Source organism: Tachyglossus aculeatus, chromosome 12 (assembly GCF_015852505.1).
Source record: "Tachyglossus aculeatus isolate mTacAcu1 chromosome 12, mTacAcu1.pri, whole genome shotgun sequence".
NCBI lineage: Eukaryota > Metazoa > Chordata > Mammalia > Monotremata > Tachyglossidae > Tachyglossus > Tachyglossus aculeatus.
In genome coordinates, this window is record NC_052077.1 from 3,905,212 (window position 1) to 3,977,300 (window position 72,089).

A 72,089-nucleotide genomic window follows, 5' to 3' on the forward strand; every position below is an offset into this window, starting at 1 on the left:
CCAATAATAATAATAATAATGGCATTTATTAAGCACTTACTATGTGTAAAGCACTGTTCTAAGTGCTGGGGGATACAAGGTGATCAGGTTGTCCCACGTGGGGCTCACAGTCTTAATCCCGTTTTACAGATAAGGTAACTGAGGCACAGAGAAGTTAAGTGGCTTGCCCAAGGCCCCACAGCTGACAAGTGGCGGAGCGGGATTCGAACCCATGACCTCTGACTCCAAAGCCCGTGCTCTTTCCATTGAGCCATGCTGCTTCTCAATAGCGTCACACCTCTTCCCTATCAAAGCCAAATAGAAGGTGGAGCCTTTTTCTGTTGAATTCTGGTTGGAAGGCTAGCCAATCTGGACCAGCCAAGCCAAGACTGTATTCTGAGGATGGGATGATCTAAACTGCCTCCTGTAATCTCCCAAATTCCCAGAAAATTCCTAAACCTCCTGCTTTCTTTTGAATATGTACACCTGACTTCAAGAGTCTAGTGGCTCAGCTTAAAACTGAGAAACTTTTGAAAACATTTCTAAGAGGCTTCTGATTACCGTGGCAACCCAGCAATGAACCCTGAGCTGATAAACCAGATTCTTCCATAAAATTACCACTGGGGATCATTTAAGTACTTTAGGAAGCTATATGGATTAATGTGACTTTAAAGAATCTCACACTGGGAGGCACAGCTTTGATATGTGAGGTGACTGAGAGGAGGTGATTGGTAGAAACTCCCCAAATCCCACTTTTATCCCTGGAAGTTCTGGTCGTAGTCATAGTGGCAGTGTAGGGAGTGGAAGGAAGGGTGGTAACTTGGTATCAAACTGCAACAAGACAAGAGAGAAAATGCAGTCACTTTCAACTTGGACAGAGCTGGGCAATTATTGGTTTCCTTCACCAGTCAAAACTTGAAGTAAACATTCCAATAGCTGAAGTTGGATGTTCTCCCCCTCTGCCTGAATATGGCTGATTTATTCATTTGTTTGGTGTGTTTGATGTCTTTCCTCAACACCTCTCTGCTTCCCTCTGCTGTGTTTGCTAATTACAGGCACTCTATGGGCTCGTCCAACCTGAGAGCCCCACACGTGATCTCAAATGTGATCCCATGGTCTACTGGAGCAGTTCCTGCTCTACTTCACTATAAGTGGTGTCTGGTGGTTTGAGAGAGTCACCCAGATTCCCAAGTTGCGTGGTGGGAGGTAGGTGAGTCACTAAAGTCATCTTGGTTTTCCCCTCTAAGGACTACTTCAAACCACAGCAATGTGACTGATCTCTGACATGGTGGCAATAGTAGTGGCATTTATTGAGAGCCTACTGGATGTAATGCACTGTACCAAGTGCATTGAAGCAAGAAATAAGAGATGTGTTTCTTGCCCACAAGGAGCTTATACTCTGACAAGGGTGACAGGCATAAAAATATTTACAGTGAATTGGTAAGAATGTGAAATTGATCACATTCGTGACAAGTAGAGTGACCTAGTTGTCAGAGCATAGGGTTGGGAGACAGGAGATTTGGTTTTTAATTCCCACTCCACCACTGGCCTGTCGTGTGACTTTAGATAAGTCACCTAACTTCTCTGTACCTCAGTTTCCTCACCTGTAAAATGAGAATAAAATAGCCCATGAGCCCCAACCTGGGACAGGGACTGTGTCTGATCAGTCAATCAATGGTATTCATTGAGTGCTTTCTATATGCAGAACACTGTATTTAAAGTTTGGGGGAGTACAATACTACAGAACTAGCAGACATGTTCCCTGCCCATAATGAGCTGACACTCTAGAGGGATCAGACATTATTGTATCTACCCTAGTGCTTGGTGCATAATAAGTGCTTAACAAATGTCTCATATTACTACCACTTCAGAGGTGGTTCTGAGAGTTTCTTGGGGTCCTCAGTCAGGGTAGAAAAGGAGCAGAATTAGAGCCTCAGCTCTCCTCAGTCAAGGGAAGTCTAAAGGTAACTTTAGTGCAAGGAGAGAAGACCTGATTCTCCATGCCCTCCCCACCCAACCCAGCTGGCCCTAAACCTCTCTTCAGCCCTTTCTCTTGCTGTGCCACATAAATCAGTGTCTTATTCAATGCATTCTGGGACACAAATTCCCTGGCAACCCCACATGGGTGGAATCAATGACTAAAGCTCCGCATGCAAGTCACAGACAGAAGAAAATTAGCCATCTGCAACTTGGCTACCCAGTTTGCAGCTGACCCTAGTTCAGTGGAGCAAAGACTCACAAACACGGTGGCCACTCCCTCTTGTAACAATCCCATACCAACCATCCAGTTGGATGCATTTTTGAAACAGGGTCACGGCTCGCCGACTTCTGCTTACACCGCCTTCCAATAAAGGGGCACAGATGAATCCCAAAGTCTACCTTTAGTGCGAGGAAAATCTGTTTCAATATGACAAAAAACATGAGCTAAATCCACAGAAATAACAGCTATTTATCTCTAAAGTCTTGGCAAAAGGAGACACTGAAAACGTTCCCCAAAACTGGGGGAGTAACATAGTGGCTCCTTGCAAGTGAAAACAATAGAACTTTGATGAAAGTAGAAGTGTGTCTCAGTCAAAGCATCAGGGAAGAGGAAATTGATTCTGAGGTAATAATGACCAAATGCCTCTACTTTACGGCAAACTGAAAACCAAGACATAAAGCAATTGTTCAGAAACCTCATTTCCTTCAGCATGAGCATAAGAATAAGTGATTACTTACAGAAAGATTGGATATTGCCTTTAAACTTCTCATAATATCTGGACTGCTTGTTTTGGCACTTGATAGGGAGGATAGGATCAACATGCTATCTATTTTGTTTTGAGAGCTTTCAGAAATGCTCACCGAAAACCGTCTGTTTGGGCAGGACCCAGGCAGTAATCCTCATAATATAATACAGATTTTTCATCTTGAATGACCTAGTGTGTCTGTGGACACAGTCTGATTCACCAGCTAATGGTTAGCTCTCCAATTCACTTCGTGCAGTGTGGACTTGGCCAAAGTGTCAAATGCACAGAATACCTTTAAAGGAAGAGTTTTTTTGATGGCATTTATTAAGCGCTTACTACGTGCCAAGCACTGTTCTAAGTGCTGAGCACTGTTTTAAGAGTTCCAACCTGTCTTCAATAATTTGGATTAAAAACCTAAATGGATAAATATGGTTTTATTTATCCTCTTCACATCCTACAGTGGAGATAATTCTGTGGTTCTTATGGCAAATCTTTGACTTTGACGGATCACAGCTCATCTTATAATCAAAATCCTCCCAAAATCCCATTTCCTTCAACCAGAGAACCCAAATTTTTAAAGTTATATTTGTTAAGTGCTTACTCTGCATCAGGTAGTGTTCTAAGCATTGGGGTAGATACAAGATAATCAGCTAAGACACAGTCATTGTCCAGCATGGGGCTCCCAGTCTAAGTATTGAATCCCCATTTTACAGTTGGGGAACTGAAACATAGAGAAGTTAAGTGATTTGCCCAAGGTCACACAGCAGGCAAGGGGAAGAAGTGGGATTAGAACGCAGATCCTCTGACTCCTAGCCCTTTGCTTTTTCCAGTAGTCCACATTGCTTCCCTGTTTCTCTTCCCTTCCAAGGACCTCAAGTTGTATCACCCAGGAAACTATGGCACTTATGTAATTATTCAAATGCATCCCCAGCATGTACATACAAGTTTATTCAAATGAATATCCACTAATTCATTCTGATTACCCTATTTGTACATTTTTTGTTCATCTCTCCTGTGAGAGCGTAAGCTCTTTGTGGGCCTAGAACTCATACCTTCTTTTGGTGTACTTAATACAGTATTTGATACAGTTTAATATATGCAGAGGGCATGCAATAAATACCACTACTGCTACATAACACATCCATCCCTCTTATGGTAAGTCTTTACCAAACCAAGCATCAGCCAGTCCATAACAATAAAGAAAACAGCCAGAACCCATTCAAAAATTAGACCTACCTCCTGTTCCAAAATCGATGAGATTCAGTCACCCTATTTATTAAGCACTTACTGTGTGCAGAGCACTGTACTAAGCACGTGAGAGAGCATGATGTAACATAGTTGGTAGGAATGTTCCCTACCCCAAATGATCTTACAGTCTAGACGGGGAGACAGACATTAAAATAAATTGTGGATATGAACATAAGTGCTATGGTGCTGAGGAAGGGGTGAATCCAAGTGCAAGAGTGACACAGAAGGGAGTTGGGGAAGAGGAAATGAGGTCTTAGGTGGGGAAGGCCTATTGGAGGAGATGGGCTTTTAATAAGGCTTTGAAAGTGGGAAGAGTGATTCTGTCAGGTATGAAGAGAGAGGGCGTTTCAGGCCAGAGGTGGGAAATGATTAAGGGGTCAGCAGTGAGATTAATGAGATTGAGATACAGTGAGTAGGCTGGTGTTTCAGGAGCCAAGTAGGTAGTACTGGAAATCAGGAAGATAAGATAGGAGGGGGCAAGGAGATTGAGGGCTTCAAAGGTAATGGCATGGAGTTTCTATTTGATGCAGAGATGGATGGACAACCAATGGAGGTTCTTGATGCAAGAGTGAGTGAAAGAGTTTGTTTAACTGGGTTTCATCTCTGTCTCTGTGAAGCAGGAGATAGAGAGAAAAGGAAAGTGGGCCGGCCCTATTATTTGTCCTCCTGAGTTTGACAAGTCGACGGTTTGTCAAGATTGAATCTAATTCCAGATTGACTTCACATCTTTGACTTTGTTAGGGCTACATATTTGTTTGCACTTGATGTTTTAAAGACTTTTTCTTGGTGGTTTGTTTTTAGTAGCTGGTGGGAGGAGAGTCGGTAGAGAAATGCACCGCCATCATCATCTCTGAAACGACAGTACACATAAACACATGCACACACGCACATAAACACATGCACATGCATAAGTTTATTGCAGCTGGTAAGAGCTTTAGGGGCTTGACATTGTTTGGTATGGGCCATGTGTGCATTGCTCCTGATGAACCGCTTTTGATGGCTTTGTGAATTCCAACAACAAGGTTGGAACATAGGACTGTCCACCCAGAAGCAGAAACAGGCAAACAGTAGCACTGGACAGAGAGACATTCTGGAGAGGTCCATTGGAATCTGGATGAAATATTGTCTGGAGCAATTCATGAAGGAACAAATTCACATATGGAACACATCAAATTTCTCTCTTTCTTGTTTTTCTTGCCATGTGTAAATATATACATATATGTGCATTATAAATATTTGTATTTGAGCAGGAGTGGGCAATTATTTTTAATGGCATTTGTTAATCAATCAATCAATGATATAGATTGAATGTTTACTGTGTGCAGAACACTGTTCTAAGCCCTCGTGAGAGTACAACACAATGTAACGGACGCATTCCTTGCCAGTTAAGTGCTTACTCTGTGCCAGGCACAGTTCGAAGCTGTGGGGTAGATACAAGATAATCAGGTTGAAAGCAGTCCTGTTCCACCTAGGGCTTCAGTCTTTATCCCCATTTTACAGATGAAGCAACTGAGGCACAGAGGAGCTATTTGATTTGCCCAAACAATAGCACAGCAGGCAAGTGGCAGGTCCTCAGACTCCCATGGGCTCTTTCCACTAAGCCATGCTGCTTCTCTATTTTGACTGGAGAGAACTCACTAAATTCTGGGGTTCATGCAAGGAATACATATTAGATGCCTCCTGGCATCCAGGATAGTGGAGAAGAGGGGGGATGGGGTTGCAACCTGGATAATAATAATAATGATGATGGCATTTGTTAAGCGCTTACCATGTGCAAAGCACTGTTCTAAGCACTGGGGGGGGATACAAGGTGATCAGGTTGTTCCCTGGCACTAATGCAATTCTGAAGACTAAAATGTTCCTGGGCTCAGAGCCTGCTCAGTACAGTGTTCTGCACACAGTAAATGCTCAATAAACACCATTGATTGATAAATACCATTGACTGAGCTATGAAGGCACTGGAGAAGCTCTGCTCTTTTGCAAATTGAGGCTTCACTGGGGAGCTGATGCAATCTAGGGGCCAGATTCTGCTCACCTTCTTTCAGAGACTCCCTATCGATCAGTGGTACTTATTGAGTGCTCACTGTGCACAGAGCACTGCACTAAACACTTGGGAGAGTACAATACAGCAGAATTAGCAGGTACATCCCCTGCCCATAAGAAGCTTACAGTCTAGAGGGGGGAGATGGACATTAATACGAATGAATAAGTAATCTATAATTTCAAGTTATGTGCATGTGTCTAAAATTATATCTGTAATCTTATTTATTATATCTGAAATGTTATTTATTTATAATGATATCTGCCTTTATTGATGTCTGTCTCCCCCCCTAGACTGTGAGCTCATAGTAGGCAGTGATTGTCACTCTTTATTGCTGCTTGCACTTTCCTAAGCGCTTAGTACAGTGCTCTGCACACAGAAAGCACTTAATAACTGTGATTGAATGAGTGAATGAATTCAAGTGTCTGGTGCGAAGCTTGCTTTCTGGTCATCGGCCTTTCTTTGAGTATTTTGCATCCCTTCAGAATGGATACTCTATTTTACTTGTACATATTTACTATTCTATTTATTTTGTTAATGATGTGCATTTAACTTTAATTCTATTTGTTCTGACGACTTGACACCTGTCCACATGTTTTGTTTTGTTGTCTGTCTCCCCCTTCTAGACTGTGAGCCCATTGTTGGGTAGGAGCCGTCTCTATATGTTGCCGACTTGTACTTCCCAAGCGCTTAGTACAGTGCTCTGCACACAGTAAGCACTCAATAAATACGATTGAATGAATGAATGAATGAATGATTAATTCGGTGCTGACGTTTACCTGGGTTCTCCGGGGAGTTGACCTATACACAAAAAGGGATTGATGAATGTTACCACAGCCAGTCTTATCAAATAAATCCTTCCCTTAGAAAAGGATAGGCGGGAAGAGAAAAGCTTGAAAGAGCTGTCCTGTTTCTTTCATCCTAACTGCTTTTTGGGCTTTAGTCACCAGCTTTTCCAAGGAAGCCTCATGACTAGCTCCGATCTGGAAGCCCACACCTTGGGGAATTTATTTTAGAGAAAAAAGAGTATTTATTTAGTATAACACACAGTCACCCACACACAGACAGAACTGCATAAATTCACACTTAATCTGCTTGCAGGCTGGCTCCTCTGTGGTTTGAACTGGCTAGGTAGCAGTGGATTAGCAGTGGAGGAGCAGCATGGCCTGCTATGGGTTCTAACCCCTGCTCTGCCTCATGTCTGCTGCATAATCTTGGGCAAATCACTTTACTTCTCTGTGCCTCATTTACCTCATCTATAGAATGGGGATTAAGACTGTGAGCCCCATGTGGGACAGAAACTGGGTCTAACCTAATTACCCTGTACCTACCCCAGCGTTTGGCATATAGTAAGGCTTAACAAATACCATTATTATTATTATTATATTTATGGCTTCTGTGTAACGAAATTCAGATAAATATTTTGGCTGCATTCCATTTACTGGAATAGCTCTCGCTTGACTTGTCCAAATGTCTATTTGACATTCATATATCTATTCTATTTATTTTATTTTGTTAATATGTTTGGTTTTGTTCTCTGTCTACCCCTTCTATACTGTGAGCCCACTGTTGGGTAGGGACTGTCTCTATATGTTGCCAACTTGTACTTCCCAAGCACTTAGTACAGTGCTCTGCACACAGTAAGCGCTCAATAAATATGATTGATTGTTTGATAGATACACATGTGAAACAGGAAAATGAATATGTAACACTTGATGCAGTCAACGTAGCCTAAAGAAGACTACCCTAAGGGAACCTAGCCAGCTAATAATGTTCATTGGGAATACGACAAAAAATGCTTCCAAGTTAGGTGAAGAAGAAGAAAATAGAATCAAGAATTCAGTTCTTCAGAAGGCTATGTGGCACTATTGTGGTTACAGGTCGAGTTCAAACTGAAAGTCTTCAGACACATCCACAGCCTCTTTCAGACAACAATCCTCCCACTATATTCTACGCCCACATAAAAGGACTCTTGGCTGGACTTCCAGGTCAGAATCCCATCTTCTGGTATGGGGATGACATTCTGATAGCAACAAAAATGTGAGAGGATCACTTGCAGGAGAAAGCCTGCTTTAGACCACTGGGAAAGGGGGAACTCAAGCAGAATTCCAACAAAGCACAATTGGAATATTTATTCCCGCGTCTGGTTTCTAGATCTCTGCTTCAGATCTGGAAGGCTCTCTCTTTCTATCTCTCTTCTCCCTTTTTTTTTCCTCTCTCTCCTCTTTCTCTCTCCTAATCAGCAAAATCTGGCAAGTATTTGAAAGCAGTATGGCCTAGTGGAAAGAGTGTGGGCCTGGAAGTTGGAGGACTTGGGTTCTAATTCCAGTTCCAACACTTGTCTGCTTGGTGACCTCCTTCGTAACAGAAACAGAAACTTTCTTTAAAGCACTCAATCACCTTGCCCTCCCCTACTCCAAGCCAACCAGCACACTTTACTCTTCCAATGCCAACCTACTCTTTGTACCTTGATCTCTCCTATCTTACCACTCACCTCTTGCCCACATCCTGCCTCTAGCCTGGAATGCCCTCCCTCTTCCTATCTGACACAGTGTCACTCTCCCCATCTTCAAAGCCTAATTGAGAGCTTACTGTGTGCAGAGCACTGTACTAAGAGCTTGGGACAGTCCAATATGAAAAAGTTGGTAGACGCATTCCCAGACCACAGTGAGCTTGAGTTTATTATATAGTCTATTGTACTAAGCATTTGAGAAAGTACAGTACAATAGAGTTGGTAGACACAATCTCTGCCCCAGTGAGTTTACGCTTTACATGAGCAGCAGCAAGCCACATCCACAAGATGGAGTGCACTGGGAAGGCCACAGCTGAGGCAGAGCTTTTATTTTATTTGTACTTATTCCTGCCCCTAGGTCTTTTGTTGATTTTCTGTTTTTACTGCTTTAGTTTCTCCTCATGTGGCTGTCATCAGTCCCCTTCACACTCCACACTTAGATTTGGAAGCCCTTGAGTGTCAGGGGTCTTGTCTTAATCTCACTTGTGAATTCTCTTCTAGCTGTTAGTATAGTGTTTTCTACAAAGCAGGCGCTTAATAAATACTATTACTACTACTACTAATGTTACTACCACCACTTTTATGAAATGAGTGTCCTCTGTCTCACCTTTCTTTTCCCCATGTTGTTTGGTTTTTCACCAGATTCTATTTCTGGTGAAGCTCTCAAAGAGACATTGGGTCTAACCTGTTGTTTCAGAGTATAAGAAAGAAAGTAGGGAGGGATGAAAGCAAGTCCAAGGCTAAAATAAAATTTTGTGGGGCCTTGATTTTTGAAATTTCCAAGGCTGGGCTGGTGATCTTCTAGGTATCTTGTTTGAGATTGTAAACTCCTTGAGGGTAAGGAGAGTCCAGGCCTAGGAGTCAGAGAACCTGGGTTCTAACCCCAGGCTCCACTACTTACCTGCTGTGGGATGGCCTTGGACAAGTCATTTACCTTCACCGTGCTTTAGTTCTCTCATCTGCAAGATGGGGATTCAATACCTGTACTCCATCCTACTTAGATGGTGAGCCCCACATGGGGCTAGATTATCCTGTATCTACACAAGTGCTCTGCTCAGTGTTTAACAAATTCCAGAGCTATCATTATTTACTTGTGTCCTCTTAATAATAATAATAATGGCATTTCTTAAGCGCTTACTATGTGCAAAGCACTGTTCTAAGTGCTGGGGAGGATACAAGGTGATCAGGTTGTCCCGCATGGGGCTCAAAGTCTTAATCCCCATTATCCAGATGAGGTAACTGAGGCCCAGAGAAGTTAAGTGACTTGCCCAGTCACACAGATGACAAGTGGCGGATCCAGGATTTGAACCCATGACCTCTGACTCCAAAGCCTGTGCTCTTTCCACTGAGCCACACTGCTTTCTCCATCCTCTGCTCACAATAGGCACTGAAAAAAAAACCTGAACAGTGACTTTGATGATGACGATGATGTATTGAAGTTTATATTGATGACGATGATGATAGATACTATCACATTAAAATAATAAGAGTAATGAATTATGGTATTTATTAAGTGCTTACTATGTGCTAGGCACTGTACTAAGCACTGGGGTAGATACAAGCAAATCGGTCTGGACACAGTCCCTGCCCCATGTGGGGCTCACAGTTTCAATCCCCATTTTACAGATGAGGTAACTGAGGCACGGAGAAGTGAAGTGACTTGCCCAAGGTCACACCACAGACAAGTGACAGAGTCGGAATTAGAACCCATGACCTTCTGACTCCCAAGCCCATGCTGTATCTACTACACCATGCTGCTTCCCGGGTAGAAATCCAAGGGAACATGGTCTAATGGAGAAATCACTAGCTGTAGAATCAGAAGAGCGCTTATTCCATTCCTGTTCCTATCCTTGTGACCCCTCGAGAGACAGTGAGGAGGTTTTTTCTTTGCTTCACTTCCTTCGGCTTTAAAGAGGAGCTCAGAACACCTACCCCACCCAGATGCTGGGAGATTTAATTAAGACGAAAAGTATGCTAGGCTCTTGAACTCTTTGGCAAGGGAAGGGAGTTAAGTTTGAATCAAAACAGAAGGTATTATTATTGGAGGAAAAACAGCCCTCTTATCCTAGGGGCTCACATAAAATTAGACAAAGAATTGAAACTTATTCACACAGAGAAGATGGTTAAATAGTCCTTGAACAAAAAAATTCACATTTATACCCACAGGGATTAAGGCACAACTTCAATCATATGGAAAAAAAAAATCACAAGCAAGAATACCCAACTATTCTCCAAAGGTTACAACCAATGCCTTCTGATACAAAAAAGCTCTTTTAATCATTGCATCCAGGTTCATTTCTGGTTGTGCATTGTGAAATTTATTTAATAGAAATGATTAAGTGCTTACTTTGTGCTGAACACTGTCCTTAATAAGGCCCGGGAAAAGGATAATAAGAGTAAGAGACGAAACACTGACCTCAAGAAGCTTACAATCTAAATGTCGGCTCCAAAGCAAGAGCATTTTGAACAGAGAGGCAGCATTGCCTAGTGGATAGAGCATGGGTCTGGGCATCAGAAGTACCCCGGGTTATAATCCCAGCTTCGCCACTTGTCTGCTGTGTGACCTTGGGCAAGACGCTTCACTTCTCTGTGCCTCAGTTACCTCATCTATAAAATATGGTTTAAAACTGTGAGCCCCATGTGGGACATAGACTGTGTCCAAATTGATTAGCTTGTATCTATCCCAACACTTAGTGCAGTGCCTGGCACATAGTAACCACTTAAATACCACGAAAAACAAAAACAAACAAAAAAAACTTAACAGCTGTTGCAAGACTGCCTGGGCCTGGGAGATTCATTAATAGCCTCCTCCCTCCACTGATCTTGTGTCTGTTCTGGTCTCCTCCCTTGGTTACTGATTATTTATTGAGAATCTCCTCCGTTGTCAGATACAAAAATTAGTTCTGAGACCCTCCCCAAAGCAACCCCGTTGGTAGCTAATCCACAGCTGAACAAGTATCCAAAACTGAGTTGTCATGTTTTTTGGCCATGTATTCATTCAGATTAAATGTTTCACTAGATTTTTTTTAAGCCATTTTCAAAAGTTCACCCTTCCTTGGTGCCGCTTGCCCAGTTTGGGAAAAAAATAAGTATCTTTCCTCTCAGATTAGACTGGGGTCCCTAAGGGAATAGAATCATTGTCTCTGCATTGCAGTGTCTCTGCAAAATATAACCCTCCACTTGAAGAACTGACTATTCAAGGCTAAGTCAATGCAATGGTGAATTCTTGCATTACATAGCGTGTTCTCTGCTATGTAAAGCATGTTCTTCTTCAAAGCCTCATTGAAGGCACATCTCCTCCAAGAGGCCTTCCCTGACTAAGCCCTCCTTTCCTCTTCTCCCACTTCCTTCTGCATCACACTGACTTGCTCCCTTTATTCATCCCCTTTATTCATTCACTCCCTTGGTGACCACATTCGCTCCCACGGTTTCAACTATCATCTCTATGCTGATGACACCCAGATCTACATCTCTGCCCCTGCCCTCTCCCCCTCTCTCCAGGCTCGCATCTCCTCCTGCCTTCAGGACATCTCCATCTGGATGTCTGCCCGCCACCCAAAGCTCAACATGTCGAAGACTGAACTCCTTGTCTTCCCTCCCAAACCTTGCCCTCTCCCTGACTTTCCCATCTCTGTTGATGGCACTACCATCCTTCCCGTCTCACAAGCCCGCAAACTTGGTGTCATCCTTGACTCTGCTCTCACATTCACACCTCACATCCAAGTCGTCACCAAAACCTGCCGGTCTCAACTCTGCAACATTGCCAAGATCTGCCCTTTCCTCTCCATCCATACCGCTGCCCTGCTTGTTCAAGCTCTCATCCTATCCCGTCTGGACTACTGTATCAGCCTTCTCTCTGATCTCCCATCCTCGTGTCTCTCTCCACTTCAATCCATACTTCATGCTGCTGCCCGGATTATCTTTGTCCAGAAACGCTCTGGGCATATTACTCCCCTCCTCAAAAATCTCCAGTGGCTACCAATCAATCTGCACATCAGGCAGAAACTCTTCACCCTGGGCTTCAAGGCTGTCCATCACCTCGCCCCCTCCTACCTCACCTCCCTTCTCTCCTTCTACAGCCCAGCCCGCACCCTCCGCTCCTCCGCCGCCAATCTCCTCACTGTACCTCGTTCTCGCCTGTCCCGTCGTCGACCCCCGGCCAACGTCATCCCCCGGGCCTGGAATGCCCTTCCTCTGCCCATCCACCAAGCTAGCTCTCTTCCTCCCTTCAAGGCCCTACTGAGAGCTCACCTCCTCCAGGAGGCCTTCCCAGACTGAGCCCCTTCCTTCCTCTCCCCTTCGTCCCCCCTCCATCCCCAATCCTATCTCCTTCCCTTCCCCACAGCAGCTGTATATATGTATATATTTTTGTACATATTTATTACTCTATTTATTTATTTATTTATTTTGCTTGTACATATCTATTCTATTTATTTTATTTTGTTAGTATGTTTGGTTTTGTTCTCGGTCTTCCCCTTTTAGACTGTGAGCCCACTGTTGGGTAGGGACTGTCTCTATATGTTGCCAATTTGTACTTCCCAAGTGCTTAGTACAGTGCTCTGCACATAGTAAGCGCTCAATAAATATGATTGATGATGATGATGATCCCCCCTTCCAGCCCCACAGCACTTATGTACATATCTCTAATTTTATTTATTTATACTAATGTCTATCTCCCCCTCTAGACTGTAAGCTCATTGTGGGCAGGGAATGTGTCTGTTATATTGTTGTGTTGAATTCTCCCAAGTGCTTCGTACAGTGCTCTGCACACAATAAGCGCTCAACCAATACAATTGACTGACTCACTGATTGACTGCTATACAGGAGAATATTAAAGTGAATCTCTGGAATTGGAAAATGTGTGGTTAATGGGATGGAGTCTGTGGGTTAGTCCATGAGGGGATAGAACTGCACCCCCAGTCCCAGGGCTCAATAGTGTGTCTTCACTGTTGTCTCTACATAGCCCTTCCTGGAGCAGGTGTGCACAGCTGTTTGTGACAACATTTCTGGCTCAGTAAGGGTGCAGCTGGACTGTTGAGCACTGAGGGAACTTCTGATGTCCAAATCTGTCCGCATGGTAACTTTAGTTCAGCAGGTGATCCTAGGAAGAACCCGTGATTTGATGATGGGAGATGTAGCCACCAGTCATGGAGGGAGAGAGGAGATATGTTTTTCATCAATGATTCACCTGTTCTATGCTGCACCTTTGAGGTAATAATAATAATAATAATAACTAGTATTTCTTAAGAGTTTACTAGATGCTAAGCACTGGACTAAGCGAAGAGAAGCAGTGTGGCTCAGTGGAAACAGCCCGGGCTTGGGAGTCAGAGGTTGTGGGTTCTAATCCTAACCCTGCCACTTGTTTGTCAGCTGTGTGACTTTGGGCAAATCACTTAACTTCACTGAGCCTCAGTTCCCTCATCTGTAAAATGGAGATTAAGGCTGGGAGCCCCACGTGGGACAACCTGATCACCTTGTATCCCCCAGCACTTAGAACAGTGCTTTGCACATATTAAGCATTTAACAAATACATTATTATTATTATTATTATTATTATGAGATAGAGAAGCAGATGGGAAACAATTCCTGTCTCATATTGGGTTCACAGTCTAAGGGGGAGGGAGACAACTATTTAATCCCCTGTATATAAATTAGTAAACTGAGGTAACAAGAAGTTAAGTGACTTGCCTAAGGTCACACAGCAGTCTAATGACAGAGGCCTTCCTAATGGAAGGTCCTTGTCATTCCCCAAAGGGATGTCAGCTGCTGGAGCTGAGAGAGTGGACTCAGGGCTTGGGAGAGGGTGGGAGGAAACAACCCCAGTGCCTCAGTCCCTAAGTGTTCTGCTCCCTTGGTTTCTCTTTGGTCCCCCTGTACTTCTCCTAGCCTGCCATATTCCTGCCTCCCAGCTGGATGCCTTCTCTTCCGTCTTCACTGTGTGAGGAAGAGTCCCTTTAAAAGAACAGGAGTGTCCCTCCCCAGATGGACATTTGCAAATAGACACATGTTGAATATATTCCCTTCTAGCTCCCCTTTCTTCAGTATGTGTGATATCATTAGTTTCCAAACCTCCCTCCCCATAAATAAATAAACATCAGACACAATGGTTCAAAAGGCTAAGAGCCCTCATGGTGACTAAGTTTTTTGTGTTTCTATTTTCCTGTCTCACAGTAACTTCCTTTCAATTCACAATACCAGTATTTAATTCCGAGCCCGTACCGCCTAGGCCTTGGCCATGGTTAAAATGCACACTCATATGGTGGAGGAGGGGGGCTCCTGCCACTCGAGGATTGGGGGGTGGGGCATTAAAATATAATATTTCAATACACCAAGTGGAGGGTATTTCCTTTCAGGGCTTAGCTGTTATTGTCTGCTGCTGCTGATGTTTGGTTTGAAGCCTGGATAACTTTCCGCACCTCGGAATGGGATTCTTTGTTGTGAAGTAACTTTAGCCTTCAGTTGGCATTCAATTTTTGTCAATGCCCCAGGGAGACATCTTCCAGATATCTCTTTTAAAAAAAATCCACTGCAAGCCCCAGGCTATGTGGGGCAGGTAGCTTCAAGACACTCACATCAGTGCATCCTGAAGGGTAGAGATGGGGTTGCCTGGACACAAGTACAAATAAAGTGATTTTATTTTTTTACAGTTGTATTTGTTAAGTGATTACTAGGTGTCAAGCAATGTTCTAAGCATAGGGCTGAGATTAGTTTATCAGGTAAGACACAGTCCTTATCCCACATGGGGCTCACAATCTAAATTGGAGGGAGGGAAATTCACTCTCCATTTTACAGATGAGGTAACTGAGGCACAGAGAGGTTAATAATAATAATAATGATGGCATTTACTATGTGTAAAGTTGCACCGTTCTAAGTGCTGGGGAGGTTACAAGGTGATCAGGTTGTACAACGGGGGGCTCACAGTTTTAACCCCCATTTTACAGATGAGGTAACTGAGACACAGAGAACTTCAATGACTTGCCCAAAGCCACACAGCTGACAATTGGCGGAGCCGGGATTTGAACCTGTGACCTCTGACTCCAAAGCATGTGCTCTTTTCACTGACCCACACTGCTTCTCTGTGGGCTCTTGGAGTGCTGTGAACTCACTGTTAAGTAAAGTTGAGTACTCACTCACCCAATCACATTGCAGGTAAAGGCGGAGCTGGGATTAGAACTCAGGTCCTCTGATTCCCAGACCTGTGCTCTTTCTACTAGGTCATGCTGCTTCTGATATTTTGGCATGTGACAGAGAAGCCGACAAATATCTTTATGCTTTAATTTTCCCGTATATAAAATAAGGATTATGATATCTACCCTAGATATGCACCATCAAAGCAATGAGGGTTTTAAAATGGTATTTGTTAAGCACTTACTATGTGCCAGCCACTGTACTAAACACTGGAGTAGATACAAGATAATCAGTTTAGGTAGCCCATGTCCCACAGTCCTCGTTTTACAGATGAGGTAATGGAGGTTCAGAGAAGTAAAGTGTCTTGCCCAAGGTCATCCTCGTGTCTCTTCCCACTTCAATCTATACTTCATGCTGCTGCCCAGATCATCTCTGTGCAGAAACACTCTGGGCATGTTACTCCCCTCCTCAAAAATCTCCAGTGGCTAGCAGTCAACCTACGCATCAGCCAAAAACTCACTCTCGGCTTCAAGGCTGTCCATCACCTTGCCCGCTCCTACCTCACCTCCCTTCTTTCCTTCTACAGCCCAGCTCACACCCTCTGCTCCTCTGCCACTAACCTCCTCACTGTGCCTCGTTCTTGCCCGTCCCGCCATCAACACCCGGCCCACGTCCTCCCCCTGGCCTGGAATGCCCTCCCTCCGCACATCCACCAAGCTTGCTCTCTTCCTCCCTTCAAAGCCCTACTGAGAGCTCACCTCCTCCCGGAGGCCTTCCCAGACTGAGCCCCCTCCTTCCTCTCCCCCTCCCCATACCCCCCGCCCTACCTCCTTCCCCTCCCCACAACACCTGTATATATGTTTGTACAAATTTATTACTCTATTTATTTTACTTGTACATATTTACTATTCTATTTATTTTATTAATATATTATGTTTTGTTGTCTCTCTCCCCCTTCTAGACTGTGAGCCCGTTGTTGGGTAGGGACCGTCTCTATATGTTGCCGACTTGTACTTCCCAATCGCTTAGTCCAGTGCTCTGCACACAGTAAGCACTCAATAAATATGATTGAATGATTGAATGAATACAGAAGACAAGTGGCAGAGCAGGGATTAGAACTCAGGTCCCTTGACTCCCAGGCTTATGCCCTTTCCACTAGGCCATGTTGTTTCAAAGTTTTGAGAATTGCCTGGAAATTGTGGAAAATGACTGCCACTCACTCTGACATCTTTGGGCATGATAAAAATGCAAGGAAGCGTGTCATTATTTTGATTAACAGCAATTCACACCCCAAAACCTTGACCAAATGGGAAGGTGCCCAAATTAAATAACCACTGATAGATTATGATCTGATAATATGTTAATTCACATCTTTGAATCACAGAACAAGGAACCCCCTTGACATTCAGTCAAACATTCCACTTTGTACTCTGGATCATTATTATTGTTATCATCATCATCATCATCGTATTTGCTAAACACTTACTAAATTCTGGGGTAAGTACAAGTAATTAGGTTGGACAAAGTCCCTGTCCCACAGGGAGTTCACAGTCTAATAGGAGGGGGGAACAGAGATTTAATCCTTATTTTACAGTTGTGGAAACTGAGGCACAGAGAAGTGAAACAATTGCCCAAACTCAGCAAGCAATTGGCAGAGCCGGGATTAGAACCCAGGCCATCTGACTCTATGTCTCTCTCTCTTTCACCCTCAAACCACCCCAATCAGGCAGAAACCCTATATTTCAAGTCAACTGTGAACTTTCTTCACCCTCGTGAAATTCTTTATTTTATTTAACTTACATTTGCACACTTTAGCTTAATCCCTTTACCCTTTGTCTACACTTTGTGCAGATAGAGAACAAGTGATAATCCTTGGAAGCTCTGATACTGTCACACCTCAGTCTTTTCTTCACCAGCACTCCAGGAGCCCACAGAGAAGAAAGGGCTTCAGGGGTGATCTAAGAGATACTCTTGGTGTTAGATGGTGAGATACCATCCATGACTCTGAGGGCAGCTGAAAAGTTTGATGGGCAACCAACCCTTCATCCCACCTTTTGTGCCTCTAAGGATAATCCCTTGCCACAGTGATACATCTGATACTTGAAACATCTATTTTTTATTTCTAATCAGCCTTAAGCCTCCCCACCTCCTCCCCAAGTCTGTCTCTGCTCCAGAAAGTTTGGCATGAAGCTGAAATACCGTGTGGTCAACACGTCTCTGTCAGTCTTCCGAAGGATAGGACACCCTTCTTATCTCAGTTTTCTACTTTTACATTTATGTGGGCTTTTTTATGGGTTGCAGAATTTGGCCTTAGCGCTCACCACTCCATTTCCGAACCAGACAGGAGGGGAGATCAGTATAAAAAGGAGGAGGGTCTGGTCTCACTTCACGACCTGATACTGTACCTATGAAATTTGGGCTGGGTTGCTGGGAGTTCCATCTGCCCGGGGAAATAGTCCACATATGCTCACTTTCAACCCCAAAGTCCCAGAAAAACCAGAAGGTGCAAGGAGAGCAGGCTGTGGGGGCTGGGTGCCCGGACTCTGTTAATCAATTCAGACTGAAGTAGGAAGGGCTGAGTCAATCTGACCAATAAATTAATCAATGGCATTGAGAGGTTTCTATGTGCATTCATTCATTCAATCGTATTTATTGAGCGCTTACTGTGTGCAGAGCACTGGACTAAGCGCTTGGGAAGTACAAGTCGGCAACATATAGAAACGGTCCCTGCCGAACAACGAGCTCACAGTCTAGAAGGGGGAGACAGACAACAAAACAAAACATGTAGACAGGTCCTTCTGGCTCCCAGGCCTGTGGCTAGTCACTAGGCCACGCTACTTCTCAGTTACAGCCAAAGTTGAAGCCAAATTTTCAGGTTTAAAAATGTAGTGCAACAGGTAAACTCCATTAACAAATCAGGGCTTCTTCAGAACACGTATAACACGGCATGAAATTCCACTGTGCCGTAACAATGCTCTTTAAAGCACAAAATACAATTTTACCAATTAAAATGTATTAGAATTATACAATTTAAAATAAATTTGTGAGTTTGTATCCCCAAAGGATCATACCTACTTTAGCAGCCGTTTCCAATAAAAAAAAATCCCCTCTAAATTACCATTAGGGAAGGGCACTTGGATTTGAATCCTGGCTCCATCATTCATTCATTCATTCATTCAATCGTATTTATTGAGGGCCTACTGTGTGCAGAGCACTGTACTAAGCACTTGGGAAGTACAAGTCGGCAACATATTGATGTGGTCCTTACCCAAGAACGGGCTTACAGACTAGAAGTCTAGACTAGTCCCACTTCTAGTCTAGTCCCACCAATTGCCTGCTGGGTGACTTTGGGACTATCACTTAACTTCTCTGGGCCTCTCTATGCTCAACTGCAAAATGGGGATTCAATACCTGTTCTTTCTCCTTCAGATCATCAGCCCCATTTGGGGCAGGAGCTGTGTTTGACATGATTATTTTGTATCTAGCACTATGAGGTTGGGCTCTTATAAAGTGAAATCCCACATATTTTGGGGTGGGCTTTGGTGAGCAAATCCCCATTTGCTCCTCTAGAAGAATCCGATTGTTTTAAGGCACATGAATTTATGAGTTAATGGTTTGCTTGTTTAGAAGTAATTGTTCACAAGAATATTATTTGGATAAACCATTGGAAGCCCAAGAAATTCATAAAGATGTCCTCGGGAAAACAGGAAGCCACTCTTGCTAAGACTACTGAGTCAAACACCATTTGAAATACGTTCAAAACTTTGAACCCACGGTTTTTGGGTGGGTTCAATACTTGGCAGAATAGTTCCACATTCCTAATTATCTCTACATCTTTGTCTAGACATTGGTGCTAGGACATTTGACACCTACCCATTTCCACTTTTTTTTTCCCACCTCCTCACTGCCAGAATCTCAGATTCTTCCAGCTTGTGAAGCCTTATCTTCTCTCACCAACCCTCAAGGAATTCTTAACTCCTCTCAGAATCTAGGACAGGAAACAGTCACCAGTTTCCTTAGGAACAAAGATTGCTTTCTTACTGCCTCCTAGCCAGGGCATAAAACACTTTTTTAATGGCATTAGTTTAGCACTTACTAAGCATTAGGGTAGACAGAAGCTAATCAGGTTGGACACAATCCATGTCCCATAGGGTCCTCTCAGTATTAAGCTCCATTTTGTGGATGAGGTATCTGAGGCACAGAGAAGTTAAGTGACTTGCCCAAGGCCACACAGAAGATAAATGGCGGAGCTGGGATTAGAACCCCAGTCCTCTGACTCTCAGGCCTGTGCACTTTCCACTAGACTACACTTCCCCTTAGATTTTTCAGATAGAAACCTAGCACAGAGCATGTTTCACTCAATCTCATTCACTAACTTTCTCACAGAACATAGTTCTACTTGTGCTAACCTAAAATACAAATCCTAAAACGAATGCTCCTTGAATCAATCCCCTTCTGTCCTGAAAAATCAAAGCTGCAAGAAGTTAAGCGTACATTTTGGCTGCTTCTAGGAAAGGGCTAAGATAATGATTAATAATGATAATAACGTTAGTACTAAGAATAATATTAATTATGGTATTTGTTAAGTGCTTACTATGTGTCAGTTACTGTATTAAACACTGGGATAGATACAAAGTAATCAGGTTGGATAGAGTTCCTGTCCCATATGGTGCTCACAATCTTAATCCCCATTTGACAGATGAGGTGAGAAGTTAAGTGATTTGCCCAAGTCACACAGCAGACAAATGGCAGAGCCGGGATTAGAACCCAGGTTCTTCCAGCTCTCAGGTCCATGCTCTATCCACTAGGCAACACTAATTCCATGCAGGGAACAGTATCCTTTATCTGTTCAGTTAGGCTTCGAGAAGGATTTATTCAGTCACGACAGGCCGTCGTGGGCGCAGGAAGCATTTCCCCCATATAGAAGTCATTCTTGCCTCCCTGTTTCAAGTTGTTCTTAAATCAGAAGCAGTACAGATCAAGTGGCAATGGGATGGAAAGATTACTCTGGCCCCAGTGAAATGCAGTCCGGTTGTAGAGAAAGGGTTTCAATGCCCGGAAACCCATGTAGTCTGAAAAAGTTTGGAGTTGCAGAGAGTAGAACAGCCACAGGAAGGAGACCACACAGCAAGAGCCGGAGTGAAGGGAAGGATTTAGATTCGTATGATGCCAAGAGATAGGAAAAATAGCTTTGAAAAGGTCAGTTTGGTTTAGAGAGGACTTACTTGATTAATCTTCTTTTTCATTCTGTTTTGCTTATTTGCATGACTCAGTGGAGAATGAAGGCAAAACACATTTGGATTTATTTTCTCGAGATGTGAAATGTTTTAACAAACCAAGCCCTCCCTGAATGTATTCAATGAGCCATTTGAAGGTGTTGCCATGCTGAAATCACAAATCCTATTATGAACTGGGGAAAAAATATTTGAATATAATGCTTCCACATCATATTAACCTCTCAGGATCGCACCTGGAGAGTTTCCGGTACCTGACCAGTTTTGGCTATGAGAGGGAGAGTCAAGCAGAGGCAAACCCATTCCATTCCTAGTTTGGGCAGTGGCTAGAGAGTGGAAGGTAATCTGCTATACGTTAAAACTCACCTTGCTGGGCAGTAGGGGCATGGAAGAGAGTCGAGGTTGGAAACTCAATTTTACTTAGAACAGTGCACGTAGTAAGCACTTAATAAATGCCATTATCATTATTATTATTATTATTACTGCGCGGAAGAAGGCGGTGGGAAACCACTTCTGTATTTTGACCAAGAAAACTCTGGATACACTATCAGAACGACTGCAGATGGAGGTGGGGTATTCTGGGGGAGATATGTCCATGCAGCCACTATGTTTCAGATGATGATTTGACAGCATAAGACAAGAAATCATACTAACCCCGATTCCAAGGTCATTGAAGAGGCCCCAAAGAAATTATTAGAGCAACTCCACAACTCTGAGTCTGTGTCCAATCCAATTAACTTGTATCTACCCCAGCTGATTGTAGAAGCAGCGTGGCTTAGCGGAAAGAGCCGATTGGGAGTCAGAGGTCATGGTTTCTAATCCTGACTCTGCCACATGACTGCTGTGTGACCCTGGGCAAGTCACTTCACTTCTCTGAGCCACGGAGCCTCAGTTCCCTCATCTGTAAGGTGGGGATTAAGACTGTGAGCCCCACGTGGGACAACCTGATTACCTTGTATCCCCCCCAGCGCTTAGAACAGTGCTTCACACATAGTAAGCACTTAACAAATGTTATTATTATTATTATTATTACAGTTCTTGTCACATAATGAGTGTTTACCACGCTACCATTAACTCTCCAATTTGTGAAATCTGTTTTGTTTTTTTCATGGGCATTGAACCTATATTGGGTCATTTTAACCAACCAGAGTTTTTGATCTTTTGAGGATTTCTACCCCTGCAGCCTGGAGGTTTCATCTGAGGAAGACCCTACCAACAAGCTCTCCATCTAGCCCTTTATCATGCACTTACACCACATCCATGTAAGCACCTACCATCCTTCCTTGACTGCTCACACAGCAGAAAACACCAGAGCTGAGGGAGTTCTTCTCATGGACACTTGCTTCTGTGTTCTAATCTTTCTTTGGCACCCTGGAGCCCCATTGTCCCCTCTAACAGCTGAACCTGCTAAAATCCTTTGAAGCACTCCAGGAGTTCAGAACCTCCTCTTGGCTACTGCATCAGCTTCCTTGCTGACCTCCTTCTTGACTTGAAGTTTGTCATGCTCAGGGAACTTGTCTATCAATTCTGTTGTACTGTACTCTCCCAAGCACTCAATACAGTCCTCTGCACACATAGTAAGTGCTCAATAAATACCACTGACTGACTGACAATCTCTGATATCCAGAGTGGGAGAGAAAATGTGCAAAAACAGAAGTCCAGAAGGTGACTCAAACTGAACATTGTTTCTTAATATGGAGGACAGGTTTAAAGGTGGGGCGGGCAAAATTTTTAGGGTTTGGCTGCCAAAAATTGTTCTGACTTATCAGGGAAAGTAAATACAATACTTGCCACTAGTCTGCCTGGATTCCAGTAAGAATCATAATAGTAGTAGTTGGATTTCTTAAGTGCTTTTTATGAGCATAACATGTGCTAAACCCCGAGTAGTTACAGGATAATCAGATTGGACACAGTTCCTGTCCCATATGGAGCTCTCAGTCATAGAAGGAGGGAGAACAGGTATTTGTAATCCTCATTTTACAGATGAGGAAACTGAGGCATAGAGAAGTTAAGTAACTTGCCCGAGTTCACACAGCAGGCAAGTGGCAGACCTGGGATTAGAACCCAGGTCTCCTGACTCTCCATACTGCGTGCTTTCTACTTGAGCAAGCTACTTCTCTTAGACTCTGAGACTGACTCAAGGTTGTCTTTGGTAGTGGTGAAAGGCCCGGATTCTTTAACTGTTCAGAAATGGAAGAACAAGTATTCTACCTGAAAAAGTCCACACTTCTAAGGATCCCTGGAGGTTAGATTTGTTTTGGACAGTTCAGCTAAAATATGGATTTTTTTTCCGCAGTAAGTGTCAGAGCCATGCACTGAAATCACATGTCATTTAGTGCATCAGCTAACCAGAAATCTAAAAATGTAGCAATAATACAAAACAATATTATGTCTCCCAAAGCATCTAGTACAGTGTTCTGCATACAGAAGAACTCAATAAATATCGATGATGCTGATGATTGACTAGTTATAATGGTGATCATTGTGTTTAATTAAAAAATGGCATTTGCTAAGCTCTTACTATGTGCCAAGGACTGTTCTAAGCACTGAGGGAGATACAAGTTAATCAGGTTGGTCACAGTCCCTGCCCCACAAAGGGCTCACACTCTTAATCTCCATTTTACAGATCAGGTAACTGAGGCCCAGAGAAGTGAAATGAATTGCCCAAGGTCACACAGCAGACTTGCAGTGGAGCTGGCATTAGAAGCCAGGTCCTTCTGTTTTCCAGACCCATGCTCCAACCACTAAGCCATTATGCTTCTTTACTTTCCTTAGGCTTAAGTAATGTGCATTATGCCTTGCAAATTCAGGATGCCTTTTGAATATTTTTGTACCGTTTTCTTCTCTTGGGTAATGTAAAAACCACATCTTATACAGCTCAAGTCATGCTGTATTAAAATCCTTACTGTTTGAACAAACTGTCCTTCGACTCCTGTCTGCGAGAGCCCGAGAAGGAAGACCCTATGTTAACTCCCATGAGCCCTGGCTACTGCATGACTCGCTTGAAAATCCAAAATCCATCACTGATAAAAATCCTTTGCAAGGCACACACTCTGTGCCATCTATGGAGTAAATCTCTAGTGCAGTGTATATTCAATTAGACCATTAACACTGTTGGAAATTGGGCTTTTATAGGCTTGGTTGGCTTTCAGCCAATACCCAGATACTGCATCATTGACATTTTTATGTCTAATTATGGTAATTTTTTTAAAAATGTGGAATTTGTTAAGTGCTTAGTATGTGGCCTAGCCTACAACTCCAGCCCTGATCTCTTTGCCGCTCTACAGTCTCACATTTCCTCCTGCCTTCAAGACATCTCTATTTGGATGTTTGCCCGTCACCTCAAGCTTAACATGTCCAAAACAGAACTCCTATCTTCCCACCAAATTCTGTCTTCCCCCGACTTTCTCATCACAGTAGACGGCACCACCATCCTTCCTGTCCCACAAGCCTATAAACTTGGCATTATCTTTGACTTCTCTCTCATTCAACCCACATATTCAATCCAACCCTAAATCCTGTTGGTCCCACCTTCACAACATTGCTAAAATCTGCCCTTTCCTCTCCAACCAAACTGCTACCACATTAATACAATCACTCATCCCATCCTATCCTGGATTACTATATCAGCCTCCTTGCTTACCTCCCAGCCTCCTGTCTCTCCCCACTCCAGTCCATACTTCACTCTGAATCATGAATCTTTTTTCTACAAAAATACTTAGGCCATGTCTCCCCACTCATCGAGAAACTCCAGTGGTTGCCCATCCACCTCTGCAACAAACAAAAACTCCTCACCACGGGTTTTAAAGCACTCAATCACCTTGCCCTCGCCTATCTCACCTCGCTACTCTACTACTACAACTCAGCCTGTGCACATCACTCCTCTAAATCTCGTCTATACTGTGGCTGACCCCTCTTCCACATCCTGCTTCTGGCTTGGTACTCCCTCCCTCCTCAAATCCGACAATTACTCTCCCCTCCTTCAAAGCCTTATTTAAGGCACATCTCCTCCAAGATGCCTTCCCTTACTAAACTCCCTTTTTTCTCCCACTCCCTTCTGAGTCACTCTGACTTGCTCCTTTTGTTCTTCCCACTTCCCAGCCCCACAGCACTTATGTACATATCTGTAGTTTATGTATTTTATTTACTTATGTTAATATCTGCCTCCCCCCTCCTCTTCCCCATGACTGTAAGGTTGTTGTGGGCAGCGAATGTGTTTGTTCATTGCTGCAGTGTACTCTCTCGAGCATTTAGTACAATGCCCTGCACACAGTAAGAGTTTAATAAAAGTGATTGAATAAATGAATGAATGAATTCAATCATATTTATTGAGTGCTTACTATGTGCAGAGCACTGTAATAAGTGCTTGGGAAGTGCAACATATAGAGACGGTCCCTACCCAACCACGGTCTCACGGTCTAGAAGGGATGACTGAAGGGAAAGGACTGAAGGAAGGAAGGGAATGAATGAATGTGCTGAGCACTTCTCTAAGCACTGGGGTACTTATAAGATTATCAGTTTGGACAAAGTCTTTGTCCAGAATAGAGCTCACAGTCTCAGTAGGAGGGTGAACTGGTATTGAATCCCTATTTTACAAATGAGGAATCTGAGGCACAGAGAAGTGAAGTGACTTGCCCAAGGTCACACAGCAAACAAGTGGGTTCTCCTCCTGGCTTCTCCATTTGTCCACAGTGTGACCTTGGGCAAGGCACTTAACTTCTCCAGGCCTCAGTCACCTCATCTGTAAATGGGGATTAAGACTGTGAGCCCATGAGATACACAGACTGTGTCCAGTTGAATTATCTTGTATCTACTCCATCACTTAATACAGTGCCTGACATAGTAAGTACTTAACAAATATTATTTTTTGTTTTTAAAGTAGCCAGGCTTTTTGGATACCAAGGTTGGCAACACAATTCCTCTAGGCCTTCTTTTCCGCTGCAGAGACAGAATTCAAACAGAGGTGAGTCCAGGAACGATACTCCACCAAGATAAACAACATAGACTAGTGGAAAAGGCATGGGCATGGAATCAGAAGACCTGGTTTCTAATCCCACACTTTTTTTCTGTGTGACCTTGGGCAAGTCACTTAACTTCTCTGTGTCTCAGTTTCCTGGTCAATAAGTTAAATCCTAATTCCTCCTACTTAAACTGTGAGTTCCATGTGGGACAGGATCTGTGTCCAATCTGATTATATTTTATCTACCTCAGTGCTTAGTCTAGTACATGGCACATAGTAAGCACTTAGCAGGTACCATAATTATTCAATTGTAAAGAGGAAAAATCAAAAAGATGCCAGAGCCTCAACATTAAACATTCAATCAATACTACTGATTCATTGATTAATTGCTTCACTTCCAATATAAGGACATTAAAACCGAGAAAATCCAACTGCTTACACCTAAACTTCGAATTTCATAACCACTTCCATCAACCAACTGGAAAATTCAACTTATGAACAGTACCCTCCCCCCCATCCCCCATCCCCATAAATACGATTGAATGAATACTTGTTTGATTTCCTGTGCTCCTCTCCACTAAGATTGTTCTGGAGATCCTGCTCCTATCAAGCAAACTCTTCATCATCTTAGAAGCATGGCTACAACCCTAGTATGGGAAAGGATCTTTGAAAGACTTCCAAGGAATAATAATAATAATAATAATGATAGCATTTATTAAGCGCTTACTATGTGCAAAGCACTGTTCTAAGCACTGGGGAGGTTACTAGGTGATCAGGTTGTCCCACGGGGGGCTCACAGTCTTCATCCCCATTTTACAGATGAGGTAACTGAGGCACAGAGAAGTTAAGTGACTTGCCCAAAGTCACACAGCTGACGGTTGGCGGAGCAGGGATTTGAACCCATGACCTCTGACTCCAAAGCCCATGCTCTTTCCAGTAAGTCATGCTGCTTCTCCAGGAATGCCATCCTACTACTACTTTGGGCTGAAATACGGATACTATCTATCGATTTTTTTTTAAGTATTTGTTAAGTGCCTAATACAGGCAATATTCTATGTGCTGGGTTAGACAGAAGCTAATCAGGTTGGACCCAGTCCATATCCCAAATGGGGCTCACAGTCTTAATCCCCATTTTTCAGATGAGGCAACTGAGGTTCAGAGAAGTTAAGAGACGTGCCCAGCAGGTAGATGGTGGAGTCAGTCTTAGAACCCAGGTTCCCTGACTCCCAGCCATGCTGCTCAAATGAAGACAAAAGACAGGCAGAAGGCGGTGAACACATGCACTGGAACTCCCTAACTGTGGCTCCGGAATCTTTTTCGGGCGGCCTGAGGGAAAGGAACGCTTCCTCCTTCTCTACAATTGTAACTGGGAAAACGCCACCAAACAGAACCTTAGAAAGGTTTTGGCAGTTTTACATAGAGCACAGGCCCAGGAGTCAAAAGGACCTCTCCCAAGCTCTTAGCACACTGCTCGTCTCACAGTAAGTGCTCAATAAATACAATTGAATGAATGACCTGGATTCTAATCCCAGCTCTGACACTTGTCTGCTGTGTGACCTTGGGCAAGTTGCTCCACTTCTCTGGGCCTCACTTACCTCATCTGTAAAATGGGGATTGAGACTGTGAGCCCTATATGGAACAGGGACGGTGTCCAACCCGATTTGCTTCTATCAATCAATCAATCAATCAATCATATTTATTAAGTGCTTACTGTGTGCAGAGCACTGTACTAAGCGCTTGGGAAGTACAAGTTGGCAACATATAGAGACAGTCCCTACCCAACAGTGGGGTCACAGTATCCATCCCAGCACTTAGTGCCTGTCACATAGTAAAGCACTTTCTAAATACCTCAGTTATTAGTATTATTTATTATTATTCCCATTGTACTTTCTGCTGTTGAAACTGTTCAACACTTCTATTTCATCTGTTTTTTGCCTATCCAACTTGACTCATTTTAATGGCAGCTTTTCCCCTGAGATTCTGCCCTTATAATAAAAGGAATGATAATACTATTCATTCATTCAATCATATTTATTGAGAGCTTACTGTGTGCAGAGCACTGTACTAAGCGCTTGGGAAGTACAAGTTGGCAATATATAGAGACGGTCCCTACCCAACAGCGGGCTCACAGTCTAGAAATACTAGCATTTATTCAGCACCTACTATGTGCCAAGCATTGTTCTAAGGACTGGGGTGAACACAAGATGATCAGATCAGGCAGTCAAAAATCTATGCCTACTTTTACAGGGGAAACTAAGGCCCAAACAGGTTAAGTGACTTGCCCAAGGATACACACTAGGTCCTCTATTTGTCCCCAAGCTCTTTTCATTAGTCCACAGCATTTCCAGTCAGTCAATCGCACTTATTGAGCGTTTACTGTACATGGAACACTGTACTAAGCTCTTCGGAGAGTACAATATAGCAACATAAAAGACACATTCCCTGCCCATCATTCCCGTCTTCCCGCTGTGACCTTGAGCTTCTGTTGTTCTTTCCCAAGTGCTCAGTACAGTTCTTGCACTCAGTAGACCTTCAATAATTAGAGCTATTAATCAATCAATGAATCAGTGGGATTTATTGAGCACTGACTGTGGTAAGAGCACTATACTAAGTGCTTGGGAGAGTATAATATGACAGAGTTAGTAGGCAGGTTCCCTGCTCACAAAGAACTTGTGGTCTAGAGTGGGAGACAGGCATTAAAATAAATTATGGGAATGATCATAAGTGCCCTAGTCCTGAGGAGTGGATGAATATCAAATGCTTAAAGGGTACAAATCCAAATGCAAAGGCAAAGCGGGAGGGAAGGGTGCAAGTAAGCAAGAGCCACGGCAAGCCGAATTACATTTTTCATTTACATTTTATCAACTGCTCTGTCCTCATCTTTTACGTTGTTTTTGTGTTATTGCTTAATCTTTTTTATGTGTCTAGTGCCTGTTTCCTTTTCTCTTTGAACTTAGACTGTGAATCCCTTGAGGACCAGAGACCGTACCTAATTAACCCCCATGCATTATTTCCCAGCACTTAGTATAGTGCTTCGTACATTCATTCATTCATTCATTCAATCGTATTTATTGAACGCTTACTGTGTGCAGAGCACTGTACTAAGTGCTTGGGAAGTACAAGTTGACAACATATAGAGACGGTCCCTACCCAACAACGGGCTCACAGTCTACATGCTTAAAAAATATGGCTCAGAAGGTCATGGGTTCTAATCCCAGCTCCACCACTTGTCTGCTGTGTGACCTTGGGCAAGTTACTTAACTTCTCTGGGCCTCAGTTATCTCATCTGTAAAATGGGGAGTGAGACTGTGAGCCCCACGTGGGGCAGAGACTGTATCCAAACCAATTTGCTTGTAGCCACCCCAATGCTTCTTTCAGTGCCTAGCACATAGTAAGTGCTCAACAAATACCATAATTATTATTATTGTTATTATTACCACTTATATTATTATATTGCCACTATTTTGTGGCCTTGTTGACCCGGGACCCTATCTGAATTAATACCCATACATTTTTCCCAGCGCTCAAGTTGGTGTTTCACAAATTGCAAGCAATTAATACATGACACAAATTGATTGATGAGAAAAAATGGCAAACAAGGCTGAATAATAATAATGATTGGCATGGCTCAGTGGAAAGAGCATGGGCTTTGGAGTCAGAGGTCATGGGTTCAAATCCTGGCTCCACCAATTGTCAGCTGTGTGACTTTGGGCAAGTCACTTAACTTCTCTGTGCCTCAGTTACCTCATCTGTAAAATGGGGATTAAGACTGTGAGCCCCCCATGGGACAACCTGATCACCTTGTAATCTCTCCAGTGTTTAGAACAGTGCTTTGCACATAGTAAGCACTTAATAAATGCCATTATTATTATGATTATTAATATTATTGTTAAGCACTTACTATGTGCTAAGAACTGTTCTAAGTGCTGGGGAAGATACAAGATAATTGGGTTGGGCACAGTCCCTGTCCCACAGTCCTAATCCCCATTTTACAGATGAGAGGACTGAGGCCCAGAGAAGTGGTGTGACTTGCCCAATGTCACACAGCCAACTGGTGGAGGAGCCAGGATTATAACTCACATCCTCTGATTCCCAGGCCTGTGCTCTTTCCACTAGGTCATGCTGAACGTATGTCTAGCTAACTCCAAGGGTCTCCAGTACAGCTCTCTGAGTAGGAACACTGCGGCAGAGTCTTACCATAGTACACGGCCTGGAAAGCTTCAAATCGGCTTTCACAAGACGAGTTTAAGCCATAAGTGGTCAAAGTACCTCTTGGAAAAAAGTCTGTATTTTCTTAATAGCTGTAACCACACTACATAACATATGTCAGGATTTTAAAGAGAACAGAAAGTCCCGATGCTTTGTGCAATGTATACAGTTCCTGAGCTTTGATGTTCCTGCTTTATTACTTGTATGAAATTGTCTGGATGAAAAAAAAATCTTTTGTGCCTCATTACTGACCTGTCAAACATTATTTTAACTTAAAGAGTGGCTGACGCCTCACAGTAAACTTTGAAATCCTCCATTTCAAAATAATTCTGCCTTTATTTTATATTTATTTAGCATGGTTAAGTTTTCCTTATTATTTCATGAGTAGGAACATTTGCAAGAAATCGGGAACTAAGGGGCCAAAACTTCACTGGGAGAAATCCTATACATGAGATTTTTAACATAGGAAAGAATTTGACCACAGGAAGCTTACTACATCTGTCTCATCTTGTACATATACTGGCTCAGTGGGGTAAGCCAGAACTAGATGGTGAGAATACAATACACTTTGTTGTATCGTACTCTCCCAAGTGCTTAGTATAGTGCTCTGCACACATTCAATTCTCCATAAATGTCATCAATTGATTGACTGAGAAGGGTGATTTCTAACTCAATCAGGCGTTGTTGTGGGAGGGGGACTTTTCACAGGTCACAGTCCATGTCTTTTAGTTTTCTCTTGATATTGCTTTCTCTTATCTCACAATTCTTTAACAACAACAACAACAACAACAACAACAAAACAGACTGGTGGTCAAAATATGTTCGATAGTTGCCAAGCCCTGGACCTAATTCTCAGGCTCTGTGCAGCTGACCTACAGAAGGAGCATCCTGGCCCTTTCTTCTTTTATTTATTTTTCCTTTGGCAAAGGTGAACTCCACTTCCCCTCCTCCCCAGTCTGCCCATTTTGTCCACCGGCAGAGTAGGTTTCTTTGAAGTGCTTCCCGATATCTAGATGAGGAGGAGGCAACAATGCATAAAAATGTAGTGTGACTTACTTTCAATGAGCTTGATAGATCGGAACTTCAGAGGGAAGGAAGTGAGGGATCGGTGTAAAAGCACGGGGAGTCTTGTCATGTCTGGGCTGGGTGGAATTGTTTTGGAGGAAGTGACACATTTCCCCACTCACTGATGGCAAGGTTGAGGTGAAAGGCGAAGGTTGGAGCCAGAATATACCAGGGAAGCTATAATTGGAACCCACTGAAAGTAGATGAGCCCACTGTTTGTCTCTTCATTTATTCCCATACAATTGCTAGTACAGCTTCTTTTCAAATTTTCACCTTGTGAACGAGGTTGAATCTCTTTGAGGACCTCGAAATATTTAGTGAGTTAAGAATGAAGAATGTCAGTCACGTGCAGGCTGCAATAGATTGTCTCCAAGATATGTGATTTTCTTAGTTCTAGTGGGGCATGTACTTCCACTCATTTCCCCAGGGGCCCTGCTTTTGTTAGACCCTGGGCCACTGCTTACAAAATGGGAATCCAGGTACCTGGCCTGAGGAAGAGTTTTTGAGAAATAGGTGAGTCTGGCTAACCATTTACGATTAATTCTATCAGCATCTGGATTTTCAGTGGTTTCGGGAAGCAGTGAAATCACTGAGACTGGGTAAGGGAAGAAACACAGAGGCAGGTCATTTGGACATGTCCATTGACTCTTCCAATAGGAATTTGTTCTCTCTTGTTCTCTGTCTCTCTCTCTCTGTCTCTCGGAATTAGCAATGTTTCTTGGAATCTCAAAGGCTCTTTCTTCCAGAGCATCTCTTCTCTCATCTTTTCTATCATGTCCATCCTTCATATATTTTGAATCAAAATAAATGCCCTCAGGGAATAGAAGGGAGATTTATTTTTTCCCTTTCCTATAAGCATGTCCAATTAGTTAATTTTATTATTAGAGGTAATCTATTTCAACTGACCTGATCAATATCATTTCTTCCCTTCCCTGCTGGGGCTGTTCTTTCAAAGGGAACAACCTTAGGAAGTGATTCACAATGTAAATCAGCAGCAATCTAATAAACTCTATTTTCTTGCTTTGGTGCAGTCTTTGTAATTTGATTCAAGCCTCACTAAATAGGCTTCCATTTTTATTTTCCATTCCTTTGTCACTAACCTTGCCAAATCCTAGCTTTCTATAATTATATAAATCCTCCTCTCTTCCTTAGAATGATCACCCGGTTTTCCAAAGAGGTCTACTTATATACTAACTCGGCCAATATCCCAGGGAAAAAGCATCAGACATTTTTGATGAAGGTAATAAGAGAACAAGCTCATGGCTCATGGTATTGTCTAATTTTCCCTAATTTTAACTCAGTTTAGAAGCAGCATACTGTACTTGAGATGTCTCAACTATTTTATGCAATGATCCACTCCCATCTCCATATTTATATTTTTGTTGTTTGCTTTCTTAAAGAGAAGGCAGTGTGGAACTAATGATAAAAGTATGGGACTGGGAATCAGTAACTTACCTCAGGGAGCTATGATCTGTTCAAGGTTGAGGCTAGGTAGAGGGGAGGGAAGAGAAAGATAGCTCATTGTGGGCAGGTAATGTACCTGTTCATCGCTATATTGTAACTCTCCCCAATGCTTAGTACACAATAAGTGCTCAATAAATACAATTGAATGAATAGGGTGGAGAATGAGACATTACCAGGGAGGATGAATAGACAAGAAAAACGTAATCACTTGGAGACTCTGGGAGAGTAGATGGTGGTGATGCTGATTGTTTAACTATTTATTTATTTAATTGTTTGTTTTATGGTATTTGTTAAGTGCTTAGTACGTGGCAGCACTGTACTAAACGCTGGGGTACATACAAGCTAATCAGGTTGGACACAGTCCATGTCCCTCATGGGGCTCATAGTCTTAATTCCCATTTCTTAGGTGAGATAACTGAGGCACACAGAGAAGTTAAGTAGGTTGCCCCAGGTCATAGAGTAGATGGGTGGGGAGTCTGCATTAGATGGGATGGGATGAGATTTGCCCATTCCCTGTCCATGCTCCCCCAAGATTTCTTATCCGCTAGAGAAGCACAGTGGCTCAGTGGAAAGAGCATGGGCTTTGGAGTCAGAGGTCATGGGTTCGAATCCCAGCTCTGCCAACTGTCAGCTGTTTGACTTTGGGCAAGTCACTTAACTTCTCTGTGCCTCAGTTACCTCATCTGTAAAATGGGGATTAAGACTGTGAGTCCCCTGTGGGACAACCTGATCACCTTGTAACCTCCCCAGTGCTTAGAACAGTGCTTTGTACATAGTAAGGGCTTAATAATTGTCATTATTGTTATTATTATCATTATTATTAATACCATCTCTACTCAACAACAATCTTGAGTTCTTCAATGCTGAATTCCCATAGTAAGTACCAGCACCAAGTTCTCCTAATGTTAACAGTCCGGTGGGAGAAACATCACTGAAGATTTTAATAACTAAATGGAGTTTCTGTAATTTTTTCTTTTTTGACCCAACAATTGCTCAGGAGTTAATGGCCAAAGTGGTCATCCTGACTGTCCCCTCCACTTAGTAATCAAACTCTAAAAAACCAGTAGGTTTTTTACTCTTAGGACACTCAGTAAATTAAGCCTAGGATTTCAATGAATGGAAAGATGAGAATAAAGGGAAATTTCCATATTTCTGACATCCAATTTATTCTTCAAGTGAGGTTTTGGGAGGAGTTGAACAGCATTTCTGATTGCCTGTCTTCTTGTTTTGTTTTGTTGTCTGTCTCCCCCTTCTAGACTGTGAGCCCGTTGTTGGGTAGGGATTGTCTCTATCTGTTGCTGAATTGTGCTTTCCAAGCACTTAGTACAGTGCTCTGCACACAGTAAGTGCTCAATAAATACGATTGAATAAGTGAATGAATGAATGAATGCAGAGTCTGGTTGCAGTGGAGAGATTTTTAAACAGGACAATACAAGTGAAGCTGCTTTTTCTTTTTCTTTTCCTTTTTCCCCCATCCCTCTCTTCTGCTTCTTTTCCCTTCACTTTTGTCATCAGAATGGTCATCAAATTAGTATTTATTCAGCTCTCTAGGGTACAACGAGTTGTCCTGGATGTGGAATAGACAAGAGGAAACAGAATAGGTCTCGTCTACTGGTTGTTTCCAGTTGAATCAGATGCATAGGTAACCGTGGACAGATAAACAAAACTGCCTGCTAAATTCCCCAGTAGGGGTACCAGGGATTTAAGTCCATAGACCTTTATTCAGAAGTCCTGGTTACATCTGAACTTATTATGTAACTCTATGCCCTTTCCAATATGTGGTCTTTCACCATCCAACCACTCCTCAACTACCTATGATTCTGCAAATCAGCCCTCTCAGATGCAGCTCTTTCAAGTATATGCCCACCACTGCCTCCATCTTCTCCCTACCAGTTTGGTGATAGGATTACTTTAGGGTAGGTTTGGTTGGATTAGGGGTGAAAGGATTGCTGAGCTGCATTTCCATCAGTATTCATCGCTGTACCTGGTAAGGTCAGGACTGGTCATGAGGTCACTAGCTTCAGGGTTGACCACATCCTCACTGGGGTGCAAGGATGGGATATTTTAGTCACCAGGTTGAACTGATTTTCTCTCCCCATGGCACACTATTACTCCTCCCTTCAGTCATTGCCCCCAGCTCTGAACAAGTAAAGTGATAACACAATGGGTGGAGCTGGCTCTATGAAGAAATGAATGGCGAAACAAAAATATTCAGATGTCTAATGAACTGTATCTATATACATCCTCACGGACTGCCTGAAAACAAGATTTCCTTTCCTAATCTCTGCTGTTCAAGATGGGGTCACCTTTTTAGAAGGAGAGTGTTTGTCTCTAAACTTCCGGAGAGAAAAAACTGAACGGGATAGTTTTCCTTTCATCATATTAATCCCCTCCGAAGAACATTCCTCTTCCCCTCTTGCTATTCAGATCCATTGCTGTACAAATATGGTGGGAAAGTAGGTGGTCCATTATCTGCCAATGGGCTTAATCCCTATTGTGCTATTTGTGTTTCCAAGACATTGATAAAACATTTTTCAGATACTTCACACACAAAGACTCAAGCTGCTGATTCTCCAATGTGAAACAAAGGCTTCTAAATGCCATCTCTCTTGCCCTTTCTCTCCCCCATCTCTCTCTTTCTCTCCTTACCCTATCTCTCTTTTGTTTAGTATGAATAAATTTTCCTTTCTCCATGGACGTAAAGGAGAATTTCAACGTAAATTCTGTGCCACACTATAATGAGACTGTGAGTGGTTAACATTTGTCTTGATATGTGCTTAATCAAACGTTTAACATTTCTAAAATTCATTCAATCATATTTATTGAGCGCTTACTATGTGCAGAGCACTGTACTAAGTGCTTGGGAAGTACAAGTTGGCAACATATAGAGAACAGTCCCTACCCAACAGTGGGCTCACAGTCTAGAAGAAGAATAAGCATTATAAAATGCTTTATAATAATTTTTTAATCCTTCCTCTTTTCTTTATATGAGGCGTGGGTGGATCATTCATTGTGCACTGTTTTTTTTCCACCACATCCATTTACATGGTAAGGCTCTGTCCATCAATAGTGCCATCTTCAAATAATAATAATAATAATAATAATAATGGCATTTTGTAAGTGTTTACTATGTGTCAAGCACTGTTCTAAGTGCTAGCGTAGATACAAAGTAATCAAGTTGTCCCATGTGGGGATCACAGCCTTAATCCCCATTTTACAGATGAGGTAACTGAAGCACAGAGAAGCTAAGTGACTTGCCCAAAGTCACACAGCTGACAAGTGGAGGAGCCGGGATTAGAACCCATGACCTCTGACTCCCAAGCCTGTGCTCTTTCCACTGAGCCATGCTGCTTCTCTAAGCAGCTACATAAAATGGCTATTTATCTAAAAACACAACTACATATATATGCACACACACATATGCTGTGTGTAGATATGCATATATGTGACTAAGTAAAGTTATTCATCTAACTGTTTGTTGTTGTCGTATGCTGTCGAGTCGTAACTGACCCACAGCGATGCCATGGACACATCTCTCCCAGAACTCCCCAGCTCCATCTACTATGGTTCTGGTGGTTTATCCACAGGGTTTTCTCGGTAAAAATACAGAAGTGGTTTGCCATTGCCTCCTTCCACGCAGTAAACATGAGTCTCTGCCCTCGATTCTCCCCCATGCTGTTGCTGCCCAGCACAGGTGAGTTTTGCCTTCCACTGCCCAAGCTAGGAATGGAATTGGTAGGCCTCTGCTTGACTCTCCTTCCTATAGTCGAGACTGGTAGAGTACTGGAATCTCTCCAGGTGTGACCCTGAGTGGTGATCTAACTGTTAAATAATGATTAATCTGATTTTGCATGCTGGTCTGCAGAGGAATAATTGGGCATCCCACCGCAAGGGCAGAATAAGACTACGAATCCTTCGATGGTGGCTGTAATGGAGCCCGAGAAGTCTCCAGGCTGCCTGTTATTTAAGGACCACACTGAAGAGAAAAATTAAAGTGTCCTTCAGAGTTAGACATACATATTTTCAAAGCTTTCTCAAGCATCACTCTTTAGGGGAAAAAATAGAGTATTCCTCCAAAGTTAGTTCTGAAGAGTTAAATATTTGTTGAGCTGTTTCCAATTACAACATAAAGTCAAATAGTTTAAAACCCAAACTCCTAATTTATAACAGTACTTACTAATTTACAACACTGAACTTGTAACATTTAAGTAAACACTGTACTTCTGGATGACAGCAAGCTAAACAATGAAATAAAACTTCAGAGACATGCTCACTCTCAGAACCTTTAAAGCCCTAGCACTGAAGAAAAACAAACCTTCTTCAGATGAGAAGCAATCACTCCCAGCAAACCTGCTGGGGTGGAAAAGTGGAAGAACTAGCAGATTTAAATTCTTCATTCTCAGATTCCCTCCAAATGCCTAACTTAAAAGGAAAAGTCTTGCCTTGGAGAACAAAGACTGACTGATTATAGTCAAGGATGGAGGGAATGATATTATAAGATATGCACCTTTTCTCAAATCAGACAGAAGCCAAATCTCATTTTGTGTCCTGATCAGTTGCTTTAGAAGATCAGGAAGTCCAGGGTTCTACAAGCATGCTAAAGTTTTTAGATTGAATCAAGATAAGCGGCAGCAGAGAGTTTACAAATCTAACAAGGGAGACAGACAAATTTCGGGTAGGAGGAAGGAAAATCAATCAGTAATATTTCAAGTTCTGTAAATTAAGTACAAATGAAGGGATGCAGGTATAATAATACTAACGATGATAATATTTGTGATATTTGTTAAGAGCTTACTATAGCCAGACACTGCACTAAGTGCTGGGGTGGATGCAAGCAAATTGTGTTGGACACAGCGCCTGTCCCACATGAAGCTCACAGTCTTAATCCCTATTTTACAGATGTGTAAAATGAAGTGAAATGACTTGCCCAAGGTCACATAGCAAAAAAGTGGCCCAGCCGGGATTAGGACCTGGGTCCTTCTGATTCCCAGGATCATTCTATATCCAAGTACTTATGAAGCAGCTAAGGGAGAAATTGGGAGGTGGGGATAAGAGATTAATCTGGGAAAGCCTCCTGGAGGAGAGGGGATTTCAGAATGGCTTTAAATTTATTCTTTCTTATGGGTTTCATAGAGGTGAAAGAACCATAGTGGGTTATTGACTTTGTGTAATGTGATCCCACTTAGTGCCAAAGCATTTTTTCTTGGCACAAAAGGTATAAATCAAACCATTTCAAATAAAACCGTCATGGTGAACCCAGTCTCCTCACTTGCTTGGTAGAGAGTCAAGGTTGCCAGTTGCCAATTATCTGAGTGGAATGCACTATTCAGATAAATGTGGATGTGGTAAAGAGACAGGGGGATGATTTCATCATGACCATTGCCTCTAAAATTATTCCAGTTCAGCTGCAGAGACTTTAGTTGGCACTTCTGACCTAGCTTTGGCAGGAGAGTGACAGAGAAAGAGCTGTTGTGACTTTCCTTTGAAGTATATCTGGGACAGTTCAAAGAGTTTCTTTGACCCTTCTAAGCTCTTCAGCGTGACACCAGTTCCTAGGAATCTCTGGTTTTGATGCAGGATTTTGCCTGTCCATACAGCAATTAAATGGTAGTACACCCAGTTCTGCTATCATGCATGCTTTCCTTAGACAATTGAAATTGAATATAACGGAAGAGTTAGGGAAAGCTCTGGAAAGATCACAGCCTAGGGAGTCAGAGGACCTGAGTTCTAGTCCCAGCTCTACTGATTCCCTGTTGTGTGACCCTGAGCAACTCACTTAACTTCCCTCATCTGAAAATTGGGGATTCAACACTCCATCCTACTTAGACTGAGAGTCATTCACTCATTCGGTTGTATTTCTTGGGTGCTTACTGTGTGCAGAGCACTGTACTAAGTGCTTGGAAAGTACAATTCAGCAACAGATAGAGACAATCCCTACCCTACAACTACATAGTACTTGACACATAGTAAGCGCTTAACAAATACCAATATACAATATCTACATTTCTATCAACACTTATAGATAGAACCCAATTTACAAGTTAGCTCAAGTAGATCTGATGTCGGAAGAGACGGATGTGAGCATCGGTTTAGAAGTTGCTAAATTTCCCTGCCTCTGTTTTAGTACACTGTACCATAGTGTCTCAGTTTTACTGTACTGTATAGTAAGTTGTATTTCTTTGTGTTTATTCAACTTTACAGTATTTAATTCAGTTAAAGGAAAATAACAAAGGGGCAATGCATAGAAATTTGTATCAAAGAATGTCACTCATAGAGGTATCTCCAAACCATTTAAACCCTAAATCATTGCATTCCATTTAATCAGTGGGTCATAGCTACCAACTCTTGTATTTTCTCAAGTATTTAGTACAGTGCTTCTGCATACAGTAAGTGCTCAATAAATACCACTGATTGATCTATTGATCGGTCATTATTATGCAATTTTCCCATAACTTGAAATTCTTAAGGATCATAACTTCCAAATTATAGGAAAACTCCAAGTATTGGAATCCTTGGACTTACAGCAGAATTGATTCTTGAAAACATTGCTGTAAACTGAAACACAGTAGGATGGAAGCAATTGTCTCTTAGGAACAAAATTACAATGTGGGGATTGGCTACTTACCTAAGGTCTGATTCCCTTTTCTTATCCCAATTACCCAGGTATACATATTAATCAACTATAGTGAGTAATATAGCAACTTTTATACATTTACATTGTCAGAGAGGTCCTATAAACAGATGTCTCCTTGGAAGACTAATTGACATTAAAAAAATGTTAGAACGGTATTTATTAAGCATGCTCTATGTGCCAAGAGCAGGAGCCTGGGAGTCAGAAGGATCTGGTTCTAATCCTGGCTCTGTCACTTGTCTGCTGTGTGACCTTGGGTAAGTCACTTCGCTTCTCTGTGCCTCACTTCCCTCATCTGTAAAATAGAGATTAAGACTGTGAACTCTAAAAGGGGCATGGACTGTGTCCAGCCTTATTAGCTTGTATCTACCCCAGCGTTTAGTACAGTGTTTAGTACTTGGCACATAGTTAGCACTTAACAATACCAGAAAAAAAAACTCCAAAACCAAAACTGTACTAAGAGCTCTGTTGACCTTGATCTGGGATTGTGACTCTGCAGGACCATCAGATAACAAACACTCTTTCCACCCACCCCTCTGACCCCTGGCATCTCCTATTCTGCTCCCTCCACCCTCTTTAAAGTTTTCCCCCATTTTCCCTCCAGCCCCATCATGGTTTTTCAATGACCTCCGTGTTTCCCCATGATTTCTGTGTTTCCCCATGGCTTTTGTGTGCCTTCCCTAGCTAACGTGCCCTCAAAACCAGGGCCAAATTGGAAGATGGCATTGTAAACTGAATCCATTGTCCTACAAAAGCTGAAACTGGGTATGAATTTAGGTAAGGTGCAAGTGCCATCCATCTTTACGTAAAACATCTAAAGTGCTTAGTGGAGTGTCCTGCAACCAGTAAGCACTCAATGGATAGCATTGATAGATTGACTAGGTTTTCTAAAGATGAAAGAAAAGAAGCTTTATTGGTGTGTCACCAGGAAGACCAAATTATTTCACTCAGTGGCAGACCAAATGGTAGGTTGAAAATTTTCTAGGACTCTCACTTGCCTGAAGATTCTCAGGGTACCAAAGGATTGATTGGATTCGGAGTGGGAAAAGTTGGAAATACTAAACTCCACATGTGGGGAGTGAGTGGAAGGAGTGAACGGTCAGTTAGTCACTCATACTTATTGAACACTTACTGTGTTCTTGAGCACTATACTAGGCTCTTGGGAGAGTACAATATTATAGAATTGGTAGACATAATAATAATGATGGCATTTGTTAAATGCTTACTATGTGCAAAGCACTGTTCTAAGCACTGGGGGGGATACAAGGTGATCAGGTTGTCCCACGTGGGGTTCACAGTCTTACTCCCCATTTTACAGATGAGGGAACTGAGGCTCAGAGAAGTTAAGTGATTTGCCCAAGGTCACACAGCAGACAGGTGGCGGAACCAGGATTAGAACTCATGACCTCTGACTCCCAAGCCCGGGCTCTTGCCACTGAGCCACGCTGCTTCTACATGTTCATGTTCCTTTCCCAAAATGAATTTACAGTCTTGAAGTGTACAGGCATGCTAACTTCAGATTTCTTGGGACAGCCAAGATGGAGATAAGATATGCACTTCACTGCAATCTTCACATGTCATAATAATGGTATTTACTGAGTACTTGATTTATGCTGAGCACTCTGTGAAGCACTGGGGTGAATAGGCTGACATTTAATTTTAAGTTTGTCCCCCACAAAAGAAAAAACATAATTCTTGAAGACTATTGAAGAAGGTGGATTATCATTTGCAGTCATCCTAGGCAGATGAAGGATATTAATTTGGGCCAAACTTCAAGACTTTTCTTTATGATTCGGCCAGTACTTCTAAACCACCAGTTATGAGAGATGATAAGATGGCCTGAAAGGCTAAATGAGTTAGGGAGAAACAATCACTTCTCCAAAATAAAGACAAAGAGAGCGACAGAGAGACGGAGACAGAGAGAGAGAAAGAGAGAGAGAGAGAGAAGGTGAAGGAGAAAGGAAGAAAGAGAATATGAATGCAGAAATGGAAAAGGGTGAGTGAAGAAACAGTGATTGGATAGGAGGACATCTTCTGGGGACAGAGGTGACATGCTAATGATGATAAATAACAGGAGGAGGAACCAAAGGGAAAGATTAGATAATTTGACCAGGTGAGGGGACAGGGCAATAACCAATGTCTGGAGCTAAGTGGGGCATTGTGAGGCCCCAAGAGTCCTTCTGGGAGAGTGAGAATCTGTGCAATTGCCATCATATGGCTGATTAGAGGAGCACAATCCCCAAATCACATATACCCCTGACAACAGTTCACCCACTAGTCAACCCATACCGTTGCTGCTACCACAAGTCCTGGGAGTTCCAGGGAGTTTGGCTCAGAGCTGTGTGGAGTTGGACTGGGCAGTCCAGGGGAGATATAAGGGCAGCACATCCATTCTGTAAAAACCTTCACCCCTCCTGGATCATAGAGAAGCAACATGGCTCAGTGGAAAGAGCCAGACTTGGGAGTCAGAGGTCATGGGTTCTAATCCCCACTCCACCACTTGTCAGCTGTGTGACTTTGGGCAAGTCACTTAACTTCTCTGTGCCTCAGTTCCCTCATTTGTAAAATGGGGATTAAGACTGTGAGCCCCATGTGGGACAACCTGATTACCTTGTATCTTCCCTAGCACTTAGAACAGTGCTTGGCACAAAGTAAGCGCTTAACAAATGCCATCATTATTATTACTGGGGTCCTACCCTGGCCCTGGGCCCCCTTAGAGAAGCTCTTGAGGAAAGGTATAGATGAGATAGGGGCTTTGGAGCTCATCCTTTTAATAGCTTCTTAACCAAACCTCTAAAATGTCAATTAAATGAGTATTCCTTTCTTTCCAGGATTCTCTAAGATGAGGGCGTGGTCCCTGGCCATAATGGGGATGAGATGTTGGGAGGAAAGGAATGATGCAGTTTGGCCTACTGAAAAAAGAAGGGGCCTGGGAGTAGGAGCTCCTGGGTTCTAATCCCGGCTCAGCCAAGTGCCTGCTCTGTGACCTTCGGAAAGTCACTTAACTTCTCTGGGAATTCGTTTCCTCATCTGAAAAAATGGGGTTGAAAGTCTGTTCTCCTTCCCTTTGAGAGTGTGAGCCCCATGTGGAACAGGGACTGGATATGACCTGATTATCTTGTGTCTATTCCATTGTTTGGCACCTAGTGAGTACTTAACAAGATCCCAGAAATATGGACATCTTTTCTTTTCCTCCAATTTTTAGGAAGGGCTCACTACGATCTCACTACAGAGATTCCTTCTCCTTCCGAGTTCTCCGCTGTGAGGAGGTTGAATGTCAAGGAGCAGAGAGTAGAGGGAAAGAGGTAAGGCAAGGTCTTGGCCTTAATGGGAAAGGAGGCATTTATGAATTTGCGTGACCAAGTGGGACAGGAATAGCGGCAGAGGGAGAACATGTGAGAAAGGAAGCCTCCAGGAAGCCCTCATAGGCAAACAAGACTTCCTCTCACCGGAGGATTAGGTGTGTGTATCCTCAACGAGTATTTATCCCATGGAGCATTGACCCTTCAAGTGTTTCCTCTCTAAACCTCCCCTTGGCCCATGAGGATGTTGGCTGTTACTGTTATTTTTAGCTCTGCTTCTTCTGATAAGGAAGAATTTGACTCTAGGATTCCTGAGGTGGAAATTTAAAGGCTGAAGAAAATGACTGCTCTGAAGAAATCCCAGCCTTCACCGTCCACTCACGGGACACCAGTTAGTCCACAAATCCTGATCTTTTGTAAGCTCTTTTTTTTGAGGTCACATCCCCCAAAAGCAATTAAAACACCCACCAGGTGAAACTATTACAAGTTAACAGGACTCGTAGTCCAGGACAGGAACAAAACTGCATCTCCATCCCAGTTAACTCCATCCCACCGATCTAAGTGCTGGTGTAGATACAGGCTAATCAGGTTGGACACGGTCCATGTCCCACATGGGACTCACAGCATTTAACCCCATTTTACAGGTGAAGTAACTTAGGCACAGAGAAGTGAAGTAACCTGCCCAAGGTCACACAGCCGACAAGCGGCGGAGCCGGGATTAAAAACCAGCTCCTTCTGATTCCCAGGTCTGGGCTCTATCCACTGGGCCTCACTGATAGCAGAAGACCACACATCTCTTTTACTTCAGCTGAAGTAAAAATAGACTATGTGCTCAAGAAACTGGGAGTTCCAGGCAGGTGGAAGGAAAAGCAAGGTGGAAGGAAAAGCAGAAAGAAAGCAAAAGTGGGGAACTGGTATCCACATACTCAGATGCACACATATTCTCAAGACTTCCTTCAGGAGCTCTAGGGTTATCTAGTCACTGGCCTTCACCATAACTTAGGCTTGGAATTCTGGTTTTGCACTGGTCTTAAGTGTAAGCAAAGCTGTGAACCACCATTCTGGATGAAAAGTATGGTCTAGGGAGAAAAAATAATCTGTAATTGTCAGAATTGGAAGATCTAAAATGAACATTACCACAGTTTTATGGCATTTCCAGTTAATGACCTGAAATTCAAGAGATGAGATTCTCATACTCTCCCAGGCCCTTAGTGCAGTGTTCTTAGTGAGAAGCAACATGGTCTAGTGGATAGAACGCATGCCTGGGAGTCAGAGGGACCTGGTCTCTAATCTCAGCTCCACCCCTGTCTGCTATGTGACCTTGGGCAAGTCACTTAACTTCTCTGGGCTTCAGTTTCCTCATCTGTGAAATGGGGATTAAGACTGTGAGTCCCATGTGGGACATGGACTTTATCTAACTTGATTGTCTTATATCTACACCAGTGCTTAGTACAGTTCCTGACATATACTAAATGTTTAATAAATAACTTTTAAAAAGTGCCAGTAAACCCACTAATTGATTCAGAACCATTTATTAATTTAATCTTTCATCCATTCATCCATCTATTCAGTAATACCTGTTAAGTACTTTTTTTATCATGGCTCAGTGAGAAAAGCATAGGCTTGGGAGTCAGAGGTCATGGGTTCTAATCCTGGCTCCACCACTTGTCAACTGTGTAACTTTGGGCTAGTCACTGAAGTTCTCAGTGCCTCAGGTACCTTGTCTGTAAAATGGGGATTAAAAGTGTGAGCCTCACGTGGGACAACCTGACTACCTTGTACCTTCCTTTGCCCCCCCCCCCCCGCCCCTCCAGAGCTTAGAAGAGTGCTTGGCACATAGTAAGTGCTTAACAAATGCCATTATTATTATTATTATTATTATTATTATTATTATTATTATTTTGCTTTCTACTTGGTTCTCCCCTTACATTACACTGATTGGGTGCATCACCTTAGTGAAATGCAAGTGGTTCAAGTTCAATTGCTTTCATATTCTAGTCAACGTGCATTTCCAAAGATTAAAGTTAACATTTTAGCTAGCTCAGTTGTTGAAAAACCTCATTAGGAGTCGAGTGAAGGTAATAACTCGGATTAGATTGTAGGATTCAGCAATAGGGATTGTTACTAATGTATGATATTTTTTAAATAACTGAAGTATTGCTAACAGAACATTTGGTAGTTGACTTGATAGCTGATACAGTCCTCTAGACTATAAGCTCTTTGTGGGAGGAAACTTGTCTACCAACTGTCGTACTGTACTCTCCCAAGCACTTAGTACAGTGCTTTGCAGATACTAAGCACTCAATAAATATGATTGATTGATTGGTTGCTTTGTTCACTGTTGACTTCTAGGTCTTAAGTTTCCAATAATGTGTTTTAAGGAATCCCACCAAGCAGATCCAGATAGGGACTTTGAATCTGAAATCATGTTAAAAATTCTACTTTATACTGCAAAGCATTTTAGTCTTTTGGAAAGAATTAAAGTCAATTTGGTGGAATGGATTTGAGTAGTCCATTTTAAACATTTTAAATTTATAGCCAAGCATTTTAGGGTCTGGTTCTTCCAGAAAATCAGGGTGAGCTCATATTCTGTTATTTTTCTGCCTCCATTTCTCCATCTCTGTAATAGGAATAGTTAATCGCCTATCTTATGTTTGTGTTCTAGGAAAAACTTTAAAGACATTAAATACTGTGGACTTTTCTTCTTTAAATTGTAGGTGGTAAGAATTCAGAAAAAAAAAGTAAAATCACCAAACCAGGATTTCAAAAAGAATGCACATTTCAAATGAAGAAACTTTTGATAGCTTGAATCATTTTTTTGAAAAAGTAAATTAATTCATCTAAAAAAGTCTAAGAGTCAGTCTTTCTGACAGTCAGTTAGTCAGAGTCAGTCTTCCTGGATGCATTTGAAATGCTTTTCTGATTTTTTTTTAAGCAGCCAGCCACTCACTAATCCATTTTCAAAATCCTTACTATACCCCCCCACAAGGAACAGATGATTTAATATGGTTCGGTTCTACGATGCCACTGGCATCTCGGCAAGGAGTCTCAGCGTGACAGAGTGGTAGAAAGTAAATTCCATTTCTCCCTCCTGCAGAGAACCGAGATTCCACCTCCCCATCATCTCTCCGCTTTTCTTCATTCCCCCACAGAGCTTAGAAAATCCAGTCAGAATGTACATTCCACATTCCTCTAGAGTATCAAAGAGATATTAATAAATTCCAAGTTCTGCATGGTATTAAGGAAAAGTCATTGATGGATATGCAGTATTTTCTCTTAGCAATCTCGACCAGGATAAAGATGGTTCATGTTTAAAAGTGCAAGTAGAAGGCAAAAATCGGTGTTCCTGAAGGACTATTATTACTACTACTAACATCATTTCAAGTTTTATTAAGAACAAAAAAAAGGAGAGGTACTCTGAGCACAGCTGCATTTTTGAAACATGGAGTCTAGCACTTGTTGTTCTGATAGAGGAGTGCTAAAAGCCACAGTGCCATTTTGATTTCCCCAAGTAAAATGCAAGAACATGAAGTAAAATTGATTTATGAAAAATGACCAAGTGCATACCTGTCCTTGCTCACCTTTGTTTTCCTCAGAGCCTAAGTCCCTCCCTAGTGGTAAATTAGGTGACTAAATACATGATTAATTTAGGGACTAAATCAAGTTCAATATTGGGGAACAAGCAGGGGGTGTGAAGTGTGCTACTGGAAGCGGGCCAGAAATTCCTTAACATTGTGACTGCGAAGGTCTGGGGAGGCCAGGGGAAAAGGTGTGGGCATGGAGGCTCATGGGAGCTGAAAATTGCTTTTGGAATTAATTTTATCCTAAATCCCAACCAAGTATTAGAAGGTTTGGTGCAATCCTTTTGGAGTCACAGCTATGGCATGTTACATTCCTAGAATTACTCAACGTTTTACCAGAAACAAATTTCTTGAGCCAGGTACTATGAATTCAACAGTGAAAGTTTCTGACCGAAGAACCACCTAGAGAACTTTGAGAGGTGGAGAGGCCCACAAAGAATCCTGAGAAGCAGCTGGTTAATGTGGACAATGAAGAATACAGCTGTTTCCAAGACAACAGACTTCCAGATCATGCCAAGCTATGGCACATGATCAGCACTATGCCACAATCATCATGTTGACTATAATTGGATCCGGCATATAAAGAACTTTGCTTGCATTTCAATCAATCAATCAATCAATGGTATTTATTGAGTGGTTTCTGTGTGCAGATCACTGTATTAAGCATTTGGGAGAATACAAATACAATAGATTCCCCAGCTTCAAGAAGCTTATATTCTAATGGGGTAGACAGATATTAAAATAAATTACAGGTAGGGAAAGCCTCAGATTATATGTGCATATGTCCTGTGGGGCTGAGCGTATGGTAATAAAGTGCTCGTGAGAAGTAGCATGGCCTAGTTGATAGAGCACGGGCCTAGGAGTAAGAAGGACCTGAGGTTGAATCCTGACTCTGCCACTTCATACATTCATTCAATCATATTTATTGAGGGCTTTCTGCATGCAAAGCACTGTACTAAGTGCTTGGGAGAACACAATACAATAACAGACACATTTCCTGCCCACAATGAGCTCACAGTCTAGAGGACTGTGATCTTGCCTGCTGTGTGACCTTGGGCAAGCCCCTTCACTTCTCTGTGCCTCAGTTAACTCATCTGTAATGTGGGGATTAAGAATGTGAGCCCTGTGTGGGATGGAGACTTTGTGTTCAACCCATTTGCCTTGCATCTTACCCCAGTGCTTATTACAGTGCTTGGCACATAGTAAACATTTAACAAATACTGCTATTATTATTATTATTATCACAAACCCAGTAGCATAAATGACACAGAAGGGATGGTGAATAGGGTAGGGAAATGAGAGGTTAGTCAGGGAAGATCTCTTGGAGGAGCTATGATTTATGTAGTAGGGCTCTGAAAATGAAGAGAGCGGTAGTCAGCTGGATGTGAGCCTATTGTTGGATAGGGATTGTCTCCGTTGCTGAATTGTACTTTCCAAGCACTTAGTACAGTGCTCGGCACACAGTAAGCGCTCAATAAATACAATTGAACGAATGAATGAATGAATGTGAAGTGGGAGGGAGTTACAGATCAGAGGGAGGATGTAGGCAAGGGGTTTACGACAAGACAGATGAGATCGAGAAACAGTAAGTACGTTTGTGCTTCAAGAAGGGCTGCCCTAAACATCAAAGCAAAGAGTTTAGTTTCAAGTTAAAATGAAGTACTTAGTGTCCAAAATATTGCACTCATCCTTAGTTCCACTGGGTTACCTTGGACAATTTATCCCACTACATGGGCCTTTATTTCTTTCTTGTTGTTACGGTATTTGTTAAGTGCCTACAATGTGCCAGGTACCGTACTAAGCACTGGGATAGACACATGCTCTTTGATCCAGCAGTGTACTGGAATCTGTGCCCTTTAATCAATCAATCAATCAATCGTATTTATTGAGCACTTACTGTGTGCAGAGCACTGTACTAAGCGCTTGGGAAGTACAAGTTGGCAACATATAGAGACAGTCCCTACTCAACAGTGGGCTCACAGTCTAAAAGGGGGAGACAGAGAACAAAACCAAACATACTAACAAAATAAAATAAATAGAATAGATATGGACAAGTAAAATAAACAAATAAATAGAGTAATAAATATGTACAAACATATACACATATATACAGGTGCTGTGGGGAAGGGAAGGAGGTAAGATGGGGGGATGGAGAGGGGGACGAGGGGGAGAGGAAGGAAGGGGCTCAGTCTGGGAAGGCCTCCTGGAGTAGGTGAGCTCTCAGTAGGGCCTTTAAACACTTGCTATTCTACCCACCCTCAGTCCCACAGCATTTATGCAAATAATCAAAATTTATTTTAATATCTGTCTCCCCAGCTAGCCTGTAAGCTCCTTGTCAGTAGGGAAAATGTCTACTAACGGGAAACAGCATGGCATAATGGATAGAGCACAGGACTGGGAGTCAGAAGGTCATGAGTTCTAACCCTGGCTCCACCTACTATGTGGCCTTGGGCAAGTCGCTTAACTTCTCTGTGCCTCAGTTACTTCATCTGTAAAATGGGGATTAAGACTATGAGCCCCATATGGGACATAGACTGTAACCAATCTGATTGATTTTTATCTCCCCGAGCGCTTAGAACAGTTCTCTGCACACAGTAAGCGCTCAATAAATACCACAGATTGATCATTTATCGATCCAAAGACTTGGCCCCTGCTCTAAAGGAGCTTACGGTATAATGGTATGATAGCCTAAAACATCAAAGCAAAGAATTTAGTTGCAAGTTAAAATGAAGAGCTTAACATCCAAAATATTGCACTCATCCATAGTTCCATTGGGTGACCTTGGACAGTTTATTCCACTACAAGGGGCTTTATTTCTTTTGTTGTTGTTGTTGTTATGGTATTTGTTAAGTGTCCACCATGTGCCAGGTACTGTACTAAGCACCAGAATAGATACAAGCTAATCAGGTTGGTTCGACACAGTACATATCCCAGGTGGGGTTGACAGTCTTAATCTCCAATTTACATTTGACATCACTGAGGTCCAGAGACTTGAAGTGACTTTCCCAAGGTCACAAAGCAGACATGAGGTGGAGTCCACATTAGAACTCGGGTCCTTCTGATTCCCAGGCCAGTGCTCTTTCCACGAGGCCGTGCATTTTCCTTTCATTAATAAAAGAAGAATATTCTTTCAGGCATTTTTCATCAGGGCTTCTTCAACATTGAGGCTGTAAATTCCATTGTTTTGGCTCCCAAACAAGTCATAAGATGAAAGGCTTCCAACAGGTTTGTGTGAGTCCCGGGTTTGTAAAAATACCACAGGAGCTGAGCTTGGGAGAAAAATAAGGTTGGAAGGGCAGAACTCTTACATGTGTTTGAGCCAGAAAGCTAATATTAGGGAGCATTTAGGGACCAGATCCAAGATGAAAGGTGGCCTTTTGGCTAAAAGGGTGAAGCTGCCCTTCTCCTACCCTGAATCAGATGTCAGCTTACTACATTTACTCTGCTCTTAAGGAAAAAGTGGCAGGGGTTGAATAGAATTGCTTTCCTGTAGAAAATACCTATTTTTTAAAATCTATCAATGAATCAAACTAGGAAATGAAAGGCAATCCCGACCTAATCCAGATATTTGGAAAAGGGCAGAAATGGGATCATTGAATAATAAATATGGTATTTGTTAAGTGATTGCTAAGTGCCAAGCACTCTTCTATGTGCTGGGGTAGATACAACGTAATCAGGTTGTCCCATGTGGGGCTCACGGTCTTAATCCCCATTTTAAAGATGAGGTAACTGAGACACAGAGAAGTTAAGTGACTTGCCCAAAGTCACCCAGATGATAAGTGGCGGAGGCAGGATTAGAACCCACGACCTCTGACTCCCAAGCCTGTGCTCTTTCCACTAAGCTGCTTCTCAAGATACAGTGTAAGTATATCAGATATAGTTCCTGTCCTATGTGAGGGCTCCCAATCTAGGCAAGAGCAGGACAGGTAATTTAATCTCCATTTTACTGAGGCGCCGAGAAATTAAACAACGAACTCAAGGTCACACAGCAGACAACTGGCAGAACAGGAATTAGAACCCAGGACTATTGACTTTCAGGACTGTACTCTTTCTAGTAGGCCATACTGCTTCTTATTTGCAGTGGGTAAGATGTATTTTCCACAGATTCATTAGGAATGAGGGACCCAGCAATACAAATCCATGTGCTTGTGATAAAGGAAAAAAGAAATCTGCTCTGAAAGTTTCAATTTCAAGGTTCCCTAAGGATTTATTATAAATCAAAAAAGCAAGAAATTATAAAAGAAGCCATGAAGTGGTGAAAAGATTTTATAAATGAATAAAAAGTACACTGGGAATGCCATTAAACTTCTGATTTACCTTAAATTAAAATTGCCCCCGAGGACCTAAATGTATTGTCTTCAGCAAATTGCAGGAAACCTATATTAGAATTTGAAGAAAGCCCTGTCTTCAAAAAGTAATACACCTCTGGGGGCAGATTTTTTAATGGGTTGCTGTAAAAAAGTCACCGCTAATCTGGCATCCAAAAGCGATAATTAGAAATAGCCAGGCACTATTGAAAAATTCTAAACAGAATGGAGACAGGAAGATGATATACCAGAAAGTGAATTACACATATTCCCTGCACCTCAAGATCTGAAAAGTAAAACAGATTTGAGTGTTCTTAATTATAACAGCATGGAGGCATTGCGCTTCAAAGTAAGTGCGGTTAATGTATAATGTTAACTTACCAATAATTCAATCAATCAATTTTATTTATTGAGTGCTTACTATGTGAAGAGCACCACATTGAGGGCTTGGGAAAGTACAGTGTAAGAGACTTGCTAGATACATTCCCTGCCCACTGGAAGCTTGCAGTCTAGAGGGTAAGACAGACTCTAAAATATATTATGGATACGTACAAAGTTCGGTAAGGCTAAGGGTGGGGTGAATAAAAGGTACAAATTCAAGTTCGAGGGCAATGCAGAAGGGTGAGGGGGTGGGGGAAATAAAAGCTTTGTTGGAGAAAGCCTCTTGGGGGAGATGTAATTTTAATAAGACTTTGAAGGTGGGAAGAAAGATGGCTTGTCAGATATGAACGGAGAGGGAGTTTCAGGCCAAAGGCAGGATGTGGGTGAAAAGTCAGGTGTGAGATAGGTGAGATTAAGGTGCAGTGAGCAGGTTGATGTTGGAGGAGCTAAGCAAACATACTGGGGTATAGTAGAAAATCGGCAAGGTAAGATGGGAGGGGGCAAGGTGATTGAGTGCCTTCGAGCCAATAGTAAAGAGTTTCTGTTTGATGCAGAAGTGAATGCGCAACCACTGGAAGTTCTTGAGGAGTGGGGAAACATGGACTGAACAGTTTTAGTCAAACAATCGAGGCAGAAGAGAGAAGTGTGGACTGGAGTGGGGAGAGACAGGAGATAGGAAGGTCAGCAAAGAGGCTGATGCCAAGTCAAAATGGATTAGTCTAAGTGCTTTGATCAACATGGTAGCAATTTGGATGGAGAGAAAAGGGCACATTTTATCCACGTCCTAAAGGTCTAACAGGATTTGGAGACTGTGAGCACGTTGTTGGGTAGGGATTGTCTCTGTTGCTGAATTGTACTTTCCAATCGCTTAGTACAATGTTCTGCACACAGTAAGTGCTCAATAAATACGATTGATTGAATGAATGACAGATTGAACCTGCAGGTTGAATGAGAAAGAGGAGTTGATGATAATCCTGAGATCATGGGCTTGTGAATCAGGGAGGATGGTGGTGCCACTTAAAGAGATGGAAAAGTCTCGGAGGGGACAGAGTTTGGGTGGGAAGATGAGGAGTACTGTTTTGAACATGAACTGTTTTGTTTTGTTCTGTATTGGATACCTAGGAATAATGGAATCAATTGAGAGCTCACTATGTGCCGAGTATTGTGCTAAACCCCGGGGAAGATATAAGATAACCAGATCAGAAACTGTTCCTAACCCACATGAGGCTCACAGTCTAAGAGGACAAAAGACACTGAGTTCCCATTTTGTAGATGAGGAAACTGAAGCAGAGAGAAGCACAAATATCACACTTAGCAGGCAAGGGGGAGAGCTGGAATTAGAACCAAGGCCTCCCAACTTCCAGTTCCATTCAATCAATCATTGGCATTTATTGAGCACTTACAGTGTGCAGAACATTTTAAAGTACAATTCAGCAACAAATAGAGACACTCCCTACCCAACAACGGGATCACATTAAACGCTTACTAAATGTCAACCACTGTTCTATTAACAGAAGACCTAGGAGCGGAGTCTGCAATGGGAGTGGGATTTGCCAAAAAAAAGGTTGAATTACAAATGTGTCTGGGTATCCTATCAGATCTCAGCTTGGCTTATGCTTTTGAGTTGTTTCTGACCCACAGTGATTCCATAGACACATCTCTCTCAGAACACCACACTTTTCATCTGCAATCATTCTGGTAGTGTATCCATAGAGTTGGATTTTTTTTGTTAAAACACCCAAGTGGTTTACCATTGCCTCCTTTGGCATTGTAAACTTGAGTCAACTATCTCCCATGCTGCTGCTGCTGCCCAGCAGAGGTGAGTTTTGACTTGTAGCATATTGTCTTCCACTTGCTAGCCACTGCCCAAGCTAGAAATGGAATGGGTAGACCTCTGCTTGACTCTCCTTCCTGTAGCCCAGACTGGTAGAGTACTGGAAACTTTCTGTGTGTGATCCTGAATGGGGTTGAATTGTGACCCAACATGGAATTACATCCCTTATAACTGACATCTGCCACTCATATGACACAGTCTGATGCTGGTCTGACACCGACCCGCAAACCACCCTTCACCACCACAATTAACTCATATCTCCGACAGAGGAACCACACTCCACTGACCCCCTTTGCCCCCTGACCCAGCTGAGGGGATCAGTTCTGGACCAAGGGACCTGGAAGGGATATGAAAGACACAATCTAAGAGAGGGTGGCTGCCTGCTTGTCAAATCCTAAATAATTGTAAATGGGAAAAGAGAATAATTTAAGTGTTTTTAAATTCCCTCCCCCACTCACCCCTACTTCCAATTCACTCTGGGAAGACACCACCCAAGATGATGGAAAGTCCTGCCTCCCTCTTACCACAGTGAAGTGGACTTAGGGGTGGATTGGGGGGGAAGATAATTTAAAAAAAATTAAAATATGATCTTCTCCCATTTTCAAGTTTGTGCCCATCCCTGTACTAAGTGCTGGGGTGGATATAAGCAAATCAGGTTGGACACAGCCCCTGTCCCGCATGACGCTCACAGTCTGAATCCCCATTTTACATATGAGGTAGATCAGGCCCAGAGAAGTGAAGTGACTTGTCCAAAGTCTTACAGCAGACAAGTGTCAGAGGCAGGATTAGAACCCATGTCCTTCTGATTCCCAGGCCCATGCTCTATCCACTGGGACATGCTGTTTCCCTTTGCACACGGCAAACACTCAAGAAATGAGATTGATTGATTGATTGATCAGGGACTTCCTTGGAGAAACTCTCTAAATTTAATAGTTTGGGAGGGAATTCTGTAATAATAATTATACAGAATTATATTATGCTGGGCAGGGCATAATATAATTATTATCAATCAGTCAATCAATTGTATTTATTGAGCGCTTACTGTGTGCAGAGCACTGCACTAAGCGCCTGGGAAGTACAAGCTGGCAACATATAGAGACAGTCCCTACCCATCAGTGGGCACACAGTCTAGAAGGGGGAGACAGAGAACAAAACCAAACATACTAACAAAATAAAATAAATAGAATAGATAGGTACAAGTAAAATAAATAAATAAATAGAGTAAGTGTAACACCATAGTGTATCATCGTGATGTCATAAGGAACCAAAGATTCAGCAACTTTTTTCCCTTTCTCATGGTGGCCAACTACCTGAAACTATTAGGACGCACAGAAGAACACACAATTACAGGGTTGGAATTCGAAATTTGATTGGGAATAGCCCAGGGTTTTTGGCTTTCCCCGAGCTGATTCTAGAAGACTGTGATGGTCTATTCCATTTCCCACTTATCACTTGCCTTGAGTGAAAATAGGGCAGGATACATTTATGCCACTTCACATTGAAGCAGGCTACCAAGAGAGGCTGGGTTATCTCCTTTACTAGAGATTTTTTTTAAAGACTTGTGTCTGTTCTCTTTGTTTCAATGTGTGGAGGCAGGGGACTGGAACTTGTGACTTTTTAACATTTCCTTCCAAGTCTTCAATTCCAAGAAATTTGAGTTCCACTCAAAGCCCTAGAACCCCAAAAATCTGATCACATGGCTTGGCAAAACACAATCTCCTACCATTATTTAGATATGCACTGGCCTTGTGGCAAATTTGATTCAAACACATAAAGTACACATTGGATATATTTACTAGCTGCATGTGCACTTTCCGTGGGTTGTCTTTTGTGCATTCCAAAAAACTCTGCCTAAGACAAGCCCTCCACTTCATCCCCAGCCTGTCTACTATGTCAAATATGCACATATCCAAGCATGTTTAAGCTTAAAGATAACCGTATTATCCTTATATGGTAACTGAGGGGATGGATATTCAGTGCTGCAAATACTGCTCGAAAAGTTCAGCTCTGTTAGCGAGTGATGTGACCAGGGCTATTCCTGTGGGTTCATCCACTTCAGCTCACATTCTCAGTAAAAATCATCTCAGGCAGGCCGCAGAGCTGAATTCTTTCATTCAGTCATATTTATTGAGCACTTACTATGTGCAGAGCACTTTACTAAGCCCTTGAGGAAGTATAATACAACTATTAACAGATATATTCCCTGACCACAGTGAGCTCACAGTCTAGAGATGAGCTTAAACATGTCTGAGATCTCTCTCCAAATAATCACTCATTCAGTCCTCTGATATTTATTGGGCATTTACAGTGTGCAAAGCACTGTATGAAGTGCTTAATGCAGTACTGGTCAGCATTTCACTCAGGAATGCATTAGGGTGCCACAAAAGGATTCTTTGCAGGGATGCATCTTGGCATGTCAGCTTGCAGCTTAATTTTTATTAGTACTAAGACCAAGGCAGGAGTGGGAAGCCCAGAGGAAAAACTTCATTCATTCATTCATTCAATTGTATTTACTGAGCACTTACCTTTACAAAGTGCTTGGGAGAGTACAATATGATAAAAAACAGACAAATTCCCTGCCTACACGGAGTTGACAGTCTAGAGCAGGAGATAGACATTAAATGAATAAATAAATGAAGATTAAGGTAAGATTCAGAAATATCCCTTCACATATGCACATCTTTCCCCTCTATACTTTTTCCAGAAGAAAAAAAATTAAAATTGCAGCAAACAAGGCTCATTTCTAACATTATATTGTTATCATCATTGCTATTATAATAGCAATACCATAATATATAATATGATAATATATAATCATAATAATATAACAATAACAAGAAAGGTGACAATAATAATAAAAATAATGACTGCCCTGTTTTTTAAGTGCTTACTTTATCTGAAGTATGGCACACTAAGCACTGAGGTAGATACTTTTTTCAGTGATGTTCGTTAAGTGCTTTCTATGTGTCAAACACAGTCCTAAGCACTGGGGAGATACAAGTGAATTAGGTTGGACATAGTTCCTCTTCTGCATGGGGCTCACATAAGTAGATTCATTCATTCAACCATATTTATTGATCGCTCACTGTATGCAGAGCACTGTACTAAGTGCTTGGGAAGTACAATTCAGTAATAAATAGAGACAATCCCTGCCCACAACGGGCCCACAGTCTAAAAGGGGGGAGACAGACATCAAAACAAGTAAACAGGCTCCAGTAGCATCATTATAAATGAATAGAATTATAGATATATACAAATCATTGATAAAGATAAATAGAATTATAATTATGACTATGCACTTATACACACAAGTACTGTGAGGTGGGGAGGGGAGCTAGAGCAAAGAGGGCAGGTCAGGGCAATGTTGGGGGGAGCAGAGGAAAATGGGGGGCTTAGTCTGGGAAGGCCTGCTGGAGGAGGTGAGCTTTCAGATTTTGCCCCATATGGCATTCACAGCCTAAGAGAAGGAGAACAGCTATCTTATCCCTCTTTTACAGATAAGGAAACTAAGGCACAGAGAAGTTAAGTGACTTGTCCAAGGTCACACAGAAAGGAAGTGGCAGAACTGGGATTAGAACCCAGACTTCCCTGACTCCCAGGGCTTCTAGTTTGCAGTTTATATATGTCTATATTCCTTTAGACTTAAAGCTCATTGTGCGTAGGGAATGTGTCTGCTAATTCTGTTGTACTGTACTCTCCCAAGCACTTAGTACAGTGCTCTGCATATAGTATGTACTCAAAAAAATACAATTGATTGATTTCCCCAAGAGTCAGCTTATCAAAAAGTACAACCTAAATGGCTATCATCTTTCACTAGAAAAAGGAACTGTCATCCAAAAAATTGTGCTCATCACAGTGTTTGAACAAGGGGGAAAAATTGTGAAGCTGAAGAATGGTGAGCTCATTGTGGGCAGAGAATGTGTCTGTTGTTGTAATAATAATAATGATGGCATTTATTAAGCACTTACTATGTGCAAAGCACTGGGGGGGATACAAGGTGATCAGGTTGTCCCACGTGGGGCTCCCAGTCTTAATCCCCATTTTACAGATGAGGTAACTGAAGTTCAGAGAAGTTAAGTGACTTGCCCAAAGTCACATAGCAGACATGTGGCGGAGCCGGGATTAGAACCCGTGACCTCTGACTCCCAAGCCCGTGCTCTTTCTACTGAGCCACACTGCTTCTCAAGTAGCAGGAAGTACTCTTCCAATTGCTTAGTACAGTGCTTTGCACAGAGTTAAGTGCTCAGTAAATAGGATTAATTGAATAAATGAATGAGGAGAAAGCAGTAAAAGGAAAAATAAGAAGTAGAAAAGCTCTATTCCTTATAGCCTTATTTTTCTCTTCAAACTGCCGTCTACTCCCCAAATCTCAGGAAGTTGGCACTTCTATGTGGTATGGAAATTGCTCTTCTATCTCGGCATCCTGGGCCTCACTGCTCAGCCAGTGGTTTACTTCCCAGGAGACAGAACTTGTTCCTTGTAGAGGAATGAACAGCCATGGAGCGAGGGCCAGAGGAATTCATTCCAACAGGAGGAAATAGCCCTGGAAGAGAGAGGGCTTATGGCGAAGGAGGGCTTCCTCCACAACCCCAGTAGAAGAATCTGCCATTCACTCAGCCCAACGATCTTGCCCTTTATAAAAAGCACAGCAGAGTTTACCTTGCTCCTTCCTCTTAATCTGGTGGTTTTGTACTCTAAGCATGTACTTGGAGAGCTGGCTATACAGACAGAGGAAATGCCTAATAGCAGGATATTCAGACACAGCCCAGCAATTTATGCTAATTGGTTGCAGCCTCCTCATTTTCCAGTATATTAATTTTTTTTCCATTTTGTTTATTATAGTCTATAATCAAATGCAGAATGGGCTCCTCTGCTCTAGCGAATGGCGGTTTGCCCATTCTCAATGTTACCTCACAAGTCAACTGTACCTTCTCTCTCCTACCCAGGCTTTCGTGTTAGCCTTCCGTATGGGGTCCTTCCCCTATGGGCCTAGAAGATCTCCGCTCGAGGGAAATGAATGATTTGAGTCCTGTCCAGCTCCCTGGCCGCACCATGTTGCTTTTATATTGGATTTTTATTAAAAAAGACCTTTTTCATCCATCAAATAACTACAACGGGTACATCATGGTTCATTAATCATTAGAGTGCAGCAATGCACTAAGCTAAGATGAAAAGATTTTAAATGAAAACATATCCACAGACTCCTAATAGAATAAAACGAGAGGTGATTTTAAAAAAAGGCATTTTTATCAGGTGTCTCCATCTAACAGAGATCAAAGTGGATCATTTCCAAAGAGCTTAAATGCCTTACACAATATCTAAAGATCGCCTTGACAGATATGTAATTGTTTCTTTTATTGAAAAATGATATTACTGAAGATGATAAATATCTATATGTGCATAAAGACTAATGCATAAAAATGAACCTCTTCCACCTTACATTCATTTAGGCTCATGGCTTAAATAATTAACTGTAGTACCTGATGCTATTTTTACCTTTCTTCCTTTCCCACCCCTCCCCTGGCTTGCTCCCTTTATTCACCCTGCCTCCCAGCCCCACAGCACTTATATACTTATCTGTCATTTATGTATTTATAATAATGTCTGTCTCCCCCCTCTAGACCATAAGCTCATTGCTGGCAGAGAATCAATCAATCAATCAATCAATCGTATTTATTGAGTGCTTACTGTGTGCAGAGCACTGTACTAAGCGCTTGGGAACTACAAGTTGGCAACATATAGAGACAGTCCCTACCCAACAGTGGGCTCACAGTCTAGAAGGGGGAGACAAGGAACAAAACCAAACATACTAACAAAATAAAATAAATAGAATAGATATGTACAAGTAAAATAAATAAATAAATAGAGTAATAAATATGTACAAACATATATACATATATACAGGTGCTGTGGGGAAGGGAAGGAGGTAAGATGGGGGGATGGAGAGGGGGGCGAGGGGGAGAGGAAGGAAGGGGCTCAGTCTGGGAAGGCTTCCTGGAGGAGGTGAGAATATGTCTGTTCACTGAACAGTGCTTGGCACATAGTAAGTGCTTAACAAATACCATCATGATTATATTGTACTCTCCCAAGCGTTCAGTACTGTGCTCTGCAAACAGAAAGCGCCCAATAAATATGACTGAATGACTGACTGGCCTATTGTATACACACACGTGCACACACAAACACAGCCTTCCACCCACTCTTTAATTTCCTTTAAAGAAAATTTTTATATGGTCATACTGTCATTCCAAGAAGTCATCATCAAATCTTCTCCAAGTGAGAAGACAGAAGAGATGAAAGAGCAGGATAGTCTGTGTTGGTTAATGATGTTGGTTTTGATGATTGTGAATGTTTAATGACTGCACAGTATAATGCTAGGAGTTTCTGGGTAAGAATTTCAGTTATCTGCCATCCTCATCCTTTGCTGAATTGCCCCATGTCTCCAAGTAGGTAAGAGATGGAATTTAATAGGCTCAAGGGCTTTGGTCCCTGCTGTAGGATCTGCTGGTATAATTACTTGCTGTGATTTGCCAATCGATTCATCTCTACAAAACCTTAGTGAAATGGAAATGTGCTTATCCGGAGGAAGACAATAAAATGTTAGCCACGGGAAGGAAACTTCTCCGCAAAGGCTGGCAGATGTTAGTAAACAGCTCTGCTGGTGAAAATGATGTCTCTTTTTTATATAATATATGTTAAGCACTTATTATGTGCCACTCCCTGTACTAAGTGCTGGGGTAGATACAAGCTAATCAGGTTGGACACAATCCCTGTCCCGCATGGGACTCACAGTCGTAATCCCCATTTTACAGATGAGGTAACTGAGGCACAGAGAAGAGGTCGCACAGCAGATAAGTGGCAGAGCCAGGATTACAACTCATGTTCTGACTTCTGACTCTCAGGCCAATGTTTCTTCTTAGTAGACTATACTACTTCTCTTTTCATCCTCTTCCTGACCCTACTGAGTATCTGCAGACTGGAATCCATGCCCAAACCACAAGCCAGTTCCATATGATTATGGGATTTAGGGGGTATGACCAAGTCCGCCCTCAGGGAGTAGTATTGCCGGCAAAAGGGCCATCCAGAATTCCCCAAAGATCGACCCTTCTCAATCCATCCAACACCAGCACGCATCAAGCCTGAGCTTTGGCTGGTTGAAGGACTAGGGATCACTGTCCCCTTCGATGAAAACCATCTCTCCTGCGTGTCACCCTCATGGATGCCAACGCAACCTGCCCTTCTCCTGCTGTAGGGTCAGTCAGGTTCTCCAAGAATCTTGAGCATAAATCCAAACCAGATGACGGAGACACTTTCGGGGTTCGTTTGTTTTTTTGATCAGTTCACAGGCCCGTAAGGTTAGTGACTGATGGGAAGGCAGTAGATGGAATAAACCATGGTTTTACTAGAGAAAGGCAGAGAACCCTCCGGACAGAAGAGATTTAATCTGGCTGGACAGTGAAGACAGTCACATCTCCCCCTTCTAGACTGTGAACCCACTGTTGGGTAGGGACCGTCTCTATATGTTGCCAACCAAGTGCTTAGTACAGTGCTCTGCACACAGTAAGCGCTTAATAAATATGATTGAATGAATGAATGTAGAGGAATTCATCTGGTGGAAAATAAGTAAAAGGTTCTCAAACAGAGGATGTTGTACCCAGGCAAGCAGGCACAGGGCTAGACAGCCCATAATACTAAGGGGAAGCACATTCTTATTTGGCACCTTCTCTACTGGCTTGGCAGATGAAGTGAACGACATGTTAATTCAATGAAATTCGCAGACCACATTGTGAACCACAAAATGGTCAGAGCGGGGACACCCAGTGATTAAAAGGCCTGGCTTTTCCAGAAGGTTAAACGAAAACACAAGCAAGCCAATGCACAGAGAAAAATGCCTCAGTCTCAGCTGCTAAAAGAACCAAGGACCCCGCAGACAGGTTCAGAGGAAACTGAGGAGGGAGAGTGACCAGAAAATTCAATATAAATCCGAGGAGCAAAATGGTGCAAATAGAAAATGACGTAGGAAACTAGAGGAACTAAATCTGAGATGGCATTGCACGTTGCAATTATTTTGAGCTTCTTGCCTGGAACATATAATAGACAAAGCAGAAGTTCAAAAAGCAGCAACCAAATAATCCTGGTAGGGCTTGCAAACAGACCCACGGACACACAGACACACAGAGGCACAGACATCAAAGATACATAGACACGCACACCAGGCCTTTATCCTAGGCCTCACTACTAACTTTACCCTATCTTGCACATTCTATCAGACTCAGGGATGGTGTCTTTTACTTCTATTGCATACGCTTCTAAGAGCCGAGAACTGAGCTCAGCACATAATATTCTCTCTCCCTTCTACTTTTCTTTTCTCTCTCAATCTCTTTCTGTCTGTCTCCCTCTATCTCTCCTTCCTACCCCCTCCTCTCTCTCTCCCTCTCTCCCTCTCTCTCCCCTTTCTGGAACTTTTTGGCCATCTTTCCAGAGGAGAGTAGTCTTGGGCCAGATCTGATCATGTGCTGGATGGCCTAGCCTGCACACTTTGCTTCTCTAATGCCAACCTACTCACTGTACCTCAATCTTGTCTATCTCACCACCGACCTCTCACCCATGTCCTGCCTCTAGTCTGGAATGCCCTCCCTCTTCATATCTGACAGACAATTATTCTCCCCTGACCTTCAAAGCTTTACTGAAGGCACATCTCCTCCAAGAGGCCTTCCCTGACTAGCCCTCTACTCCATTTCTTCCAATCCTTTCTGTGTCGGCATGATTTTATTCATCCTCCCTCCTAGCCCCACTGAACTTATGTACATATTCATAATTTATTTATTTATATTAATGTCTGTCTCCCCCCTAGACTGTAAGCTCATTAAGGGCAGGGCATCTGTCTGTTTTATTGTTATATTGGACTCTCCCAAGAGCTAAGTACAGTGGTCTGCACACAGTGAGTCCTTACTAAATATAATAATAATGACAATGGTATTTGTTAAGCACTAACTATGTGTCAAGCACTGTTCTAAGCGTTGGGGTAGATACAAGCTAATCAGGTTGGGCACAGTCCCTGCTCCACAAGGGGTTCACAGTTTTAATCCCCATTTTACAGATGAGGTAACTGAGGCCCAGAGAACTGAAGCGACTTGCCCAAGGTAACACCGCAGACAAGTGGCAGGGCTGGGATTAGAACCCAGGTCCTTCTGATTCCCAGGCCCGTGATCTATCCACTGGGCCATGCTAGGCTGCCCCTAAAGAGTGTTGAGACCCAGCATAGAGCATGTGGGCAAAAGGAACTTAGAGGGGATGTGACCCAGAAGGAATAGGCTTCAAAATGTCACTAGCCCACAAAGTCAAATGCAATTTTTTTTTATATTAATGTCTGCCTCCCCTTCTAGACTGTAAGCTCCTCATGGGCAGTGAACATGCCTACTAATTCTGTTGTATTGGACTCTACCAAGCATTTACTATAGTGCTCTGCATACAGTAAGTACTCAATTCGACTGATAATCAGCTCCGATCTGAAGCTCTTGGTTACGGTCTGAGACCCAATAGGAGGAAAGGCTCTAACAGCTCAGGGGGTTCCAGTGCCTTATTCCTACCTTCAAATAGAGTCTCAAGGCAAATTTTCTGCACAGTGAGCTGTTTTGCTGCTAGCCAAAAGTGTGGGGCACTCCTCAGATGAGAGACATGGGGTAACAGCCCAGATTCAGCCTCCCACAGGCCTTCTGGTCACCCCAGAAGAGAGCCCACAATCCCTAGCAGCTAGACCCTTGGCCTTTGAGATCTGGAACCCCAGAAATTCCGTCACTTGGCTTTTTGTGTGCTCCAGCTGGGCCTTATACTATGTTAAAATGTATTTTTAGAATAAACCAGGTAAGGGACAACTGAATCCAGAATGGGGGAATAAAAAACAACAAAACAACATTTCTCCCTTCCGGGCCCTGGAAACTTATTGTTAATCTTCCTAGTTGCAAAACAGGAGAATTGAACTCCTTTTAATAGTCAATGGGAAGCAGCATGGCGTAGTGGACAGAGCAGGGGCCTGGCGGTAAGAAGGAACTGAGTTCTAATCTCAGGTCTGCCACTTCTCTGCTGTGTAACTTTGGGCAAGTCACTTCATTTCTCTGTGCCTCAGTTACCTCATCTGTAAAATGGGGAATAGGACTGTGAGCCCCCTGCGGGACAGGGACTGCATTCAATTTGATTAGCTTGTATCTACCCCAGTGCTTAGAACAGTGCTTGACACATACTAAGGACTTAATGAATACCATCATTATATTATTATTCTTATTAGTCATAAAACTCGTCATACAAGAAGACTGAGTGTGATAAAGACCCTTATTCCAAAAGGAAGTTTTTAAAAATGATTATTATTTATCATCTCTTAAATGTTCATAATAGCTAGGTGCTGGACCAACCCAGTCATCAATCAATCACTAACTCAATCAATGGTATTTATTGAGTGTTACTATGTGCAGAGCACTAGGCCAAACACTAGAGAAGCAGCGTGGCTTAGGGGAAAGAGCACGGGCTTGAGAGTCAGAGGTCGTGAGTTCTAACCCTGGCTCTGCCACTTGTCAGGTGTGTGACTTTGAGCAAGTCCCTTAACTTCTCTGTGCCTCAGTTACCTCATCTGTAAAATGGGGATTACGACTGTGAGCCCCAAGTGGGACAACCTGATTACCTTGTATCTATAGCAGAACTTAGCACAGTGCTTGGCACATAGTAAGCGCTTTACAAATACCATCATTATTATTATTATTTGGGAGATATAATAAAACGGTATTGGGAGGCATTTTCCATGACCAGAAGAAGCTGAAATTCCCTGCACAGATTAAGCGCTCAATAAATATGATTGAATGAATGAATGACTGAGAGTCTAGAGGTCATAAAAAAGCTTTTGTCACAGAGCATCTGAAAGCATCAAAGTGGTAGCCACGTGTTGGTCTGATGTGCAGTGGTGGTTTAATAATGAGAAGCTGATACATGTTTTAGTTTAGCAGACATTTGGCAATTTATACTGTGGACAAGTTTTAGGACAACTAAGGAGAATTGCAAAGATCCCTAAGGGTGGACAAAATATTAAGTGCTTATCCCTTTTATTATTGTTCTGTGGTTGTTTTAGGGTTGCCCTCAGGAACTGACAGGCTATAATTTTCTTTCTCCCTTTCTCCTTCCTCCTATTTCCCTCACTCTCCCTCTGATTCCTTCTTTCCTTTTCTCTCCCTTCTCCTCATCTCTCCTTCTCCTTCCCTCAGCCCCCTATTCTGTCTCCATCCTTCTCTCTCAAATGTGTCTTTCATTAGGAAAGAACCCCTTTTAAGAATGTGGACAAATTCACCATCCAAATCTTACTCTTGCTTTTCACTTAAGGTTTTGTTCACTTAAACAATAAGATAGCTATCTTTAGAATTCCCTCTTTCACACACAGAAAATGCCCTCCAACATAAATTTAATTCTTAAGGACAAAATGGCGAACAGCTGGAAAACCAATTTCCACTGCAATATGTGAAGAAGTCCTATTTAATTATACCTTGCAAAAGCTTAAAGTCCCACTCTCTAAATGTGCCTTTTTCATTTAAATGACAAGCTGTCTTTAATAGAGCTCCAGAGGTACTGGAATATTAGCCTGTTGAAAAGTTACATTTATAAAATGACCACATCAACGCTGCTGCCTTGGGTTAGAACAGATGTGAAGAGAAACTTCTGAAAATTTTCTGTAAGATTTATTAGAAGGTTCCTGGAAAAATAAACCTTTGTGACCCTGAGAACAGAAATTGGAAAAATCCAAGAATAAAGAGATCCTGATTCAAAAGATTTGGTTTTAGAAGTTTTATGAGGTCATATTGAACTGAAAATGGCTTTCGAATAGTGCTTTGCACTGACATTTTCTCAGAAGATAGAGAAATAATGGAGCCAAACTAAACAGCATGGCTTAATGGAACTCAGTGGAATCCAGGACAGGACAGGAGGTATGGGTTCTTGTCCTAGCTCTACCAGTTGCTTGTTATGAGGCCTTGGGCAAGTCATTTAACCTTTCTAGGGCTCAATTTCCTTTACTGTAAAACAAGAATAAAACCCAGTTCTCCCTCCCCCTTAGACTCTGAGACCTGTGTGGGGTAGAGACTGTGTCCAATCTGATTGTACTGTATCTACCTAAGCACTTAGAACACTAGAGAATGGCTCAGTGGAAAGAGCATGGACTTGAGAGTCAGACATCGATCTAACCCCGGCTCTGCCACTTGTCAGCTGTGTGACTTTGAGCAAGTCACTTAACTTCTCTGTGCTTCAGTTACCTCATCTGTAAAATGGAGACTCACCCTCTGTCCTTCTGTCTAGTTAGACTCTGAGCTCTGTGGAGGACAGGGACTGTGTCTGATCTGATACCTGACCTAAATCTTCTCCAGCCCTTAGAAAAGTGTTTTACACATAGTAACTGATCCACAGATACAATTATTATTATTATTCCCTTTGGATAGATACTTAATCTGTTTCTTGATCTATGTGTGTCCAAGAGAGACTTCTTTATTTGTGTGTGTGTGTGTGTGTGTGTGTGTATGAATCATGTGCCTGTGTGTGGTATTTTTCTGGGTCTGTCTATCATATTCTGTGTGTTTCTCATACCTACTTGAAGCAAGGATTGGCTTTTTTTGTTATTCTTAACAAAAAATAATTTAAAGTTAACTAAATTTCAATTCTTAATTACAACTGGGTCTGCCGTGACTCCTGTAACTGAGAAAACGTTTAAGGCAAAATATTTTTCAGATGACTAGCATGCCTTGGTTGGCTAGTGTTTCACCAGCATTCAGATCAAGTTATAATCCGTGAAAAGAGAAAAGCATAGAACTAACCACAACAAGAGAAAATAGAAAGAAAGCTGTATGGAAAAATAATTTCTTCCTTTCAACTTGGAACCCTGTTTATCACTGATCTTTGGAGTTACAGATACACCATGATACATAGCAATCTGTAACCACTTTGAGGGACAGTGGAAGCAGTGAGGACTAGAAATACTATTTTGTATAATTAAGACATGCAATACTGGCTTCTCTCCTATGAATCGATGCCTTATGGTTGCAGGAGAGTTTGCATATGCTGATGAAGCTTAGAGCTATGCCATTGAGAGATACTCTCTCATTAGGGTTACCCATAATGGAGAGGTCTAAGCCGAATCACCAGACAAAGTTGATTCACCTGTGCTGGGCAGCAGCAGCATGGGAAAGAGTCAAAGGCTGATCGTTAAGTGATCAAAACGCTGATCAAAGACAATGGCAGAGACTCAAGTTTTTACTGTGCAGAAGAAGGAAATGATAAACCACTTGGGTACTTTTTCCAAGAAAACTTTATGGATACACATACCAGACCCCTCTCAGACTCACACCTGGAGAGTTTCCAGTACTCTACCAGCCTCGGCTATGGGAGGAAGAGTCTAGCAGAAGCACAGCCATTCCATTCCAAGCTTGGGCAGTGGCTAGCGAATGGAAAGCAATTTGCTAAAAGTCAAAAATCCACTGTGCTGGGCAGCAGCAGCGCGGGAGAGCATCGAGGGTGGAGACTTGAGTTTACTGCACGGAAGGAGGCAATGGTAAACCACTTCTGTATTTTTACCAAGAAAACTCTATGGATACACCACCAGAATGATTGCAGATGGAGAGCGGGGCATTCTGAGAGAGGTGTGTCTGTGGTGTCACTATGGGTCAGAAACGACTCGATGGCATAAGATAAGACAAGACACATACCAGGACAACTTTATGACAGCAGACGGGACGTTCTGGAGAGGGTGTATCCATGGAGTTTCTATGGATCGGAAATGATTCGATGGCATTTGAAAAGGAATACTGGCTTAGAACACTCACCTCTTCAGCTGTCCATTGGGGTTTGAAATTGGGGCTACTGAAATGGCAGAATTATCAGATGTTGGACTCTTTGTCCCAGCAGGTGCACGGCTGGCATTGCCATCTTGAGTGGTGATGGACAAATCACCCTCACTGTAATCAATTCCACTGTGCAGGTCCACAGGCAGGTTGGAGTCTCAGTCACTGTTCGTAATGGGAGACTCTACTGGCAGTCCAAGAGTAATGTGTAACCAACTAGCCTTTGCACATTGTGAGAGAGTGAAAAGATTGTTTCTTACTGCATTGTTGCAGGTGCTATTCACAGTTCCTTATCACTATCAATATTAACAGCAGTTATGGAGTCTGTTCTGTGTGATGATCCCTTGGTGTTGGGAGCTCAAAGTTTCTACTCTAAGAGATTCACCCAGGCTGCTCTGAGGGCTGGTCTGTCTGCTACAACTGCTTCCAATAGGTATACAAGCATTACCACATCAAATAATAATAATAACTGAGGTATTTGTTAAGTACTTACTATAAAAAGGGCTTTCAGAAGAAATATTTTAAAGCCGTAATGAAAGGGAAGAAAAAGAAGCAGGGTGGCATAGTAGAAAGAGTAAGGGCCTGAGTGACAGAGGAACTGGGTTCTAATCCTGGCTCTTCCACTTGTCTGTTGTGTAACCTTGGGCAAGTCATTTAACTTCTCTGTCCCTCAGTTTCTTCATCTGTAAAATGGGGATTAAATCCTACACTCTCCTACTTATACTGTGAGCCCCATGAGGGACAGGAATTGTACCCAATCCTCTAGGCCATTAGCTCATTTGGGGCAGGGAATATGTCTGTTTGTTATTGTATTGTGCTCTCCCAAGTATTTATACTACAGTGCTCTGTACCCATTGAGTGTTCAATAAATCTGATTGATTGATTGATTGCCCCTGGATAATTGGGGGAGAAAGCCCTAGTCCTCCCAACTGCTAGGGAGCCCTAATCAGGTAGCAGTGACTTTAATCTGCAGCTACAGTAGTCAAATCTGGGACCTGGGGAATGGCATCCTTGGAGGCAGCTGAATTTGGGTCCTGAACAGCTAAAGAGAATGAGACCTGCTCAGGGATTTCTCCAGCCCTCAGAATACTGCTACTGTATCCATTGGAGGCCCCTGATGGTTCTCAAGAACCATCATAGCCTAGTGGATAGAGCATGAGCCTGAGAGTCAGAAGGATATGGATTCTAATCCCCACTCTGCTACTTGTCTATTCTGTGACCCTGGCAAGTCACTTCACTTTTCTGGGCCTCGGTTCCCTCATCTGTACAATGGAGATAAAGACTGTGAGCTCAATGTGGGACAGGGACTGGGTCCCACATGATTTGCTTGTATCCTCCCCAGCATTTAGTACAGTGTCTGGCACATAGTAAGCACTTAATGAATACAATTATTATTATTATTATTATTATTATTATTCAGAACACTGGGTAACAAGACTCCTATAATATCCAGCAGATCTCTTGCCCCTTCTGAAATTAGACCTCTCTACCTGCACCTTATCACGATATGAAAACACTTGCCCTCCCCCTTCTTCCCTCTCTGATGGCCATCTTCAACTGGCTTCTTCTTCACAGTTTTCAAACATATTCATGTCTCCCCTAAAACCCTCCCTTGACCCCATGATTCCCTTTAAGTTATCGCCTCATCTCCCTCCTACCATTCCTCTCCAAACTCCTTGAGTGAGTTCTCTAAACCTTTTACCTCCATTTCGTCTCTTCCAATTCTCTCTTTTAACCCCCTTCAATCTGGCTTCCACCTCCTTCACTCCATGGAATCCACTCCCTCTAAGGTCATCAGTGACCTTCCTCTTTCCAAATCCAATGACTCCTACTTCATCCTAATCCTCCTTGACCCCTCATTTGCCTTTGACACTGTACACCACCCACCCCCCTTCTCCTGGAAATATAATCCAACTTTGACTATATTGACACTGTCCTCTCCTGATCCTCCTCCTATCTCTCTGGTTGCTCATTTTCAGTCTCTTTTGCAGGTTATTCCTCTGCCTCCCATCCCCTAACTATGGAAGTCCCTCAGTGCTAAGTTTTGGGTCCCCTCCAATGTTCTATCAGTACTCACTCACTTAGAGAACTCCCATGGCTTCTACTCATCTCTACACAGATAAATCTACCTCTCCAGCCCTGACTTCTCTCTCCTTCTCTGCAGACTCATAGTTCCTCCTACCTTCATGACACCTTCGGTTTCTGTCAACATCAAACTGAACATGTCCAGAACGGAACTCCTCATCTTCCTACCCAAACCCTTCCCTCCCTTTGTTTTTTCCTTCACTGTAGAAAGCACCACTGTCTTCAAAATCTCACAAACCCATAAACCTGGTGTTATCCTCTTTCATTTAACCCACATAGTCCATCTGTCACCAAGACTGTGAGCCCCCCGTGGAACAACCTGATCACCTTGTAACCTCCCCAGTACTTAGAACAGTGCTTTGCACATAGTAAGCGCTTAATAAATGCCACTATTATTATTATTATAATTCCTGTCAGTTATACTTCACAGCATCTCTAAAATCTGCTCTTTCCTCTCTATACAAACTTCTACCTCACCAATGCAAGCATTTATCCTATTCCACCTTGATTACTGCATTAGCCACCTCGCTGATCTCCCTGCCTCCTATCTCTCCCCTAGCTCTTACTACACTCTGCTGCCTGGATTATTTTTCTAAAACAATGTCCAGTCCACATCTCCCTACTCTTCAAAAACCTCCACAACGAACAGAAACTCCTTACCATCAGATTTAAAACCCTCTATCTTGCCCCCTCCTCTTTGCTTTGCCAGTTTCCTACTACAATGCAGCCTGTGCACTTTGCTACTCTAATGCTAACCTATTACTAAGCCTCTGGCTTATCTATCTCATCTCTGACTCCTCACTCAAGTCCTCTCCCTGGCCTAAATTTCCCTCCTCCTTCATATACGACAGATCACCACTCTCCCCATCTTTAAAGCCTTATTAAAATTACATCTTCTCCAAGGGGCCTTACCTAAGGTCCCAATTCCCCTACTCTCTCTCCCTTCTCCATTGCTATCCACTTGGACCTGTAATCAAACAATAAAACAATCCATCAATTTGTACTCTTTAAGCACCTGTTATTCACCCTACCCTCAGCCCCATGTCACTTAGGCACAAATCTAGAATGTATTTTAATGTCTGTCTCTCCCATCTAGACTGCAAGCTCCATGTGGGCAGGAAACACATTTACCAACTCTGTAATATTATACTCTCCCAAATGCCAAATACTGTGCTGTGCCCAGGGTAAGCACTCAATAGATACTATCAACCGATTGATTGAGAGAATGGAGTGTGACACGATGACATATCTGCCATTTTGTGGTAGTAGGCCAGATGTACCTAAATCTAGAGAATTTTGGTGGGGAGTAGGGGTGTCTCTACTCCTTCACATCCCCCACTTTGTTCCAGACCCTTTTTTAGATCTGTCTGGCACAGATGCTGAGTACAATCCTCTGGATTCAGTGTCAGGAGCTATGTTTAAGGGAGACTGGTCACATATTTAATAACATCAGACATAAAGGAAAACAGTGCCATATCCTAAACTAGCAGGAGACAGAGTAGCTGAAAACTGAACAGTCCAGCATAAAATGGGAATCGGCATGACCTAGTGGAAAGAGCACAGACCTCGGATTCAGAGGATCTGAGTTCAAATCCCAGCTGTACCGCTTGCCTGCTATGCAACCTCGGGCAAGTCACTTAACTTTTCTGTGCTTCAGTTACTCCATCCGTAAAATGGTTATTAAGACTATGAACCCCGTGTGGGGCATGGACCATGTCTGGTCTGACTTTCTGGTCTGACTTTTAGACTGTGAGCCCACTGTTGGGTAGGGACTGTCTCTATATGTTGCCAATTTGTACTTCCCAAGCGCTTAGTACAGTGCTCTGCACATAGTAAGCGCTCAATAAATATGACTGATGATGATTATCTTGTATCTTACCTCAGTGCTTAATACAGTGCTCGGCACATAGTAAGTGCCTATCAAATACCATGAAAAAATGGCCACCCTAAAATCCTGGAGTCTGCTGCACTCTGAGTTTGGGATTTATTCTAAGAAATAAACTTAACTTTGGGGCTAGCACAAAAGTGAGGCAGTCAGCTCTGCAAGCCTTCAGAACAGGATGAGGAAAAACGGTAGGCCAAAACTGGGATGAGGAAAGGACATGAGCCTAAAGAGACCTGATGGGAAAGACTAGGAGTAGAAGATACCCTTTCTTTCCTGCTGAAGACAAAATAAACTGAGGACAATTGAGCTTTTGGGGAATGCCAGAAGACTACTGCAGAACCATATTTGATTTACAGAAATCACAGTTTAGGAACATGAATAGGGGGGCTGTTAATTCTGCTTTTTCTAACAGTAGTGTTTCCATCTGTCCCTGTCCCTCCTACTGAAACAACAGTTGACTCCCTTGTATCCGGTAGTTTGACTTTCAATGTCCAATCTCTCTTAACTCAGCTCCTCCTACCAAATCACTCAGCTAGGGGTGCCACCCAGCCTTCTGAGAGTCAGAGTCTAGGCCTGCCAATTTTTCCTCCAACAGCCTTTCTATTTATTAATATTGATAATAATAATAATAATAATGGTATTTGTTAAGCCCTTACTATGTGCCAGGCACTACTAAGCACTGGAATCCTTATGACACCATTATGTTCCATAATCTACATAATTTAGCCATCTTCTCTAGCTTTTGGGTTAACAAAGGAGTGTTGGAATTCTCCAACATCAACAGCAGCCGCCCTACACGTGACTAATCAATCAATCAATCAATCAATCAATCGTATTTATTGAGCGCTTACTGTGTGCAGAGCACTGTACTAAGCGCTTGGGAAGTACAAGTTGGCAACATATAGAGACAGTCTCTACCCAACAGTGGGCTCACAGTCTAAAAGGGGGAGACAGAGAACGAAACCAAACATACTAACAAAATAAAATAAATAGAATAGATATGTACAAGTAAAATAAATAAATAAATAAATAAATAGAGTAATAAATATGTACAAACATATATACATATATACAGGTGCTGTGGGGAAGGGAAGGAGGTAAGATGGGGGTAAGTTGGGGTAAGATGACTAATAAGACCCTGTGAACTCATTCTGGGTAGGAAATGTGTCTACCAACTGTTGTATTGTATTGGTATTTGTTAAGTGCTTACTATGTGCCAAGCACTGTTCTAAGTGCTGGGGGAGATGCAAGGTAATCAGGTTGTCCCACATGGGGCTCCATAGTCTTAATCCCCATTTTCCAGATGAGGTAACTGAGGCACAGAGAAGTTAAGTGACTTGCCCAAAGTCACACAGCTAAGTGCATATAGCTTTAATTAATTTAATTCTATTTGTTCTGACAATTTTGACACCTGTCTACGTGTTTTGTTCTGTTGTCTGTCTCCCCCTTCTTGACTGTGAGCCCGTTGTTGGATAGGGACCATCTCTATACGTTGCCGACGTGCTTAGTACAGTGCTCTGCACACAGTAAGTGCTTAATATATACGATTGAATGAATGAATGAATGAAAACTGGAGGAGCCAGGATCAGAACCCATGACCTCTGACTCCCAAGCCCATGTTCATTCATTCATTCATTCATTCAATCGTATTT

General features: G+C 42.4%; 2 non-coding genes across 2 annotated transcripts; both read left to right on the plus strand.

The window, feature by feature from the left end:
• Positions 1-21,086: 21,086 nt before the first annotated feature.
• On the plus strand, positions 21,087-21,224 carry LOC119935907. Its single transcript, XR_005453505.1, has one exon. It is a non-coding gene; the product is annotated as a small nucleolar RNA SNORA7 (small nucleolar RNA).
• Positions 21,225-65,956: 44,732 nt separating this feature from the next.
• Positions 65,957-66,094, plus strand: LOC119935955. Its single transcript, XR_005453551.1, has one exon. It is a non-coding gene; the product is annotated as a small nucleolar RNA SNORA7 (small nucleolar RNA).
• The last annotated feature ends 5,995 nt before the right edge of the window (positions 66,095-72,089 follow it).